Source organism: Nerophis ophidion, unplaced genomic scaffold, assembly GCF_033978795.1.
Source record: "Nerophis ophidion isolate RoL-2023_Sa unplaced genomic scaffold, RoL_Noph_v1.0 HiC_scaffold_30, whole genome shotgun sequence".
NCBI classification, from domain to species: domain Eukaryota; kingdom Metazoa; phylum Chordata; class Actinopteri; order Syngnathiformes; family Syngnathidae; genus Nerophis; species Nerophis ophidion.
This window is the reverse complement of record NW_026906952.1, coordinates 1248540-1320628: the sequence shown is the minus strand read 5'-3', so window position 1 is coordinate 1320628 and position 72089 is coordinate 1248540. Positions and strand designations below refer to the sequence as shown.

General features: G+C 41.9%; 3 protein-coding genes across 3 annotated transcripts in view; 2 read left to right on the top strand and 1 right to left on the bottom strand.

The window, feature by feature from the left end:
- LOC133546469 (zinc finger protein 37 homolog) overlaps nt 1-5727 on the top strand; it is a 20350-nt gene extending 14623 nt beyond the window's left edge. Inside the window, exon 3 of the mRNA XM_061892235.1 lies at nt 4394-5727. Within this exon, the coding sequence (XP_061748219.1) occupies nt 4394-5592 (1199 nt within the window). The 3' untranslated portion in view covers nt 5593-5727. The remainder of the gene's footprint in view (nt 1-4393) is intronic.
- Nucleotides 5728-8618: 2891 nt separating this feature from the next.
- LOC133546473 (zinc finger protein 180-like) lies at nt 8619-31225 on the bottom strand. The gene is made up of 3 exons (XM_061892238.1): nt 30742-31225; nt 20665-20871; nt 8619-11020 (listed from the first exon to the last, which is right to left on the bottom strand). Exons 1-3 carry the CDS (start codon nt 30914-30916, stop codon nt 10110-10112), a joined length of 1293 nt encoding a protein of 430 aa, XP_061748222.1. The 5' UTR covers nt 30917-31225; the 3' UTR covers nt 8619-10109.
- An 11539-nt stretch (nt 31226-42764) lies between these two features.
- Nucleotides 42765-55023, top strand: LOC133546489 (zinc finger protein 436-like). Its single transcript, XM_061892264.1, has 2 exons — nt 42765-43120; nt 53367-55023. The coding sequence occupies exon 2, from the start codon at nt 53417-53419 to the stop codon at nt 54320-54322; it is 906 nt and encodes a 301-aa protein (XP_061748248.1). The 5' UTR covers nt 42765-43120; nt 53367-53416; the 3' UTR covers nt 54323-55023.
- Nucleotides 55024-72089: the final 17066 nt, after the last annotated feature.

Here is a 72089-nt window from a genome sequence, read left to right as displayed (position 1 = left end):
TTTAACTACCTCAGCGACCTCAGCCCCAGAAATAGGAGAGTCCACCACAGATTCCCCAGGCACTGCTTCCTCATAGGAAGACGTGTTGGTGGGATTGAGGAGGTCTTCGAAGTATTCCTTCCACCCATCCACAACATCCGCAGTTGAGGTCAGCAGAACACCATCCGCACCATACACGGTGTTGATAGTGCACTGCTTCCCCTTCCTGAGGCGGCGGACGGTGGTCCAGAATCGCTTCGAAGTCGTTTTCCATGGCTTCCCCGAACTCTTCCCATGTCCGAGTTTTTGCCTCCGCGACCGCTGAAGCTGCACACCGCTTGGCCTGTCGGTACCTGTCCACTGCCTCCGGAGTCCTATGAGCCAAAAGGACCCGATAGGACTCCTTCTTCAGCTTGACGGCATCCCTCACCGCTGGTGTCCACCAAGGGGTTTTTGGATTGCCGCCCCGACAGGCACCAACTACCTTGCGGCCACAGCTCCGAACAGCCGCCTCGACAATAGAGGTGCGGAACATGGTCCACTCGGACTCAATGTCCAGCACCTCCCTCGTGACATGTTCAAAGTTCTTCCGGAGGTGGGAATTGAAACTTTCTCTGACAGGAGACTCTGCCAGACGTTCCCAGCAGACCCTCACACTGCGTTTGGGCCTCCCAGGTCTGTCCGGCATCCTCCCCCACCATCGCAGCCAACTCACCACCAGGTGGTGATCGGTAGAAAGCTCCGCCCCTCTCTTCACCCGAGTGTCCAAAACATAAGGCCGCAAATCCGATGACACAACTACAAAGTCGATCATGGAACTGCGGCCTATGGTGTCCTGGTGCCAAGTGCACATATGGACACCCTTATGTTTGAACATGGTGTTTGTTATGGACAAACTGTGACGAGCACAAAAGTCCAATAACAAAACACCACTTGGGTTCAGATCCGGGCGGCCATTCTTCCCAATCACGCCTCTCCAGGTTTCACTGTCGTTGCCAACGTGAGCGTTGAAGTCCCCCAGTAGGACAAGGGAATCACCCGGGGGAGCACTCTCCAGTACTCCCTCGAGTGTTCCCAAAACGGGTGGGTACTCTGGACTGCTGCTTGGTGCGTAAGCACAAACAACAGTCAGGACCCGTCCCCCCACCCGAAGGCGGAGGGAGGTTACCCTTTCGTCCACCGGGTTGAACTCCAACGTGCAGGCTTTGAGCCGGGGGGGCAAAAAGAATTGCCCCCCCAGCCCGTTGCCTCTCACTGCGGGCAACGCCAGAGTGGAAGAGGGTCCAGTCCCTCTCGAGAGAAGTGGTTCCAGAACCCTTGCTGTGCGTCGAAGTGAGACCGACTATATCCAGCCGGAACTTCTCTACCTCGCGCACTAGCTCAGGCTCCTCCCCCCCAGTGAGGTGACGTTCCACGTCCCAAGAACTAGCTTCTGTAGCCTAGGATCGGACCGCCAAGTGCCCTGCCTTCGGCTGTCGCCCAGCTCACATTGCACCCGACCTCTATGGCCCCTGCTATGGGTGGTGAGCCCATTGGAGGGGTGACCCACGTTGTCTCTTCGGGCTGTGCCCGGCCGGGCCCCATGGGAACAGGCCCGGCCACCAGGTGCTCGCCATCGTGCCCCACCTCCGGGCCATAGAATATCAAATTACATTATTTATCATTCGCGGAAAAGATCAAGAAAATGTCAGCAATTGTCACACACGTCAACCAATAAGAATTCGGCGGGGGGGGATTTATTGATTAGAAGTGACAGATAGTTTGGTAAAGGTATAGCATGTTCTATATGTTATAGTTATTTGAATGACTCTTACCATAATATGTTAGGTTAACATACTAGGCACCTTCTCAGTTGGTTATTCATGCCTCATATAACGTACACTTATTCAGCCTGTTGTTCACTATTCTTTGTTTATTTTAAATTGGCTTTCAAATGTCTATTCTTGGTGTTGGATTTTATCAAATGAATTTCCCCCCAAAAAGGCGACTTATACTCCAGTGTGACGTTTTTTCCCCTTCTTGATTATGCACTTTTGGCCGGTGCGACGTGTACTCCGGAGCGACTTATAATACGAAAAATACACTACTTGGGGCGGTATAGCTCGGTTCGTAGAGTAGCCGTGCCAGCAACTTTAGGGTTCCAGGTTCGAGCCCAACTTCTGCCATTCTAGTCACTGCTAATGTGTCCTTGGGCAAGACACTTTACCCACCTGCTCCCAGTGCCACCCACATTGTTTTAAATGTAACTTAGATATTGTGTTTCACTATGTAAAGCGCTTTGAGTCACTAGAGAAAATCACTATATAAATATAATTCACTTCACTTCACATGATATCTTGTTATTCTATTTTCTCATTTCAAGAACTGCACTTTTTGGAATCATTCACAGTCCCTATGTAAGTTAAAGTTAAGTTCCCAACGGTAGTCACGCACTAGGTGTGGTGAAATGATCCTCTGCATTTGACCCATCCCCAAGTTCACCCCCTGGGAGGTGAGGGCAGCTGAGGCCGCACTCGGGAATCATTTGGTGATTTAACCCCCAACCCTTGATGCTGAATGACAAGCAAGGAGACAATGGGTCCCATTTTTATAGTCTTTGGTATCACTCGGCAAGGATTTGAACTCACGACTCTCCAGTCTCAGGGCAGACACTCTAACCACAAGGCCACTGAGCAGGTCGATGGTTAATGCATCCTCAGTAGAAAATAAACCTTTGCAAAAGTTAGCTAACAATTGAGTCATTGGCAGCCACTCTATTCTGCCTATAAAGTGTTCTAAATAACATCCTAAAACCCGCTTCAACATTTAAATACACACTGTAAGTATACATGTAATGTAGTAACATTCTTAATAACATGTCATATTTACATATCTTGCTCATTTTAAGCATACTATGTCTGCTCTCACTGGGATGCCGACTGATGGGATGTTCATATCTTCCCGTTTAGATGAAGAATTAATCCTCACAAAGGGTTAAAAAGGGTGGGTGCAAAAGAGCGTATTTTCGTGTTTTTCTTGCCATCTCCAGGTCTAAGTTGGATGTCAGAGTTGACCAAGTTCTCGGTTTATGTCCACAACCTTCTACTACATAAGTGAGAAGCATGATTTATAATGTAGAATTAGCTTTCACCCTCTTAGAGGCGAGAAAGCAGCTCAGTATGTCAATATAGCAGCATAAGCTAGTTACTTCTGTGATCAATGCGCCGCTAAAAGTAGGTCCTTAGTGTTAGCGCTTATAATAACAATATCGCTAATACTTGGTTAATATTCGGGTCACAAAATGTAAATGGAGTATATTTGGCAATTTTTTTGGAGGACTTTGTGGGTCTAACAGAGGAACTCCCATTGACTCCAATGTTAGCTGATTTTTGTTCACGTTTAATTACTAATTAAAATTCATAACAGTTTAAAAAAATGTCTTACATAAGGATTGTGAATGATAGGTGACATTTCTAAAAAGTGCAGTTTCCTTTGAATTTGTCAGATAAGTAAACAGTCCTTCAAATTAAAGATGTAAAACAATTGAGGTTGTTTATAGATATTATCCACTATGACGTTACAGTCAAACTAAGCACACAAGGGAAAGTACATTCATATACACATAATGTACACATATGTGTAAGAATCATGTTAACCACCAAAATATTGTCTTGTTCTCCTAAATCCAATATCGAGTATCCTTTGGTGAGCTGACCGTATCGTCACACCCTTAGTTAAAAGCACACCATCCCCATGACATGACACTTCCACGTGATGTAGAACAGTAGTCCCACATTTTAAACATACACACACATCTGAAGAATATTAAAATTAAATATATTTGGTGGGCCAAACAAAACGACTCGACGAACCAATGTTTGGTATGGGCGATATGACCTCAAATCTATATCCTAACAACAATATGTCACAATATATAATTTGATATATGATTGAGAATAGAATAATTTCAAAACTAGGTACAAAAGCTCCTAATTTGGCAGCTGACATATGCAGTAACATATTGTTCGTTTCTAATAGTATTATTTTGTCAAAACAGTTATTAATAATGTACTTGTTTATTTACTGTTAATATCTGGTTACTTTATTTGAGAAAATAATACTGGAAATGATGTAATATGTTTCTGCATATTTCACCAACTAAATTAGGAGCCTGTTTTAAAATGGTTGTATTAGTAATTCTATATAAAATAATTTATCGCAAAATCAATTTTAAACCATATCGTTCATCCATAGTAAAAAGTCCTGTCATCCTGGTTTTTGTTTCTTTTCCTGTGAATAATGTTGTAAAGAGCAGCGTGTTTGTGCGTCACTGAGATTTCAAGACAGTTCATACGATAACTTGTTTTTCCTAAGTGCATGTAAAAGTACTGAATGCATTGTGTGACTGAGCACAGATGCTGTGTTTGTCTTGCAGACATCTGTGAAGAACATCTTCACCCTGAGCAACAGAAGTGGAGCTTCAGGATGCGGACAGAGGAGCCACAGCCCTCCCACATTAAGAAGGAAAAGGAATACCCACTGATCCCCCATTTTAAAGAGGAAGAGGAGGACCAACTAACACCCCATTTTAAAGAGGAAGAGGAGGACCAACTAACACCCCATTTTAAAGAGGAAGAGGAGGACCCACTGATACCTCTTTTAAAAGAGAAATCGGTGAAGAGTGAAGATGATGAGGTGAAAGGTGAAAGTGAGGAGAGGGGAGGGGGGGAGCCTCCAAGCAGCAGCTCAACACAACACATGACAACAGAAGCTGATGGAGACCACTGTGGAGGATCACAAGCAGACAAGCTCTTAGCTCCACTATCAGATAGTGAGGACACAACGTCACACTCTCCTGACACTGATGATGAAGACTCTAAAGATGATAAGACATGTCACACTGACAACACTCACTTCACATCTTCTCACTCTCACAAAACCTTTAAATACCATTGTCGTCTGAAAACACACATGAGAACACACACTGGAGAAAAACCTTTCTCTTGTTCAATCTGTGGTAAAGGTTTTACACAAAGTATCAATTTGAAAGTACACATGAGAACACACACTTGTGAAAAACGTTTTTCCTGTTCAACCTGTGGTAAAGGTTTTACACAAAGTCAGAGTTTGAAAATACATATTAGAACACACACTAGAGAAAAACCTTTTTCTTGTTCACTCTGTAGTAAAGGTTTTACACAAAGTATCAATTTGAAGGTACACATGAGAACACACACCAGTGAAAAACCTTTTTCCTGTTCAATCTGTGGTAAAGGTTTTAGAGAAAGTCAACAATTGAAAAGACACATGAGAACACACACTGGTGAAAAACCTTTTTCATGTTCAAACTGCGGTAAACATTTTACTCAGAGGCCAGATTTAAAAGTACACATGAGAACACACACTGGAGAAAAACCTTTTTCATGTTCTATCTGTGGTAAAGATTTTACTCAGAGGCCACATTTGAAAGTACACATGAGAACACACACTGGAGAAAAACCTTTTACATGTTCAATCTGCGGTAAAGATTTTACTCGAAGGGAAAATTTCAAAAAGCACATGAGAATACACACTGGAGAAAAACCTTTTCCTGTTCAATCTGCAGTAAATATTTTGCGCAACGGCACTATTTGAAAGAACACGTGAGAACACACACTGGAGAAAAACCTTTTACATGTTCAGTATGTTGTAAAAGTTTTTTACAAAGTCAGCATTTGAAAAGACACATGAGAAGACACCCAGGAGAGAAAGTGTTGAGTTGCAGTGTGTGTGGTGAAAGATTGTCTTCTAAGTAGCAGTGTAAGAAACACAAGTGTGCTGGTGAGAACAGCAGCAGCAAATGAAACGGCAGGATTTGAAATAAACTGTCCAGACTTTAACTTTGACCTTCTAAAAACATCAGCACATAGTTTCTAAGATTTATAGATGAGATATTTTAGATTATTACCTTTTTTCAGTCAAGTACTACACATGACAAGTGTTTTTTAAAGTTGTTCATGATTTATCCCCCTTTTTTAGAATTCCTCAAACATTATCAATTTCAGAAAACATGGGAACGTTTGGAATGTTTGGGAAAAGTTAATTATGTACATCATCCCACAGAGCTTTACTGTACATCCATCCATTTGTTCTACCACTTGTCTCTTTCATTTTATATGTATAGCATTTAATCACATACTTGTCCGCCAAAGGGTGTTGCGTTTTGGAGGAACTCCTTCTGTCAGAGTGCTGTTCACACTTCTTTTACTGCGGAAATCTACTCACAAAAACAATCCAAACAGTAGGAAACAAAAAACGATGGTGCGAAAAAGAGAAGACTAAATGTGCATTTTGGAAAAAATAACAAAAGCTACTTCTATACACAAATAAAGTCAACTTGGTTTGGAGTTACAAGACGTGCACACTACAAAACAACACCAAGATGGATGGCACCGGGAATGGCCAAGGTGGCAAAATACTCAAAGCATGGAATCAACTGGCGTGGAGTAGAATCGCCGAGTGCCATCCAGCTGTCAAGGTGCTGCTTAAGTAGCACCAGGGTCAATTGGAAGCAGCTGTGCACGTCCCACAACTCCGCCCACAAAGGCAACACAGGAACTCTAGGAGGAAGGAGAAATGTAAGAACAAGGTCAACTGCACCAAAAGACGAAAACTGACTGTAGGAGCCAAATTTCCTTATTTGCTTATATTGTTTTTATTTAGTTTTCTCTGATTGATTGCTGGCTTCAGTTCATGCTGAATTTCCCTTTCTGCAGATTGCTCCGCCCACTTCCTGTTGAGAACCAGGAAGTGTTGACAGGGATGGGACTGTTGCTATGGTGCGGTTGCCATGGTAGCCTCCTTTAATTGTGTTCAGCTGGGAACACTGGGGGGTGATTGCATGGAGGACAAACAGTTTTGGAGCGTGTGGTGTGGTGTGTGGTCAGGTCTCACTGCTGTGACAATGTGCCATTCAAGGTCAGCATACATAATGTTCTAGAACCTACTTTTCATTTCATTTTGATAGCTTGGAATAAAGGGATTGTCATATCCAAACACATTTCTACAGTACTGGACATTCAATCATCAAACTGGTCAACACAGTATCAGTATCAGTATCAGCCCAAAGGTAAGTGCGGTACAATGACAATAAAATGCCTCGTAGCCGATTATACAAATGTGATGGATTCATCTAGATACTGTCCTGCCACAGTGAATAGGTTTCCCTTTTTAAAGGGCAAATTCCTCCCAGGGTCTTTTGTCCTAATGACTGTCTGGATAAAGTGAGGAGAATATAATTCAGGAAAACAATTTATTTTACGAATAAACTAGATTAAGTAACACATTTTTACAGTTAGCTAAATTGGACAGAACACCTGCATCATCTTCTCAACAACACCCACATTCTTACAAACAACATATTTAAGAATGGTGGTGTTAAATACAAAGTGCATTCAGATACAAACAATTATTTTTGATGTTTACTCTATTAAAGGACATATATGTGCACATGTATGCACTGATTAAAAATACAGAACAATAATGCCCACGTTTAGACTTTCTCCATCCAACGCCATCTTGCTTTCTCCTCTTTTCTATTTCCAGCAGACTAGTAGAACATCTTAGGTGTATTGCTGCCCTCCACAGTCTATTAACAAAATGTCTTCCTTCTGTCCTATGGCCCACACTACAGACTTGGACACAAACAGGACAGAAAGTAAAAAGCAGCTTTAAGGAGGTCAAAACAAAATGTATGCATTCTTTCCAACGGCCGCTGGGTGGCAGCAGAGGCTCCATGTATTACCTGAAGAAACATTTGACTTCTGACCTTTCCACATTATTTCTCTCCTCTTTACTGCTGGAGTTCAGCTCACTGAGGATGTAAGCTACATTTTGGTATCTTAATTATCTTTAATTATTCATAAACAGGCTTAAAACAAACCATTATTATCATTACTGCCTCATTTCCCCCCACTCTCTACTAATTAAAACTATTCTAGCATAAAAACATTCAGGATGTTCATACAAAAAATATTACACATCCCCCAAACGTAACAATTTATTATGGTATTCATATAATATTACATTTAATATACACATGGTCATAACAGTGCTGACAATTTAAATTCCCTGTGGGGATTAATAAAGTATTTCTGATTCTGATCATTACATCACTCTCATAAAGCCTTCAATGCTGAATATGTTTTTTACGATAGCTTAGCTTCACAATGTTGGAATATTGACTGCTGATATTAATATTCTTCTATTGTTTAGAATATTACAGTCTACTCTTTTTCTTTGCTCAAATGAACAGGATGGAAGTGTCTTTAATTGTCACTACTGAGTGTAATTATGTATATAATAATCTTCATTACCGCTTGATTTAACTCTCATTTTATTTTATCCATAGAGAACTTAACCATAAAAAGATGGCTGCACATCAATAAACCGTCACTAAACTTCAATAAAACTAAATACGTCGTATTTGAAGATTGTAAAAATGTAAAACACAAATTATGATGGATAATATTGAAATTAAAGGAATTAAGGTAATCGCATTTTTCTGAGTTAATATAGATGATGAAGTAAACTGGACACTACATGTAAGTCATATAAAGAAAACAATAAAACAATGGAGTGCAATACTAAAGAGAATAAAATACATACAAATATTAACTAGAATTATTGTAGCCAACTTCAGTTGAAGCATACATTGTTTATTGCATAAAAGTCTGGGGACATACATATAAAACAATCACACAACAATATTCATATTCAAGAGAGTAATAAAGACAATTAATAGAATGGATTCTAGAGACCCAACAAATTATTCAAAAAATCACACATTATAAAAGTAAAAGATCTTGTATAAAAGACAACTGTTCAAATGATGTATAAAGTAAATAATAATATGCTTCCAGAAGTGGTCCAGAAGATGTTTCAGATGTGAAGCAGTAAATATGAACTAAGAGGGATTTATGTGTACTCAAAAGCAAAGGTATGAACACATGTAAAACAAATATGTACATCATATAAAGGAGTTCATCTATGGAATTATCTACAATTAGAAAATAAAATATGTAACACATCCATCCATCCCATCCATTTTCTACCGCTTATTCCCTTTCGGTGTTGCGGGGGGCGCTGGCGCCTATCTCAGCTACAATCGGGTGGAAGGCGGGGTACACCCTGGACAGGTCGCCACCTCATCACAGGGCCAACACAGATAGACAACATTCACACTCACATTCACACACTAGGGAACATTTAGTGTTGCCAATCAACCATTCTTCAAAAAACATATAAAACACTATTATGAATAAGTATAGAGGTAAATTATGGATATCTACACATACAATATTTATTGCATGTAACATAATTTTATGTACTGTTTATTCTCACCTTTTCAGTCAAATTGTTGTGTTCATTTTAAAGTACACAAATATGTATATTAAATCATGTACTTGACTGTGATAAACACACTAATCTGAAGTGTCTAATCTATAAATGTAGAATCATATTAAACAGATTGTTGGACAAACAACAATGTCACACATGTTATATGTGCTGATGTTGTTAGAAAGTCAAAATGAAAGTCTGGACAGTTTATTTCAAATCCTGCAGTTTCATTTGCTGCTGCTGTTCTCACCAGCACACTTGTGTTTCTTACACTGGTACTTAGAAGACAATCTTTCACCACACACACTGCAACTCCACACTTTCTCACCTGCGTGTGTTCTCATATGCACTGTAAGAGTGTTTAGGTGACCAAAGCTTTTATCGCAGCTTGAACAGGAGTATGGTTTTTCACCAGACTGCTATATCATGTGTAATTTTAATTGTCGTCCTTCTATATAACTTTTACAACATACTGAACATATGAAAGGTTTTTCACCAGCGTGTGTTCTCATTTTTACTTTTAAACTTTGTCTTATGACAAAATTTTTACCACATTATGAGAAGGAACAAGGTTTTTCTCCAGTGTGTATTGTCATGTGTGTTTTTAAATTTTGCCTTCGAATGGATTTTTTACCACCGATTGAACATGAAAAAGGTTTTTCTCCAGTGTGTATTCTCATGTGTGCTTTGAAATGCTTCTTTTGAGTAAAATCTTTACCGCAGATTGAACATGAAAAAGGTTTTTCTCCAGTGTGTGTTCTCATATGTAATTTTTAACTTTGATTTATTACAATACTTTTACCACAGTCTGAGCAGGAAACATTTTTTTCTCTATTGTGTAATCTCATATGTATTTTCAAAGATTGCCTTTGAGTAAAATTTTTGACACAAATTGAACATGAAAAAGGTTTTTCTCCAGTGTGTATTGTCATGTGTGTTTTAAAATTTTGCCTTCGAGTAAAATTTTTACCACAGATTGAACATGAAAAAGGTTTTTCTCCAGTGTGTGTTCTCATGTGTGTTTTCAAATTATGGCTTTGAGTATAATTTTTACCACAGGTTGAACAGGAAAAAGGTTTTTCACCAGTGTGTGTTTTAATGTGTTTTACCAAACTTGAACTTCGTGCAAAACATTTACCGCAGAGTGAACAGATAAAAGTTTTTTCTCCAGTGTGTGTTCTCATGTGTTCTTTCAGATGACAATGGTATTGAAAGGTTTTGTGAGAGTGAGAAGATGTGAAGTGAGTGTTGTCAGTGTGACATGTCTTATCATCTTTAGAGTCTTCATCATCAGTGTCAGGAGAGTGTGACGTTGTGTCCTCACTATCTGATAGTGGAGCTAAGAGCTTGTCTGCTTGTGATCCTCCACAGTGGTCTCCATCAGCTTCTGTTGTCATGTGTTGTGTTGAGCTGCTGCTTGGAGGCTCCCCCCCTCCCCTCTCCTCACTTTCACCTTTCACCTCATCATCTTCACTCTTCACCGATTTCTCTTTTAAAAGAGGTATCAGTGGGTCCTCCTCTTCCTCTTTAAAATGGGGTGTTAGTTGGTCCTCCTCTTCCTCTTTAAAATGGGGGATCTGAAGGTATTCCTCTTCCTTCTTAATGTGGGAGGGCTGTGGCTCCTCCGTCCGCATCCTGAAGCTCCACTTCTGTTGCTCAGGTTGAAGATGTTCTTCACAGACGTCTGCAAGACAAACACAGCATCTCTGCTCAGTCACACAATGCATTCAGTACTTTTACATGCACTTAGGAAAAACAAGTTATCGTATGAACTGTCTTGAAATCTCAGTGACGCACAAACACGCTGCTCTTTACAACATTATTCACAGGAAAATAAACAAAAACAGGGTGACAGGACTTTTTACTATGGATGAACGATATGGTTTAAAATTGATTTTGCGATAAATTATTCTATATAGAATTACTAATACAACCATTTTAAAACAGGCTCCTAATTTAGTTGGTGAAATATGCAGAAAAATATTATCAATCAATCAATCAATGTTTGCTTATATAGCCCTAAATCACTAGTGTCTCAAAGGGCTGCACAAACCACTACGACATCCTCGGTAGGCCCACATAAGGGCAAGGAAAACTCACACCCAGTGGGACGTCGGTGACAATGATGACTATGAGAACCTTAGAGAGGAGGAAAGCAATGGATGTCGAGCGGATCTAACATGATACTGTGAAAGTTCAATCCACAATGGATAGCGGAGCCAGCAGGAAACCATCCCAAGCGTAGGCGGACCAGCAGCGCAGAGATGTCCCCAGCCGATACACAGGCGAGCAGTACATGGCCACCGGATCGGACCGGACCCCCTCCACACGGGAGAGTGGGACATAGAAGAAAAAGAAAAGAAACGGCAGATCAACTGGTCTAAAAAGGGAGTCTATTTAAAGGCTAGAGTATACAAATGAGTTTTAAGGTGAGACTTAAATGCTTCTACTGAGGTGGCATCGCGAACTGTTACCGGGAGGGCATTCCAGAGTACTGGAGCCCGAACGGAAAACGCTCTATAGCCCGCAGACTTTTTTTGGGCTTTGGGAATCACTAATAAGCCGGAGTCCTTTGAAGGCAGATTTCTTGCCGGGACATATGGTACAATACAATCGGCAAGATAGGATGGAGCTAGACCGTGTAGTATTTTATACGTAAGTAGTAAAACCTTAAAGTCACATCTTAAGTGCACAGGAAGCCAGTGCAGGTGAGCCAGTACAGGTATATATGTATGTATATATGTATATAAAGGTATATACAGTATATATGTATGTATATATGTATATAAAGGTATATACAGTACTGGTATATATGTATGTATATACAGTATATAAAGGTATATACAGTATAGGTATATATGTATGTATATATGTATATAAAGGTATGTACAGTACAGGCGTAATGTGATCAAACTTTCTTGTTCTTGTCAAAAGTCTAGCAGCCGCATTTTGTACCAACTGTAATCTTTTAATGCTAGACATGGGGAGACCCGAAAATAATACGTTACAGTAGTCGAGGCGAGACGTAACAAACGCATGGATAATGATCTCAGCGTCTTTAGTGGACAGAATGGAGCGAATTTTAGCGATATTACGGAGATGAAAGAAGGCCGTTTTAGTAACGCTTTTAATGTGTGCCTCAAAGGAGAGAGTTGGGTCGAAGATAATACCCAGATTCTTTACCGTGTCGCCTTGTTTAATTGTTTGGTTGTCAAATGTTACAGTTGTATTATTAAATAGAGGTCGGTGTCTAGCAGGACCGATAATCAGCATTTCCGTTTTTTTGGCGTTGAGTTGCAAAAAGTTAGCGGACATCCATTGTTTAATTTCATTAAGACACGCCTCCAGCTGACTACATCATTTCCAGTTATATTTTCTCAAATAAAGTAACCAGATATTGACAGTAAATAAACAAGTACATTAATAATAATTGTTTCGACAAAATAATACAATTAGAAATTACACAATATGTTACTGCATATGTCAGCTGCCAAATTAGGAGCTTTTGTAACCTGTTTTGAAATTATTCTATTCTCAATCATATATCAAATTATATATTGTGACATATTGTTGTTAGGATATAGATTTGAGGTCATATCGCCCATACCAAACATTGGTTCGTCGAGTCGTTTTGTTTGGCCCACCAAATATATTTATTTTAATATTCTTCAGATGTGTGTGTATGTTTAAAATGTGGGACTACTGTTCTACATCATGTGGAAGTGTCATGTCATGGGGATGGTGTGCTTTCAACTAAGGGTGTGACGATACGGTCAGCTCACCAAAGGATACTCGATATTGGCTTTAGGAGAACAAGACAATATTTTGGTGGTTAACATGATTCTTACACATATGTGTACTTCATGTGTATATGAATGTACTTTCCCTTGTGTGCTTAGTTTGACTGTAACTTCATAGTGGATAATATCTATAAACAACCTCAATTGTTTTACATATTTAATTTGAAGGACTGTTTACTTATCTGACAAATTCAAAGGAAACTGCACTTTTTAGAAATGTCACCTATCATTCACAATCCTTATGTAAGACATTTTTTTAAACTGTTATGAATTTTAATTAGTAATTAAACGTGAACAAAAATCAGCTAACATTGGAGTCAATGGGAGCTCCTCTGTTAGACCCACAAAGTCCTCCAAAAAAATTGCCAAATATACTCCATTTACATTTTGTGACCCGAATATTAACCAAGTATTAGCGATATTGTTATTATAAGCGCTAACACTAAGGACCTACTTTTAGCGACGCATTGATCACAGAAGTAACTAGCTTATGCTGCTATATTGACATACTGAGCTGCTTTCTCGCCTCTAAGAGGGTGAAAGCTAATTCTACATTATAAATCATGCTTCTCACTTATGTAGTAGAAGGTTGTGGACATAAACCGAGAACTTGGTCAACTCTGACATCCAACTTAGACCTGGAGATGGCAAGAAAAACACGAAAATACGCTCTTTTGCACCCACCCTTTTTAACCCTTTGTGAGGATTAATTCTTCATCTAAACGGGAAGATATGAACATCCCATCAGTCGGCATCCCACTGAGAGCAGACATAGTATGCTTAAAATGAGCAAGATATGTAAATATGACATGTTATTAAGAATGTTACTACATTACATATATACTTACAGTGTGTATTTAAATGTTGAAGCGGGTTTTAGGATGTTATTTAGAACACTTTATAGGCAGAATAGAGTGGCTGCCAATGACTCAATTGTTAGCTAACTTTTGCAAAGGTTTATTTTCTACTGAGGATGCATTAACCATCGACCTGCTCAGTGGCCTTGTGGTTAGAGTGTCTGCCCTGAGACTGGAGAGTCGTGAGTTCAAATCCTTGCCGAGTGATACCAAAGACTATAAAAATGGGACCCATTGTCTCCTTGCTTGTCATTCAGCATCAAGGGTTGGGGGTTAAATCACCAAATGATTCCCGAGTGCGGCCTCAGCTGCCCTCACCTCCCAGGGGGTGAACTTGGGGATGGGTCAAATGCAGAGGATCATTTCACCACACCTAGTGCGTGACTACCGTTGGGAACTTAACTTTAACTTACATAGGGACTGTGAATGATTCCAAAAAGTGCAGTTCTTGAAATGAGAAAATAGAATAACAAGATATCATGTGAAGTGAAGTGAATTATATTTATATAGTGATTTTCTCTAGTGACTCAAAGCGCTTTACATAGTGAAACACAATATCTAAGTTACATTTAAAACAATGTGGGTGGCACTGGGAGCAGGTGGGTAAAGTGTCTTGCCCAAGGACACATTAGCAGTGACTAGAATGGCAGAAGTTGGGCTCGAACCTGGAACCCTAAAGTTGCTGGCACGGCTACTCTACGAACCGAGCTATACCGCCCCAAGTAGTGTATTTTTCGTATTATAAGTCGCTCCGGAGTACACGTCGCACCGGCCAAAAGTGCATAATCAAGAAGGGGAAAAAACGTCACACTGGAGTATAAGTCGCCTTTTTGGGGGGAAATTCATTTGATAAAATCCAACACCAAGAATCGACATTTGAAAGGCAATTTAAAATAAACAAAGAATAGTGAACAACAGGCTGAATAAGTGTACGTTATATGAGGCATGAATAACCAACTGAGAAGGTGCCTAGTATGTTAACCTAACATATTATGGTAAGAGTCATTCAAATAACTATAACATATAGAACATGCTATACCTTTACCAAACTATCTCTCACTTCTAATCAATAAATCCCCCCCCGCCGAATTCTTATTGGTTGACGTGTGTGACAATTGCTGACATTTTCTTGATCTTTTCCGCGAATGATAAATAATGTAATTTGATATTCTATGGCCCGGAGGTGGGGCACGATGGCGAGCACCTGGTGGCCGGGCCTGTTCCCATGGGGCCCGGCCGGGCACAGCCCGAAGAGACAACGTGGGTCACCCCTCCAATGGGCTCACCACCCATAGCAGGGGCCATAGAGGTCGGGTGCAATGTGAGCTGAAGGCAGGGCACTTGGCGGTCCGATCCTAGGCTACAGAAGCTAGTTCTTGGGACGTGGAACGTCACCTCACTGGGGGGGAGGAGCCTGAGCTAGTGCGCGAGGTAGAGAAGTTCCGGCTGGATATAGTCGGACTCACTTCGACGCACAGCAAGGGTTCTGGAACCACTTCTCTCGAGAGGGACTGGACCCTCTTCCACTCTGGCGTTGCCCGCAGTGAGAGGCAACGGGCTGGGGTGGCAATTCTTTTTGCCCCCCCGGCTCAAAGCCTGCACGTTGGAGTTCAACCCGGTGGACGAAAGGGTAACCTCCCTCCGCCTTCGGGTGGGGGGACGGGTCCTGACTGTTGTTTGTGCTTACGCACCAAGCAGCAGTCCAGAGTACCCACCCGTTTTGGGAACACTCGAGGGAGTACTGGAGAGTGCTCCCCCGGGTGATTCCCTTGTCCTACTGGGGGACTTCAACGCTCACGTTGGCAACGACAGTGAAACCTGGAGAGGCGTGATTGGGAAGAATGGCCGCCCGGATCTGAACCCAAGTGGTGTTTTGTTATTGGACTTTTGTGCTCGTCACAGTTTGTCCATAACAAACACCATGTTCAAACATAAGGGTGTCCATATGTGCACTTGGCACCAGGACACCATAGGCCGCAGTTCCATGATCGACTTTGTAGTTGTGTCATCGGATTTGCGGCCTTATGTTTTGGACACTCGGGTGAAGAGAGGGGCGGAGCTTTCTACCGATCACCACCTGGTGGTGAGTTGGCTGCGATGGTGGGGGAGGATGCCGGACAGACCTGGGAGGCCCAAACGCAGTGTGAGGGTCTGCTGGGAACGTCTGGCAGAGTCTCCTGTCAGAGAAAGTTTCAATTCCCACCTCCGGAAGAACTTTGAACATGTCACGAGGGAGGTGCTGGACATTGAGTCCGAGTGGACCATGTTCCGCACCTCTATTGTCGAGGCGGCTGATCGGAGCTGTGGCCGCAAGGTAGTTGGTGCCTGTCGGGGCGGCAATCCAAAAACCCCTTGGTGGACACCAGCGGTGAGGGATGCCGTCAAGCTGAAGAAGGAGTCCTATCGGGTCCTTTTGGCTCATAGGACTCCGGAGGCAGTGGACAGGTACCGACAGGCCAAGCGGTGTGCAGCTTCAGCGGTCGCGGAGGCAAAAACTCGGACATGGGAAGAGTTCGGTGAAGCCATGGAAAACGACTTCGAAGCGATTCTGGACCACCGTCCGCCGCCTCAGGAAGGGGAAGCAGTGCACTATCAACACCGTGTATGGTACGGATGGTGTTCTTCTGACCTCAACTGCGGATGTTGTGGATGGGTGGAAGGAATACTTCGAAGACCTCCTCAATCCCACCAACACGTCTTCCTATGAGGAAGCAGTGCCTGGGGAATCTGTGGTGGACTCTCCTATTTCTGGGGCTGAGGTCGCTGAGGTAGTTAAAAAGCTCCTCGGTGGCAAGGCCCCAGGGGTGGATGAGACCCGCCCGGAGTTCCTTAAGGCTCTGGGGACTGTGGGGCTGTCTTGGTTGACAAGACTCTGCAGCGTCGCGTGGACATCGGGGGCGGTACCTCTGGATTGGCAGACCGGCGTGGTGGTTCCTCTCTTTAAGAAGGGGGACCGGAGGGTGTGTTCCAACTATCGTGGGATCACACTCCTCAGCCTTCCCGGTAAGGTTTATACAGGTGTACTGGAGAGGAGGCTACGCCGGATAGTCGAACCTCGGATTCAGGAGGAACAGTGTGGTTTTCGTCCTGGTCGTGGAACTGTGGACCAGCTCTATACTCTCGGCAGGGTTCTTGAGGGTGCATGGGAGTTTGCCCAACCAGTCTACATGTGCTTTGTGGACTTGAATAAGGCATTCGACCGTGTCCCTCTGGAAGTCCTGTGGGGAGTGCTCAGAGAGTATGGGGTACCGAACTGTCTTATTGTGGCGGTCCACTCCCTGTACGGTCAGTGCCAGAGCTTGGTCCACATTGCCGGCAGTAAGTCGGACACGTTTCCAGTGAGGGTTGGACTCCGCCAAGGCTGTGCTTTGTCACCGATTCTGTTCATAACTTTTATGGACAGAATTTCTAGGCGCAGTCAAGGTGTTGAGGAGTTTCGGTTTGGTGACCGCGGGATTAGGTCTCAGCTTTTTGCAGATGATGTGGTCCTGATGGCTCCATCTGACCGGGATCTTCAGCTCTCGCTGGATCGGTTCGCAGCCGAGTGTGAAGCGACCGGAATGAGAATCAGCACCTCCAAGTCCGAGTCCATGGTTCTCGCCCGGAAAAGGGTGGAATGCCATCCCCGGGTTGGGGAGGAGACCCTGCCCCAAGTGGAGGAGTTCAAGTACCTAGGAGTCTTGTTCACGAGTGAGGGAAGAGTGGATCGTGAGATCGACAGGCGGATCGGTGCGGCATCTTCAGTAATGCAGACGTATCGATCCGTTGTGGTGAAGAAGGAGCTGAGCCGGAAGGCAAAGCTCTCAATTTACCGGTCGATCTACGTTCCCATCCTCACCTATGGTCATGAGCTTTGGGTCATGACCGAAAGGATAAGATCACGGGTAAAAGCGGCCCAAATGAGTTTCCTCCGCCGTGTGGCGGGGCTCTCCCTTAGAGATAGGGTGAGAAGCTCTGCCATCCGGGAGGAACTCAAAGTAAAGCCGCTGCTCCTTCACATCGAGAGGAGTCACAGATGAGGTGGTTCGGGCATCTGGTCAGGATGCCACCCGAACGCCTCCCTAGGGAGGTGTTTAGGGCACGTCCAACCGGTAGGAGGCCACGGGGAAGACCCAGGACACGTTGGGAAGACTATGTCTCCCGGCTGGCCTGGGAACGCCTCGGGATCCCCCGGGAAGAGCTGGACGAAGTGGCTGGGGAGAGGGAAGTCTGGGCTTCCCTGCCTAGGCTGTTGCCCCCGCGACCCGACCTCGGAGAAGCGGAAGAAGATGGATGGATGGATGGATGGATATTCTATGGTAATGTGTTAATAATTTCACACATAAGTCGCTCCAGAGTATATGTCGCACCCCCGGCCAAACTATGAAAAAAACTGCGACTTATAGTCCGAAAAATTCGGTAACAAAAACAGAATAAATCATATCTCATGTGCGCTTTGAAATGGCGTCTTCAAGTAAAATCTTTACCGCAGATTGAACATGAAAAAGGTTCTCCTCCAGTGTTTATTCTCGTGTGTCTTTTCCTACTCAGCGGCCTAGTGGTTAGAGTGTCCGCCCTGAGATGGGTAGGTTGGGAGTTCAAACCCCGGCCGAGTCATACCAAAGACTATAAAAAAACGAGACCCATTACTTCCCTGCTTGGCACTCAGCATCAAGGGTTGGAATTGGGGGTTAAAGGGGAACATTATCACCAGACCTATGTAAGCCTCAATATATACCTTTATGTTGCAGAAAAAGGACGATATATTTTTTTTAACTGATTTCCGAACTCTAAATAGGTGAATTTTGGCGAATTAAACGCCTTTCGATTTATGGCTCTTGGAGCGATGACGTCAGAACGTGACGTCACCTAGATAGTCAACGCCATTTTCTCCACATTACACACACCAAGTCAAATCAGCTCTGTTATTTTCCGTTTTTTCGACTGTTTTCCGGTACCTTGGAGACATCATGCCTCATCGGTGTGTTGTCAGAGGGTGTAACAACACGATCAGGGATGGATTCAAGTTGATTTACGTAGAATGTGCATCGATTAGCACGGCCTGCTAATCGATGCTAACATGCTATTTAGGCTAGCTGTTAGCTGTATGTACATATTGCGTCGTTATGCCTCATTTGTAGCTATATTTGCACCTAGCCTACCCTCCACCCACATTTAATGCCAAACAAACACTTACCAATCGACGGATTTAAGTTGCTCCAGTGTCAAGAGATGCAAAATTCCCTCGTTTGGTTTTTACCGGCGATGCTACGACAGAGATGGCACAGAGATGACAAGAATGTCTGGAAATCCTGCGACACTCAAAGCAGATGCATTCCCAATGATAAAGTCAACAAAATCACAAAGGTGAGTGTTGTTGATATATTGACTTTTGTGCTAATCAGACATATTTGGTCGCGGCATGACTGCCAGCTAATCGATGCTAACATGCTATTTAGGCTAGCTGTATGTACATTGGTAGTTGTATTTGCGTTTCCTTCCACCCACATTTAATGAGAAACAAACACCAATCGACGGATTTAAGTTGATCCAGTGTCAATGCGAAAGTCCTGATCGGTTGGTCCGCACATTTTACCGGCGATGCTAACGCAGACATGCATGGCCGAATAGCGTCAATAGCTATTCGCTCAATAGCTTCGGTTTCTTCTTCAATTTCGTTTTCGCAATCTGCCTCCATACTCCAACCATCTGTTTCAATACATGCGTAATCTGTTGAATCGCTTAAGCCGCTGAAATACGAGTCTGAATCCGAGCTAATGTCGCTCTATCTAGCTGTTCTATCGACCATTTGTTTGTATCGGATTCGCTATGTGACTTCACAGGGAAATGGACAGTGGCTTCGCAAATAGCGAAAATCAAGAACTTTAAAGCTTTTTTTAGGGATATTCCGGGACGGGTACAATTTTGAAAAAAACTTTGAAAAATAAAATAAGCCACTGGGAACTGATTATAAATGATAAATGGGTTGTACTTGTATAGCGCTTTTCTACCTTCAAGGTACTCAAAGCGCTTTGACACTACTTCCACATTTACCCATTCACACACACATTCACACACTGATGGAGGGAGCTGCCATGCAAGGCGCTAACCAGCACCCATCAGGAGCAAGGGTGAAGTGTCTTGCTCAGGACACAACAGACGTGACGAGGTTGGTACTAGGCGGGAATTGAACCAAGGACCCTCGGGTTGCGCACGGCCACTCTCCCCACTGCGCCACGCCGTCCCCGTTATTTGTTTTAACCCTTCTGAAATTGTGATAATGTTCCCCTTTAAATCACTAAAAATGATTCCCGGGCGCGGCACCGCTGCTGCCCACTGCTCCCCTCACTTCCCAGGGATTGATCAAGGGGATGGGTCAAATGCTGAGGACAAATTTCACCACACCTAGTGTGTGTGTGACCATCATTGGTACTTTAACTTTGACTTAATATTGCAACGGTTACTAAAAGTTTTGTGACAGTGAGCAGATGTGAAGTGAGTGTTGTCAGTGTGACATGTCTTATCATCTTTAGAGTCTTCATCATCAGTGTCAGGAGAGTGTGACGTTGTGTCCTCACTATCTGATAGTGGAGCTAAGAGCTTGTCTGCTTGTGATCCTCCACAGTGGTCTCCATCAGCTTCTGCTAAACTGCTGCTTGGAGGCTCCGCCTCTCTCTTCTCCACACACTCACCTTTGACCTCATCATCTTCACTCTTCACACTGACGAGGTGTCTCTTCTCTTCCTTTATGAAGTGGGGGGACAGCCGCTGTTTTTCCTCCACTTTAAAGTAGGGGGGCTTTGGCTCCTCTTCTTTCACGTGGAGGTACTGTGACTTCTTCTGCTCCATACTGGAGGACCCCTCCTGCTGCTCAGGTGGGCGATATTTTTTACAGACATCTGCAGGACACAAGAAGACAAACACATGCTGGGATGGAAATAGACAAGATTTTACCAATTCAGATTTCATTTTCGAGTCTGCTTTACGATTGGGTTATTTGTGGACTCACTTTTGCTTTCACATTCAGTAAAAAGGAGAAGAAACAGGTCGATTAGCATCAACTTTGACTAGTTGAGAAGTAACATGAGCCTACAAAGCCAACAGTGAGGTCTTAAAAGGCACAGATTTTACGGGTCCTCCATGGGGGGCCAGAGGGCCCTAAGGTCAATATTGTGCTTTGAAAATATCTATAAAATAAAAATATTTTTGGCAAGAAATTAACAAAATACTACACGTTATTTTGTGGCAATTACAAAAGAATGTCCAGTATAATTCTCAGGGCATTCAATCAATCACAACAGGACTGTTAAACTGAACATATATATATATATATATATATATACATACTCCGCCTTCCACCCAATTGTAACTAAGATAGGCTCCAGCCCCCCGCGACTCCGAAGTGGGTAAGCGGTAGAAAATGGGTGGATGGATGGATATATATACATATACACACATACAGTCGCAATCAAAAGTTTACATACACCTGTAAAAAACATAATGTCATGGCTGTCTTGGGTTTCCAATCATTTCTACAACTCTTATTTATTTGTGATGTAGTGATTGGAGCACATACTTGTTGCTCACTAAAAACATTCATGAAGTTTTCTTCTTTTATGAATTTATTATGGGTCTACTGTACATGTGAGCAAATGTGCTGGGTCAAAAGTGTACATACAGCAATGTTAATATTTGCTTACATGACCCTTGGCAGGTTTCACTGCAATAAGATGCTTTTGGTAGCCATCCACAAGCTTCTGCTTGAATTTTTGACCACTCCTCTTGACAAAATTGGCGCAGTTCAGCCAAATGTGTTGGTTTTCTGACATAAACTTGTTTCTTCAGCATTGTCCACACGACTTTGGGAAGGCCATTCTAAAACCTTAATTCTAGCATGATTTAGATATTCCTTGACACTTTTGACGTGTGTTTGACATTGTCCTGTTGGAACACCCAACTGCGCCCAAGACCCAACCTCCGGGCTGATGATTTTAGCTTGTCCTGAAGAATGTGGAGGTAATCCTTCTTTTTCATTATCTCATTTAAAGCACCAGTTCCATTGGCAGCAAAACGGACCCAGAGCATAATACAACCACCACCATGCTTGAAGGTAGGTGTGGTGTTCCTGGGATTAAAGATCTCTCTTTTTCTCCTCCAAACATATTCCTGGGTATTGTGGCCAAACAGCTCCATTTTTATTTTATCTGACCACAGAACTTTCCTCCAGAAGGTCTTATCTTTGTCCTTGTGATGTCAGATGGAACAAAAATTGAGCTGTTTGTCATGTATATAATGTAATGCATTGTGGCCAATCAACTGAGAACAGTACGATACTACCTTTGAAAAGTGCCGCTTCCGCTCTTTCATCTGACTGCATACAAGCAATAACATCTTGAAGAGGAAGAAAGGCAAAAAACTACAATTCTACTGGTTAATAATAAGGGTGTGAAGTACAATATGGACTTCAAAACTTTTTTTTTTTCCCCTTGGCCTCAGTCTGCACCCCCACTCCAGGGCCTAGGCTAAGACCGATTTTTTAATTTTATTTTAATCTTCTATTTTTTTCTTCCCCCCACCCCCCTTGTTTACCTGTATGTCATCTTTTTTGTAAGGGGCGCTGGAAGCCGGCAGACCCGTCAGCGATCCTGTTCTGTCTCCCTGTAATGTTTGTCTGATCTTGAATGGGATTGTGCTGAAAATTGTAATTTTCCTGAAGGAACTCTCCTGACGGAATAAATAAAGTACTATCCATCTATCTAACAATAAAGGCGACGCTTTAAGCAGGGATGCACCGGGTTGCAAGTTCTGTTTTACACCTTCCCTGCTTGTCGGCTCCCAGACCGTAGTCGAGGAGAGCAGGGGAGACCTTTCACTTCGGAATGATGAGGCCATCAATTAGTTACAACTTGCTCACTTTATTTATAATTTCCACAGGGCACAACCGGACATCCAACATGCTATTGACAGTCCTGCACATGCTAGCACTACCTCTCCTAACTTGCCCACTCACTTACTCGTCACGTACCCCACATACTACCATTCTTAGAGGAGCACACACCGAATGCTACTCTCACAACAGCTGCTTTAAAGGGGAACATTATCGCCAGACCTACGTAAGCGTCAATATATACCTTGATGTTGCAGAAAAAAGACCATATGTTTTTTAACCGATTTCCGAACTCTAAAAGGGTGAATATGGCGATGTAAACGCCTTTTCAATTGTTCGCTGTCGGAGCGATGACGTCACAACGTGACTTTAAAACGTAAAGCAATCTGCCATTTTCTCATACACATTACACGCAACAAGTCAAATCAGCTCTGTTATTTTCCGTTTTTTCGACTGTTTTCACTACCTTGGAGACAATATGCCTCGTCGGTGTGTTGTCGGAGGGTGTAACAACACACACAGGGACGGTTTCAAGTTGCACCAGTGGCCAAAAGATACGAAAGTGGCAAGAAATTGGACGCACATTTTACCGACGACAGCGATGCTACGACAGAGATGGCAAGAATTTGTGGATATCCTGCGACACTCAAAGCAGATGCATTTCCAACAATAAAGTCAGAGAATGTTGTGTCACATGCGGTTTGCATCTTCCTCCGCTGCGGTTCCACCCAGAGGGCCCGCTGACAGCGCAGCCGGACACGCCCCCACGCTCATCAAGCGGACCGCGCCCACTCTCCGCCGCAGCTGGCCGCAGTCTACACCTGTGACTGACGACGTGAGCTGCTTAAAAGACCAGTGGACCCAGGGATCCTGGCGGGAACTTAGTTCTCTGTTGAAGTACAAACTCTCCGTCACCTGCAAAGTGAGCTGTGCGTCTCACTCTTCTCCGGATCTCCTTCGTCCTCAGATTGCTTCCTTCGTCCCTCGACTCCTCGCTTCCTTCCACGGACTACCCTGCCTGTCTTGCCCTTATTGGACTGCATCGCGTCTCTCAACACGCACCTCCAACACTTTGGTAAGACACTCCAGTTAATCTATACACACATAGTCTTACAACACACTCTTGGGTTTTTTGACACACACATCATTCTCTAGTTTATTAGTATTGTTATTATTATTATTAGTATATTTTGTATTATATATATATATATACTATGATATATATATATATATTTTTTTTTTACTTTGTATAAGAATAAATCTTTGGACATTAATGCCATCTGGTGTCCGTCCGTCACGTCTTTAGTAAACCATAACAGAGAAATCACAACGGTGAGTTTTGTTGATGTTATTGACTTATGTGCTAATCAGACATATTTGGTCACAGCATGACTGCAAGCTAATCGATGCTAACATGCTATTTAGGCTAGCTGTATGTACATATTGCATCATTATGCCTCATTTGTAGCGATATTTTCATCCAGCCCTTCCCTCCACCCACATTTAATGCCAAACAAACACTTACCAATCGACGGATTTTTAAGTTGCACCAGTGGTCAAAAGATGCAATCGTTGGTTAGGTGGCGATCGCCGAATTCGTCCTCGTTGCCGCTGTCTGTCGTGATATGATTAAATAGCTTCAGTTTCTTCTTCAATTTCTCTTTTGCTATCTGCCTCCACACTCCAACCATCCGTTTCAATACATGAATCGCTTACGGCGCTGAAATCAGAGTCTGAATCAGAGCTACTACGCTATACTTTTCTGTGCTATCCGCCATATTTGTTTTTGTTGGCTTCACGAAGTGACGTCACAGGACAATAGACGGGTGGCTATAACGACGGTTAAAATCAGGCACTTTGAAGTCGTTTTTTGGGATATTGCGTAATGGGTAAAATTTTGAGTAAAACTTCGAAAAATAAAATAAGCAACTAGAAACTGATTTTTATTGGTTTTAACCCTTCTGAAATTGTGATAATGTTCCCCTTTAAAACATGCCTCCCCAAATGCTGCGATGAATGTTAGCACCTTTGTTTCAAATTGAAGTCAACATTTAAATAATGAACAATCAGATCTGCACAAGGAGTTATAAAGAGTGACATGTAATAATGTCATTGTTACACCAGTCCTGCTGTTCGGTCCGGTGAAGACTGCTCTCATATGAAACTTATCTTAACTGCATGTCAGTTATTTGAAGTAACACACAAATTAATAACGTTGATTAAAAATTAATTCCGTTAGCAGGGCTCGAATTTAACCAAGGCAACCGTGACAAAAGCTGCGACTGCCCTTGTGACTTGCCGTAATGCCCTAAAAGATTGACCAACATCGACGACAAGAACATGCCGTGACCGCCCTTGACTTTCTAGTTCAGGAGTTAATTCGGCTGTATTTCCAACTAGGACTTTCCCCCATGTCCCTTTAGGGGTGTTGTGGCAAAATGTGAATGCCTGCCGAAAACGTATTTCCTTCGCTGAAGCTGCAGTTTTGGCTTGGTCTGTCCACAGCGGATTACTAGGTGTAAGATAAACACTTTATCTTCCTGGTTATTGTGTCGCTACGTGTTTGACATTATTTAAGACTTTATCGTGCCCGGAAAAGGACAGTTTGTCTCTTCTGTGGTATTGATGAGATTTAAAGGAGTGTTGTTAGTCCCATGTTGATGTGATAAAACCTCTTTCTCGTTTGGAAGATACACACAGCTGTAACTGTTATTTCTTCCTGCACATGATAAATATGTACAACAGGTTTGGATGTCTAAATTTATGTAAAATTGTCATTAAATGTAATATTGCCTGACAAAAAGTGATTTGACGTAATATTTTGATATTTACACATCGCATATTTACAGAAGCGTATTTTACTATAATACCCTTATGACCATTCCATATATCAAAATCAAGTACCTACTGTACTGTTTACTTGTTTAAATTCCCTTTTAGAGCAAATATCTACCCAAATGGACACTTTGTTGTTGACAAAAATGTATTTTAAGTAACATTTTCATATTGACATATCTTATCTCTGCATATTCTACTAGAATACCCTTATGGGCCTTACACATATATGTAAATCAAGTACCTACTGTACTGTTGTTTAAATACCCTTTTTAGAGCTAAAAACTACCCAAATTGCCATTTTGCTGCTGCCAAAAATTGATTCCAGATAATATTAACAATAATAACAAAATTGTCAGAATAATTGTACATTAGTTATAACACAACTTTGTGTTCCATTGAGTTCAGGTCCCCTGCTAGAAGACAAAAACTGTATTTCATCTTATCAAACAAAAGGCTTGTAAAACTCCACTATCTGCGATGGGATGCAACATGGAGGTGTCGGTTTCTTTGATCTATTGACAGCCACAGGAAGACCTTGTCCTGACCCGAGATCCACGAAGCGGAGAGGGAGCAGACCTGACGCAATTCCAGGTACCTTTTCTTTGAACTGTTTATAACTGAGTGCAAAAGCTGTGTACGGCCCCCCTCCCTTTAGAAACAGCTGCAGCTATGTAATCAGAAAAGGCCTTAAATAAGAGAGGACGCGTGGAACTCCCTCGTCAGAGCGTGGTGGGAAACTGTACAAAGTTGCAGCCCAGACGTTTCTCCTCATGAGTTAAATTGAAACCGGTCTCTTTTTGATTTCTTTGCTTCTTGTCTTGTCTAAGATATACCATCGGTGTTTGAACATGATAAAAATATCAAAGCATTACTCTAAAACACAACATTATACATTCTGAAAATGTAAACGATAGCAAGAATATACCTACATATTTCAGAAAATTTCACTAGCAAACACTTTGTTTTAAAGGTTTTTACTGCCTTTTTTTAGCCCTTTAAGACACCTGTGAGTTAGGGCTATATAAATAAACATTGATTGATACTGTACAAAAATTCTAAATAACTGAAGAAAAATCACTGATAAACACTGGAAAACTGTCACTGAACGTCTTAGTGTGATGTCATTCTGTGACAGACAAATGGAACACAGTTTCCACATGGTGAGGACATTGATGGTCTGACTCACTGTCTTACGGATCACCTCAACTTCTGCCTAGACGTGACCTGCCCTGCCAAGACTGTTCGGTGCTACCCTAATAACACACCCTGGGTAACACAGGAGGTTCAAGCTGTCCTCAACAAGAAGAAAAGCTGCCTTCAGGAGTGGAGACAGGGAGGCAATGAGAGCAGCACAGCGGGAGAAGAAAGGACATGTGAGGAAGGCTAAGGACAGGTAGCCAGGGACTGCAGATGGAAATTAGCTATATAGCTATAATCTGGAACAGAACATATCTGTCTTTGAGCTTAATGTTTCTGTGCATTGTCCCTTCAAATAAAGACTAAACTAAGCTACAGGAAGAAGGTGGAGCAGAACAACATGAGGGAGGTCTAGTAAGGTGTGAAAACCCTCACAGGCCACAAGACAAAGACCAGAGCAGTAGGGGGGACAATTGAGATGAAGAACTTCTTCAACCGGTTCAACCAGCATGTGTCCTCCCCACCCCCCACTCCTCATCGCAGCCACCCCCTCTTCTTCTCCCCCCCAGCCATGGTTGCAACCCCTTACTCTTCCACCTCCACCAGACAATAGATGGGTTTCCGCTAGCGGCGATTACCCATAATCCTTCGAGTCAGCCGCCATCTTGTGCAACAAAACTTTGTTTACTCGTCTGCGGCAGTTTTCTAAATATATTTCCACACTTTTGCAGCAACAATGACGTCCACTTCAGGAAATTTGAAAGAAGTCGTAAAAGTTCCCCACAGACAGACGCTAGATGCAAAGCCAGGTATTTACAGAAATGGAAGGATATTGGCGATAAAGATCCGTATGAGGTGGGAAAGCACGAATGGACTACGGACTTGAAATGTTATCCGGATATAAGTTACGCCGACATCGTCAACTATTTGGTGAACAATGTTAGTGCCTACACTCTGGATGAGCTCAAGGGCTACAAGTCGCTCGAAGCGTACAATTACTTTGTGTGTGGATGGGTACAGGAAATGAAACTGGCTACAATGGAAGATAAATGTGTGCTCATCGCTGGTGTTCGTCACTCTCAGAGATCAACTGATATGTGTTTGGTGCCATGGGTCATATCAGAGAAGACGGGTCGTGTTTTATCAGGACACTGTACATATATGGCAGGTATTGGCGAAATATGTTCACATGTTTCTGCATTGTTGTTTGCCATTGAAACGAGCGTCAAGATGCGGGACAACACGACAGTCACACAGGAAAAATCTTACTGGCTACTTCCATCTGCAGTCAAGAAAGTTGGGTACAAGACCATACAGGACATTAACTTCACATCCGCCAAGACAATGAAGAGAAAGCTAGACAAGGCAATCGTATCTGGAGATACACCGGCACCATTAAAACAGAGGAAACTACCGGAGGTACAGAAGGGGACACAAGATGAACTGTCAGACTTGTATAGAGAATTAAAATCCAAACGAAAAATTAAGCCTGTTTTACTTTCTCTGATTCCAGGATATGCTGAAGACTATCGTCCAGAAGCACTTGATAAATAGTACCCAAAGGTATTTTCAGAACTATATGATTCTAACTATGCAACTGCATAGTTTAGGGTTACTTGATTTAATTCATTCACATTTTAATAAAATTGTCCAAAAATAAGCAGCGATTGCCTATATTATATATAGAAGGTTATATTTGTGCAACAATAACGTCAGACGTCGAGCGTTATTAAGTACAAGCACAGGCACAGTAGTTCCTCCTATGTTTTAATATCCATTCTAACCATAACACATTTTATCATCGATACAGAGAGCAACATAATTCAAAGTACCTGTTACAAAATGATCAGAGCAAACTTTATAATGTCGTTTTGCTGGATCAGGGGTAAATCCCACTCGATTGATTCTAGCTAGCCACAGGTTGCTCCTTTCTGTCGACAGTCGCTCGGTTTCCTTTCCCTGTTTTACTATAACCTTAGGGATATCGTAGTACTTTGTTGTTCTTTGTCCTGAATTGGCGCGGTTTACACAGCCCCAAACGACACGTGTGACCCATTCTCACAAAAATAACAACGGAGGCGTCCTTGGTTACGAGTGTTTGTTTTGACGCACAAGATGGCGGACAAGGGAATTGTGGGACGGGTGTGACGTCATCGGAAACCCATGTATAGTCATCTCTGTGGACCAGATCAGAGGTCAACTGAGGAAACTGCATCCTAGAAACTACCTGATGCGCACCAGAATCTATCTGGTGTGCACTGCGTATTATTTAAGTACAGTCTTTTATTTTCCTACATGCAAACGCAGTGTTACTGTTCAAACTGTGTGTAATGCAACAGTATTTAAAATGATTAAATATACTCGTTAAATAATGTGTCTTCCTTGTTTTTAATGAATAATTAAGGCCTACTATGCTACTGTATTTTAATGCTGTTCATGATGGTGGTACTTGGAAATCCAAGTATTTTCTGAGGTGGTACTTGGTGAAAAAGGTTTGACAACTACTGACGTAGTGACGTAAACTACATTGGCAGACACCATTTTGTTATACCCAAACAGCGTCTGCTCATACATCGCGCTTCCAACGAGATCCCGTCACCCCCCGAGTAAAAAGGTTCCACAACTGTTCATGTTATACCATCTCATCTTATTGTCCATCATGTGAATGTTGGAAGTGGAACTAAATGTGATCTCTGAAAGGGGTACACATTATTACCAAAGCAGGGCCCCCATCCACATATACAATACTACTACATATCTGATGAAAAACAACATTAGTTTTGTTTTTTTAATTATAAGCGTGCCAAACCATCTCTATTTGGACATTATCTAATGCAGGGGTGTCCAAAATGCGGCCCGGAAGCCATTTGCGACCCGCAGCTAACCCGCCACACATCCTGCAAAAATTGCAAAATTGATAGTATTGCAAAAATTAAAACATTTTAAAAAAGTGGAATGAAGTGAAATATAGTGAGAAAACGTGTTAATGTTGACACAAAGCTGCCATGCAGGCAGTTTTTTTTTTCTTCGTGTCTTTATTTTGTTTTTTTTTCCATTGCTCAAAAAAAGGACAAAACAATTTGTTACAATGAATTATTACTTAAAAGTTACCACTTTAAAATGTTTTATGTAGAAAAATATTGCATATGTTGTGTGGTTGCCATATAAAAACATCAAAATTTGGACAAAAGAGCATAAAATAAACAAAATAATAGTTCAAACTTAAAATCGACATATATTGGAGGTTTATCTTGAAATTTAAGTGTTAAAAGTAAAAAAAACAATCTAATAAAAATGCATCACTTTATGAGTGGGGAACCTTTCGGATCTCAAATATATTTAGTAGGACTTTAATTAACTTTTCACTGTGATTACTCAAAAAATATTAAATAATTAAAATCAATAATGTCCTGCATTATTGATCTTTGAGGGCTTTAATTTCTAAATAAAGGAACTCTCCTGAAGGAATCAATAAAGTCCTATCCATCTATCTAAATACTGCATATTTCAGTTTTACTATAAAAAACAAAGTAATGTTTGACGGAAAAGGCATAAAACCTTATTTGTTTTACTTTATATCAACTTCAAGTTGATATAGAGATTTACTGTAAGCCTTAAATAAAATTTAAAAAATAATAATTTGACTTATTTTTAACATTTTAGTGAGTGAGACCCTCTATGCTCCCCAGGAGCCCTAAGGATTAAAACAAAAAATCCATATATGTTGTTATGGTTGGAAAATGAAAAATATCAAAATGGCCCCTGCATGCTTACATTTTTCCGTGTTCGGCCCTCCATGGAAAAAGTTTGGACACCCCTGATCTAATGGAAATGACTGCTGCAAACACGTCATGTTCATGATGAAATATAAAGTTAGTAAAGATGTGAGAGTAAGAAGTAAACAAACCTGTTCTGTGTAACACAACTTGAGCTTTCTTGAAAACAGCCTCCAATAGTTGACGTAGTCTCTCGTTCTCTTCTTTTGTACGAGAAAGTTCCTCTTTGTACTCTGCTATCGTTCTTTCGCACATTTTCACACAACAAAGTTCCTCCTCATACTTTTCTATCGTTCTTTCGCACATTTTCACACAATCACAACACTTTACACTCACACTTGATCTTAACTAAGCGATGTGTTGATCAAATCCGCGTCTCTTTGTTAGCGGCTAACAAGCTAAGCTAACTAGCATGCTAAGCTAATTGGCGCGCTCAAACAACTATCAAGCTAAACGGGCCTAATAATCTCCAAATGTGGCTGAGACGAGTGGAGTTTATCCTGACACGGAAGATGAATAAAGTGTAGTTAGTAGCAATGTGAGGAGATGTGCCGAGGCTTAGAAGCGTGTGTGGAGAAAAGGAGGACTTTGCCACAAAGCGCATATCTTCCAAGCATGCGTCCGTAGGGGCGGGGCCAAAGAGTCATAGTTGTGATGTTTTGAGCTAGGGAGTTTAAGAACTACACTACCCAGCATGCAACAGTAGTGACGAGCATGCGCGGTAGCCCCGTGAAGTGGTGTCGTATGTCGCCATGCAGACAGCTAGAATGTGGTTATGAGCACGCTGTGTGAGTCAACGTTGAACACGCCTCGTCTGCATTTATTACAATTAGACAGACAACACAATAAGTGCATTAAAAAAGTACTAGTTAATTATTTTCATGCATACATGATTTAAAGTAAAATACGGTTTATATATTTGAAATATCATTTTTGATTGATTGATTGATGGATTGATTGATTGATTGATTGATTGATACTTGTATTAGTAGATTACACAGTACAGTACATATTCCGTACAATTGACCACTAAATGGTAACACCCCAATAAGTTTTCAACTTGTTTAAGTCGGGGTCCATGTTAATCAATTCATGGTACAAATATATACTATCAGCATAATACAGTCATCACACATGTTAATCATCATAGTATATACATTGAATTAATTACATTATTTACAATCTGGGGGTGGGATGCGGATTTTTGGTTGATATCAGTACTTCAGTCATCAACAATTGCATCAACAGAGAAATGTGGACATTGAAAGTGTGTAGGTCTTACAGTAGGATATGTACAGCCAGCAGAGAACATAGTGAGTTCAGATAGCATAAGAACAAGTATATACATTAGAAGAACATTTGATTATTTACATTAGGTTATTTATAATCCGGGGAGATGGGATGTGAATGGAGGAGGGTATTAGGAAAGGGTTGAAGTTGCCTGGAGGTGTTGTTTTAGAGCGGTTTTGAAGGAGGATAGAGATGCACTTACTTTTCCACCTGTTGGGAGTGCATTCCACATTGATGTGGCATAGAAAGAGAATGAGTTAAGACCTTTGTTAGATCGGAATCTGGGTTTAACGTGGTTTGTGGAGCTCCCCCTGGTGTTGTGGTTATGGCGGTCAGGAAGTAGTTGGACATGTACTTCGGTATCAGGGAGGTGTCGCGGATTTTATAGACTAGGCTCAGTGCAAGTTGTTTTACTCTGTCCTCCACCCTGAGCCAGCCCACTTTGGAGAAGTGGGTTGGAGTGAGGTGTGATCTGGGGTGGAGGTCTAAAAGTGACCGGACTAGCTTGTTCTGGGATGTCCGGAGTCTAGATTTGAGAGTTTTGGAGGTGCTGGAGTACCAGAAGGTGCAAGCGTAATCAAAAAAGGGTTGAAGGAGAGTTCCCGCTAGAATCTTCAAGGTGCTTTTGTTGACCAGAGAGGAGATTCTGTAGAGGAATCTCGTTCTTTGGTTGACCTTTTTGATGACCTGGGTTGCCATTTTATCACAGGAATGATTAGCCTCTAGAATGGAACCTAGGTAGGTGATCTCATCTTTCCTGGTGATAACGATGTCACCCACTTTTGTTGCCATGTGTTGTTCTTTGTGGTTACCCGTAGGAAGAACTATGTCGAGCTGCATGAATAAGTTGGCTTTAATTAAGTCTTCAGCAGGACAGCAATTGTACGTACGCACTAGAGATGCGCGGTTTGCGGTCACAACCGCGGAGTCCGCGGATAAACCGCGGGTCGGGCGGGTGACATGACGAAAAGATAGATTTTAAATAGATTCGGGCGGGTGGCGGTTGAACCAATTCGGAAATATATATTGGAATAATCCCAGGAATGTAGGCTCAAAAAAACTTCTTCGTTTGTCTTGTCTTTATTGCACAAGATGTAATACAACCACACAACAGCTCTCATGTCTCTAACGCTTTTCCCTGGACAACGCAAACTCTCACTTCCTGTCGATAACGTCACTTCTCTATCTCTCCCGGAAGTCCCGCCCCCCAGCCAAAGTCATTGTTTAACACCTCGTAGCCAGCCGCTACATTATACATAGTTAAATGTTATGTTGAAGAGGTTCATTTAGCCTACTGACGTGTATTTATAAATGGTTGGTTTATATAGGCTAGTAGGTAAAGTGTTGTACCTGACAACTCTTGATGGTACAATCCATACATCACGTCACAGACAACGTCACGCTAACATCACGTGACACCTCTGATGAAGGCTGCAGAAGCAAAGTAGCCCAAACTTGTCAGGTACAACACTTTACCTTACTAGCCTATAGAAATCAACCATTTATAAATAGTTAAATGTTGTTACCCACATACGAAAAACGAGCAGCACTCTTTGAAACAGTATGTGGGCATACTTGTATTTTGAAGTGTCTCGTTTGGTCCGTCGACGGATGTAAGGAAGCTACTTCCGGGTGTGGCCAACGAGGTATTTGTCATTTGTTGGTTTTTTACTTAGTAAAATGTTTGATCCACATGCTGTGCATGTTATTATTTTTACGTTTGTAACCTGCTTTATTTATTACAGTTTTCACGGTGAATTTGAATGGAAAATAATTCTTTTAATAAATCAGTTCAAGAAAGCCATTGTGTCTGTGCTATTTGGAGGGAGTTACACTTTCTAACCTCACTAATGCCTTGCATCGTCTATATTAGATATATAACAACGGGCGGGTGGGTGTGGCTTTGATGAAATGTTGGTTCGGGTGGATTGCGGGTGGATGACGACTTTAGTGATGTGGTTGCGGGTGATATAATTGCCTATCCGCGCATCTCTAGTACGCACTGCATGAGAGGGTGGTAGTATCTGACTCCTCGATGTGCACACCCTGGTGGTGTGTTCTAGAATTACAACAACAAAACAGTCATTTTACCAAATCATCTACATCCTTCCCTTTTAGTTCAGCGTCCTTAAAAAAAACAAAAGAAGATAAGTGAAATGAATATCCACATGCCCCTAAAACTGACCAACACGCCGGATTGTAGTCAGCTGGAGGCGTGTCTTAATGAAATTAAACAATGGATGTCCGCTAACTTTTTGCAACTCAACGCCAAAAAAACGGAAATGCTGATTATCGGTCCTGCTAGACACCGACCTCTTTTTAATAATACAACTTTAACATTTGACAACCAAACAATTAAACAAGGCGACTCTGTAAAGAATCTGGGTGTTATCTTCGACCCAACTCTCTCCTTTGAGCCACACATTAAAAGCGTTACTAAAACGGCCTTCTTTCATGTCCGTAATATCGCGGCTGCTAGACTTTTGACAAGAACAAGAAAGTTTGATCACATTACGCCTATACTGTATATACCTTTATATACATATATACATACATATATACCTATACTGGCTCACCTGCACTGGCTTCCTGTGCACTTAAGATGTGACTTTAAGGTTTTACTACTTACGTATAAAATACTACACGGTCTAGCTCCAGCCTATCTTGACGATTGTATTGTACCATATGTCCCGGCAAGAAATCTGCGTTAGAAAGACTCCGGCTTATTAGTGATTCCCAAAGCCCAAAAAAAGTCTGCGGGCTATAGAGCGTTTTCATTTCGGGCTCCAGTACTCTGGAATGCCCTACCGGTAACAGTTTGAGATGCCACCTCAGTAGAAGCATTTAAGTCTCACCTTAAAACTCATTTGTATACTCTAGCCTTTAAAGACTCCCTTTTTAGACCAGTTGATCCGCCGTTTATTTTCTTTTTCTCCTATGTCCCACTCTCCCTTGTGGAGGGGGTCCGGTCCGATCCGGTGGCCATGGATGACGTACTGGCTCTCCAGACCCAGGATGAACCGCTCATCCAGAGTCGGGACCCAGGATGGACCGCCCGCCTGTGTTTTGGCTTGGGACATCCCTGCGCTGCTGATCCGCCTCCGCTTGGGATGGTTTCCTGCTGTGAACAGGACTCTTGCTGCTGTGTTGGATCCGCTCTGGACAGGACTCTCACGGCTGTGTTGGATCCATTATGGATTGAACTTTCACAGTATCATGTTAGACCCGCTCGACATCCATTGCTTTCCTCCTCTCCAAGGTTCTCATAGTCATCATTGTCACCAATGTCCCACTGGGTGTGAGTTTTCCTTGCCCTTATGTGGGCCTACCGAGGATGTCGTAGTGGTTTGTGTTGTGGTTTGTGCAGCCCTTTGAGACACTAGTGATTTAGGGCTATATAAGTAAACATTGATTGATTGATTGATATGTAACTGAGATCAAATCTCCTAACTGTGTAGGGTGAGTACAAACAATTCACCATCTCTATGGAATATCTAAACAAATCATAGAACAGCTAGAAAAATACTATCTCAAAATAAATCACTCGTGCATTTTTCTTTTCTTACTGCACATACTTTGGATTGGGTCTGCAAACTCGTCCTGCACGTGTTGTGTAAGCTGTGTCAGTCTGCGTCGTGAATCTGGGTCGAATTGGTGATGTACTTTCCGTTTGCCTAATCACTGTCTTTTCTCTCAGTGGTGTGGGAGGGACCAAGTCCACCATGGTATGTCTACCATCCTGAGAGTCTGCTTCGCCGTTCTGGAACGGTGTTGGTGGTTGTTCTTGAACCGGGACGATGTGGCGACGATTCCCCCTGTATCTTCTCCCATCGGACTGGATGATGTAGGAACGTGGCTCTTCGCACGACTTTTCCACTATTCCAAGTCGGTCATGTCCAGCAGGAGTCTGCATACAGGTCACTTGCCCTTCTGCCAAGGGAGTCAGTGGGCGACTTGACTTGTCGTAGTGACATTTCACTGTAGTTCTCTTGTCGACTAGTCGAGCGTGTACTTGTGTTGAGTCTTTTTCTGTTGGATGTAGTAGTCTGGTACACACTGGGATAGCTGCACGCGTTTGTCTTGATATTAAACGTTCGGCAGGGGAACCAAGGTCTGCATCTCGGGGAATGTTTCTGAGGTTCAGGAGGTTTAGGAAGACATCAGTTTTGTCCCGGTGGGATTTCTCCATCAGTTGCTTGTCACTCCTGACAACTCTTTCCGCAAGTCCATTCGACTTGGGAAACTCTGGGCTACTGGTGGTGTGGATGAAGTCCCGCTCCTCAGCAAATTTCCTGAATTGCTCACACTTGTACTGTCTTACATTATCAGATAGCAGTGTGTGTGGTGTACCGTGCAATGAAAAATGTTATTTTCATTTTGGAAATTACAGCTGTCGCTGTGATGTTTTGTAGAAGGTCAATTTCAAACCATCCAGAATAGGAATCCACTATCACCTGGTAGTGTTGTCCACACCATTCAAAAATGTTTGTAGCAACTGTGGACCACGGAAGGTCTGGAACTGGATGGAGATGAAGTGGTTCTTTTTGCTGATGTGGTTTTGTGCTGCTGCACACTGTGCAAAAAAGTAGTTCTTTAGTGATGTCTCGTGACATTGATGGCCAAAAGATGATACCTCTTGCTCTGCGTTTGGTTGCTTCAATGCCTGGGTGACCTTTGTGTACAATCTTAATGTACTCTTTTGTAGTGACGTTGGAATGACTGCTTTCTGCCCTTTCATGACGATTCCATCTTCCACAGTGAGCTCGTCTCTGTAGGGGAAGAAAACTTCAATGGCAGGCTGCAGCTGAGTCTTTCTGGCAAGCCATCCATGCTGGATAACTGTACTGAGTCTGCATTACTTCAACCTCCTCCATGTGCTTCTTGAGCTCTTCCGGGCGGGCTGTAGAAATGTAGCTCACCGACATGACGTCGAAAGAACTACTATCAGATGGGCTCTCACTGTCTGTTGCATTAGGGGCTCTTGAAAGAGTGTCAGCCAAGTACATGTGCTTTCCTTTTTTGTAGATTAGGCTTATGTCATAGCTTTGCAAGCGTAGCAGCATCCGCTGAAGACGGGCCGGGGCATTGTGAATTGGTTTCTTCAAGATAGTCCCCAACAGTTGGTGGTCAGTTTCTACTGTGGTGGCCTTGCCATACACATAGTCTCTGAACTTGGTGCATGCAAACACAACAGCTAGAAGCTCCTTCTCAATTTGAGGGTATTGAGTTTCTGTTTCTGTAAGGGTGCGGGATGCAAAGGCTACTGGCCTTCCATTTTACATGAGGCAGCTCCTAGTCCAAAGCATGACGCCTCACAGGTCAGCGTGACTGGCTCTTTGACATCTTAGTAGGCCAATACTGGTGGAAAGGAGAGACATGCTTTCAGGTGGTCGAAAGCATCTTGGTGTTGCTGGAACCAGCACCATGCGGTCTCTTTGTGAGTCAGCTTCCTCAGTGGCGTTGCGATGTCACTGAGGTTTGGAATGTGCTTGCCAAGATAGTTAACCATTCCCAGGAAACGGTGAAGTGAAGTGACATCTGTGGGAAATGGCATGTCTGTGATAGCAGCAGTTTTGGAGGGGTCAACGTTCACACTTTTACTTTTGAAGATATGACAAACGTAGCATACTTAGTCAAGTCGAAATTTGCATTTCTGCGGGTTGAGTTTGAGGTTTATTTCCTTCACACGTTCTAGCACCTTTTTTAGGTTGGCGTCATGCTCCGCCACATCACGGCCTCCGATGATGATGTCATCGACAATAACTGAGCATGGATATCCAGCAAAGAGCTGATCCATTGTGCGTTGGAATACTTCGCTTGCTGAGTTAATGCCGAAAGGCATGCGAAGGAATCAGTAACGTCCAAAAGGAGTACTGAATGTTGTCTTCATTGAGGACTTCTTGTCCAGGCGGATCTGCCAGAATGAATTTTTTGCATCTAGCACTGAAAACATTTGTGCTGCTACCTCCTCCACACTTCTCATGGGGTGGTGGGGCCGTTTTAGTGCTTCATTTAAAGGCCTACTGAAAGCCACTACTAGCCACCACGCAGTCTGATAGTTTATATATCAATGATGAAATATTAACATTGCAACACATGCCAATACGGCCTTTTTAGTTTACTAAATTGCAATTTAAAATTTCCCGGGAGTTTCGTCTTCGAAACGTTGTGTAATGATGACGTGTACGCAACACGTCACAGGTTTTTAGGAAGTATGAGCGCTGCACACACACACAGCTAAAAGTCGTCTACTTTAACGGCATAATTATACAGTTTTTTTGGACATCTGTGTTGCTGAATCTTTTGCAATCTGTTCAATTAATATTGGAGAAGTCATAGTAGAAAGATGGAGTTGGGAAGCTTTAGCTTTTAGCCACACAAACACACAGTGATTCCTTGTTTAAAATCCTGGAGGTGAAACTTTCCTGTGGATCAGAGTGCGGTCAAGAGAACATGGATCCCGACCACACGTCAACCAGCAGGTTTCGGTGAGAAAATTGTGGTTAAAAAGTCAGTTCTTACCGGAGAAAAGCTGAGCTTGTGCCATCCATAGCTGCCGTCAACTCCCCTGAGACACTGCGCGTCAAGACAGTCGTGGAGACACACTTCCGACTATCAGGTACTATTTAACTCACTAAAACACTAGCAACACAATAGAAAGATAAGGGATTTCCTAGAATTAACCTAGTAAATATGTCAAAAAACTTCGGAATCCGTCCCAATGCAATCACGTTTTTTTTTAAAAACTTTTTTTAAATTATTTTTTTCTAGTCCGTCGCTATCAATATCCCCAAACACGAATCTTTTATCCTCGCTCAAATTAATGGGAAAATTGTTGTTTTCTCGGTCCGGATAGCACTTTTTGTTGGAGGCTCCCATTAAAAACAATGTGAATATGTGAGGAGCCATCAAACATGTGACGTCATCGTCTGCGACTTCTGGCATTTCTCTTAGCACCGAAAGTTGCAAAATTTATCGTGGATGATCACTACTAAATCCTTTCAGCAAATATATGGCAATATCGCGAAATGATCAAGTATGACACATAGATTGGACCTGCTGTCCCCGTTTAAATAAGAAAATCTCATTTCAGTAGGCCTTTAAATCTTTGGGGTTGATGCACAATCTGATTTCTGATTTGACTTTTGTGTGCCCAGCGACCATGGATGACACCCAAGCTGTTGGTTCGGTGACTGAAGTAATAACGTCTATGCTTTCCATGGATTTAAGTTCAGCTTTCACACAGTCTTGCATCGCTACTGGGATGCGGTGGGCCGGCCTAACAACTGGCGGCACATTGGGGTCCACTGTCATTGTGTAAACAACTGGTAGTTCTCCGAGCTCTTCACTGAAAATATCTTGGTATTGTGTGAGGATCCGTGCGCTGAACTCTCCAGTGTTCTCTGTGGTGACATGGTGCACATCGGGACTCAACTCGACTAGCCCCGTACGCAGGCATGCACGGAAGCCCAACAGTGATGTCACATTCTATCCACTGTGAAAAATGGCAGTAAGTGGCGCTGTCCCTTTAAAAAGCATGTCAGCGTAGCTTCACCTTGTGTCTCGATTTTGGCTCCTCCGTAAGCCACCAAATTTGTGCTTCTGTGTTGTTTGGCGAGTTTCACGCCGCTGTTTACTCTATTGAAAGTCTTCAGTGACATTACATTGCATTTAGCACCTGTATCCACTTTCATTTTGGTTGGCATGTCGTTTATGCACACTGTGACAAATCCTTCATCTTGGTCTCTTTGTTGTGGATTTACAGAGTCAATGCAATTTTCTGTTTCCAAGCCATCCACGTAGATTGTGTCATTTTCACTTTGGCAGTGTTGATCCACTGTCACATCATGCACAGACTGTCCATAGCACTTGTTTGTGGTAAACTTGGACTGACACCAGGGTGTGCACATCGAGGAGTCAGTTACTACCACCCTCTCATGCAGTGCGTATGTACAATTACTGTCCTGCTGAAGTCTTAATTAAAGCCAACTTATTCATGCAGCTCGGCACAGTTCTTCCTACGGGTAACCACAAACAACAACAAAACAGTCATTTCACCAAATGATCTACATTGTCCATTTTAAATTTTCAAAACAAAGACATACAACTTATTTTCGTAAAAATATTAAAATATTTAACAATGTATTGAAACAACAGTAGCATAAGGAAAGAAAAAAAGAAACAAAATAAATATTACACTCATGATATTATTTTTGTCTTTGATGATCATTTGTTTTCATAATGTATTTTAGAATGTGGGAGGTTTTCATGTTCTTTTTAAATTTCAATTGGCATTACGTATATTATATCTATACATCTATATCTGGAAGCACGGCGGGGGAGGGGTTAGTGCGTCTGCCTCACAATACGAAAGTCCTGACTAGTCAGGGTTGAATCCCAGGCTCGGGATTTTTCTGTATGGAGTTTGCATGTCCTCCCCGTGAATGCGTGGGTTCCCTCCAGGTACTCCGGCTTCCTCCCACCTCCAAAGACATGCACCTGGGGATAGGCCCCTCCCACCTCCAAAGACATGCACCTGGGGATAGGTTGATTGGCAACACTAAATTGGCCCTAGTGTGTGAATGTGAGTGTGGATGTTTTTCTGTCTATCTGTGTTGGTCCTGCGATGAGGGGGCGACTTGTCCAGGGTGTACATCGCCTTCCGCCTGATTGTAGCTGAGATAGGCACCAGCTACCCCCTCCCACCCCCACCCTCCGCGACCCCAAAAGGGAATAAGCGGTAGAAATGGATGGATAGATAGAGACATAATATATATAATGCCACTCTCGGGCAGACGGTATAGGGTGCTAAAAGCTGGTACAAATTCACTAAAAATCAGCTTTTACCCAAGAGCCATAGTAGCACAATATGTCCTTCATGTCCTCATGTGTCATGTTTTTAATTTGTTTTTTATTTCTTCGGACTATAATAAGCAATAATGTTATATGCATGTGTGTATATATATTCATATGCATGCATGTATGCATCTGTGTGGATATATATACATATATAGATACATCTCTTATTTCTATCTTTTTATTTTTATTTTACTATTTATATTACCATATTGTACATGCACCTTTGGGGATCTGCTCCAATTTCGTTGTTCTTTGGACCTGTTCACTGCAATAATGACAATAAAACTCTATTCTATTCTATTCAAAGGAAATTAAAAAAAAACATGAAAACCTCCCACATTCTAAAATACATTATAAAAACGATTAACATCGAAAACAAAAAATAATATCATGAGTGTAATATTTATTTTGTTTCTTTTTTGTCTTTCCTTATGCTACTGTTGTTTGAATACATTTTTAAATATTTAAATATTTTTACGGAAATAAGTTTTATGTCTTTGTTTTTTAAATTTGAAATGGACAATTTTACTTTTAATTTCATAATAAGTAAATAGTATATAATAAAACAGTTTTACCGGAGGTGGAAAGCTGGTTTTACTTTTTTCTCTCGCGAGATTTGGAAAAAGATCTGCTTACTTGTTTCTCTCGCGAGATCTGACAACACTGCGCGCGAACCAAACACGGCGAGGATAAAGCAAGATGGCGTCTGACGGTGAAGACGTTATTGCAGTCGTCACAGTTCAGTGTTCTTAATCTGTGCCTCCATGTACACATATATGTCCTTTATTAGACTCTAGTAAATAGAGTATACATCGTTAATAACTGTTTGCATCTGGTTATATTAGTCTGAGCGCACTTTGATGCGTCTCGAGCTAGCTTAGCCTGCTAGTTAGCTTAGCTTGTTAGCTGCTAACAAAGAGAGGCGGAAGTGATCAAAACACATCACTAAGTAGAGATCAAGGGTGAGTGTAAAGTGTTGTGATTGTGTGAAAATGTGCCAAAGAACGACAGCAGAGTACGAGGAGGAACGTTGTCCAACAAAAGAGGAGAAGGAGCGACAAAATGAAAAACATCAAGTTGTGTTGCACAGAACAGGTTTGTTTACTTCTTACTCTCACATCTTTACCAACTTTATATTTCATTATTCACACTATTCTTAAATAGATTGTCTGTAGGAAGATTAATTGTCATGTGAGGATGATGCACTGATTGTTTTACATTGTTGATAAGAAGGAGACATTGTCAGACACACAATATTTATGAGAGGTTGATGTTTGTAACAATGTGTATCAACAAGTTTACACAAAACTCACACAGTCACCGGGGGAATATTCCAGAGAGCAGGTTAAGTGCAAAGTCCTGAGTATGTAAAGCTCGAGAGTTTTACCTCCAAAAATAAGAGAGGTAAGACAAAGTCAGAGTCAGTTACCATGGTGACTGACGCTGTAAACCTAGCCTGATAGCTGGCAGGTTTGACAAGTTATATATGTGTGTCAAAGCATACTGACCTGTTATTTCCTTCATTTTGGTGCACCCTCCCTGAGATCGGTAGGTTGTGAGTTCAAACCCCAACCCAGTCATACCAAATACTATAAAAATGGGACCCTTACTTCTCTGCCTTGCACTCAGCATCAAGGGTTTTAATTGGGGTTTAATCACCATAAAGGTTATTCCCGGGCGTGGCCACCGCTGCTGCTCACTGCTCCCCTCACCTCTCAGGGTGTGATCAAGGGTGATGGGCCAAATGCAGGAAATAATTTCCCCACACCTAGTGTGTGTGTGACAATCATTGGTACTTTAATGTTTTAACGTGTCTGTGATTGTCAAAAAAACAAAGCCTGCTCTAAAGATGACATCTTGATCTCATACCATCTCAAACCAATTGACTGTTCATTATTAAGTGAAATGTTTTATAGTCGCTTAAATTTGTCTTTAACCAAGCAACACTGTTTTATTCAGTTACTCAACTAATCGGAAACATTTCCAGTAGAACACTTGATTAATAACATTTTCAATAGCCACAGCCCTATATTTCATGTACAATTTAATATTTAGCATGTAGGAGTTAAAATGTGTTTTGTTTGTGTCCTGTAGACATCCATCAGCTGATTGGACACCAAGAAGAATGTCTCCCTCATCTGCAGGGGGACAGTTTCACTTTAGAGTATCCACAGCCCTCACATTTTAAAGGGGACAAGGAGGTTCCACAGCCCTCTTATTTTAAAGAAGAAGAGGGGGGAGAGTGTCTTCTAGGGCAGGAGGAGGCTGATGTCAGCAAGTTTCCACTGACTGTTGTCTCTGTGAAGACTGAAGAGCATGAAGACAAACCAACTGAGTCCTCACAGCTTCATCACAGTCCAAGTAAGCACAACATCCACATATCATCTAATACAATGTTTGTGACACATGTTCATCCGGGGGACACATTTATCACTAAAGATGGAGATATATTTGCTTTTTAACACCACCATTTAAAAATGAATGCTCATCAATCATCAACAGTGTAATTGCTGGGGTGTAACCATGTGACCTAGAGGCCGTCCTCCTTACCTCACGTGGTCAAATGAAGGCAAACATTCAATATGGCTACTGTTTATTTACCTTTAACAGCACATATGTCAGCATATTTCAAAGGTTTAGTGGTGAAGATAAGAGATGTACACCAAGTACCATTTTTTTAGTACTGGTTCCTAATTATGTTGTCCATGAGGACCGTGAAGATTCTGGACTAACGGCACAACTATTTGTATTTTTAATTCCAGCTGACTGACATAACTATGATACATTTTCACATTGAGTTCAGCTGCCGCTGCTACACATTGCAATCAGCTTTGAATGATGACAAATAAGGAAGCAACTACGCGCAAAAGTTTGATGTGTGTGTTATTGAGAAGAAGATGACATAACTGCATTTCACCTTGCACTGCACACATAGTTGACTTCTTTTAATTTTCCTGAAGGAATCAATGAAGTACTATCTATCTATCTATTTAAGACTTCAAATAAACAGCTGCTGATAAAAGACTTCCCTGCTTTAAAATGTTACAGAACATCATGTTGGAGGTGTTCAAACTCTTGTGCTAATAGAAATGCTATTTAAAATGCCTTTTTTCCAGGTTTTTATTTCCACAAATGACATGTAGTACCGACAAGAGTACTGATAAATACTGGTAACGATAAGGAATATTTATTAGGGTATCATATCCATGAATCTATAAATTTACATCCCTACTGAAAATACAAGCCAGATATCTTAAAAAAAAAAAATCATTTTTTATTTGGATTTAGTTACTACTCCGGTGTCCAGCAATGTCTCAACACCGTTGAGAGATGAATTAATGTAGTTTATTTTTACTAATTAGCTATGTTTTGTTGATGTTAAACATCAGAATCAGACACATTTTTATTAACCCCCGAGGGGAAATTAAAATGTTCAGCAGAATCCCATTCAAGGTCAGACAAACATTCTAGGGAGACAGAACAGGATCGCTGACGGGTCTGCCAACTTGCGGCGCCCCTTGCAAAAAAGGTGAGATACATACAGGTAAACAAGTGGGGGCAATGAGAGAGAAAAAAAAAATCGGTCCAAGCCTGGGCCCCTGGAGAGGGGGTCCAGACTGAGGCCAAGGGAAGAAAACAACTCATTGCCATAGCACACATTCCTCTTTCATGTGTGTAAGAGGGAAACATCAAAGAGGACAAAGGACATTAAAAGAGCAGAGCTGATGCAACCAGCCACTTCTACATACATACATGAATAAAAAGTAAAAGAAACATATACAATGTGGTGGCTTTTGCGGTGTCCCACGCCATCGTCTGCTGGGGTGAAGGGAGCTTGGCCAGAGACGGGAGCAGACCCAACAAAGCAACCAAGAGAGCCGACTCCACTCTTGGCCGCCAAACCAAGTCTCGGCCAGTGTCCAGTCCGCATGGATGAGTGAGGATATGTCCAAAGAGACCGAGGTGTCCGATACCTGCTCATTCAGCCAAGACACTGTGAAGCTTTTCCGTCCCGGCGCTCAGTGCTAGCTCCGCAGTCCTGTCTCTTCATCTGCATCTCCTCCAGTCTCTCCAAACGGACTCTGGTGTGGCAGAAACCCAGCAGCTGGTCTCCATGGCCAAAAGGCTCTCGGGAGGCAGATCCAGAAGTTCACAAAAAAGCACCGCAGAAGTCACGAAAGTGCCACCCCTTGTCACACAGTCCAAAAAGGTCCGGACCAAAAGGCAAAAAAAAAAGAAAAATACATATATATATATATATATATATATGTATATAAACATGAAAAGAAGAGGGAAACACAAAAGGATGACACAAGAGCACAGAGTTCCTGCCAACAGCAGCCACTACAGGGTCGCCATCTTGGGGGGAAAAAAAAATAAAAAATGCAGCATACCAGCTACAACAACACACAAATCATAAAAGTTTCCTAAAGGAAAATGTTCATATTTAAATAAGTAGAGTAAATAAATCATAAACAGGATTTTACAGTTTAAATGCAAATGTTGATGCTCCTCTTAGACACTGTTCTTTGTTCTCTTTCGGGTGTACAAGCAGCTGTCTTGTTTGTATGTAAGTGTTTTACTGCTGTGTTTATTTTTTTCATGAGTTTTTGTATTGCTTCGCTGATGTACCGTATGGTTTTGACATCTTGAAAGTCAACGTGGGGACTGATGAGATCCTCAGAGACAGAACAGCGGCAAACAGCTTCCCGCCAAGAAAAAGAAGAGGGCCAAGAAAAAAGTGTCGGCCGACAAGTCCGCCGCCAAGGGCAAGAAGAGCGACGCCCAAGCAGGACGCTCCTCGTCCAGCCCCAAGAAGTCCAGAGCGGGGAGCAAGTCCAAGGCCATCGTCATGGACTCCAGCACAGACGACGAGAAGCATGACGAGGAAGAGAAGGTGACGGCGAGGGACAAGTGGTCGGAAAAAGAGGAAGAGTCGTTGGAAAAAGAGTTGAAAACTTACCTGCAGGACTAAGTGTGCACTTGGATCTTCAATCCGCCAAACTCTTCCCACATGGGAGGAGTGTGGGAAAGACTAATTGGCATCACGCGCCGTATCCTGGATGCATTGCTCCTTAAGGAGGGAGGCTCTCACCTTTCTCATGAGGTGCTCACCACTCTCATGGCTGAGGTCATGGCAATTATAAACGCAAGACCTCTCATTCCAGTTTCAACTAAACCAGAGATGCCAGCAATACTAACACCTGCAACCTTGCTGACACTGAAGAGAGACGTCATATATCTGCACCGCCAGGAGACTTCAACGTGAAAGACATCCACTCGCAACAATGGCGGAAAGTCCAATCTCTCTCTGATAGATTCTGGAAGCGATGGAAACAAGAATACCTGTCAACCATACAAACTAGGAGAAGAGACTCGGCTGAACGCCGCTGTGCTACCTCCAGCACGAGCCCCCCCTTCCACAAGCGGATGCCAGACGCTCTCTCTACGGTCTAAAACTACCTCTAGGGGTGAGTGGGGGTAGGAACTGAAAGAGGTAGACAGGGTGGGAGGAAAAGTCACAGGTGGAGGGGTTTCAGAGGGGACTCTGCCACCACCATTGCCCCAATAATCACACATATAATAAACTTCTCAATCAAACAAGGCCAGTTACCCAAGGATTTCAAGATAGCAAGAGTAACCCCCCTTTATAAAAAAAGGAAGCAAATTAGAACCTGGTAACTACCGACCTGTTTCTATGCTCAGTTCCATTTTGAAAGTAATGGAAAAAATAGTTTATGAACAGGTTGATGGATACCTTGCTACTAATAAACTAATGTACAAATTCCAATCCGGCTTCAGAACTAAGCACTCCACTGACACATGCCTTCTCTAACTGAGGTGGACGCGGGCAAATACTGCGGCATGGTCATGCTGGACATTCAGAAGGCCTTTGACACCGTTAACCACGCTATACTGTTGGATAAGCTCCGAGCAATCGGATTCGATGAAACCTCATCAAGCTGGATGCAATCTTACTTGGAGGGGAAGAAACAGGTGGTAGAGGTGCCCCTCCCCTCTCAGTAAGCTGTGGAGTCCCCCAAGGCAGTATACTAGGACCTTTACTGTTCCTAATATACGTAAATGACATGCCATCAGCATGCCACTGTGAATTCTTCCTGTTTGTGGATGACTCGGCCCTGCTGGTATCCGGCAAGGACAAGTCACAGGTGGAACAAATCCTCAGTGCTGAACTACTTAATATTTGCACCTGGCTCTCTGACAACAAGCTATCCATACACTTAGGTAAAACGGAATCCATCCTATATGGGTCCCATATCAACCTTAAAGGGGAACATTATCACCAGACCTATGTAAGCGTCAATATATACCTTGGTGTTGCAGAAAAAAGACCATATATTTTTTTAACCGATTTCCGAACTCTAAATGGGTGAATTTTGGCGAATTAAACGCCTCTCTGTTTATCGCTCTCGGAGTGATGACGTCAGAACGTGACGTCACCTAGGTAGAGAACAGCATTTTTCTCCACCACATTACAAACACAAGTCAAATCAGCTCTGTTATTTTCCGTTTTTTCGACTGTTTTCCGGTACCTTGGAGACATCATGCCTCGTCGGTGTGTTGTCGGAGGGTGTAACAACACGATCAGGGAATGATTCTAGTTGATTTATGTAGAATGTGCATCGATTAGCACGGCATGCTAATCGATGCTAACATGCTATTTAGGCTAGCTGTGTATACATATTGCAGCATTACGCCTCATTTGTAGCTATATTTACATCCAGCCTTTCCCTCCACCCACATTTAATGTCAAAAAAACACATCCCAATCGACGGATTTAAGTTGCTCCAGTGTCAAGAAATGCGAAAGTCCCTCGTTTGGTTTTTACCGGCGATGCTACGACAGAGATGGCAAGAATGTGTGGATATCATGCGACACTCAAAGCAGATGCATTCCCAACGATAAAGTCAACGAAATCACAAAGGTGAGTTTTGTTGATGTTGTTGACTTATGTGCTAATCAAACATATGCTAACATGCTATTTAGGCTAGCTGTATGTACATTTGAAACCATATTTACATCCAGCGTTTCCTTCCACCCACATTTAATGCAAAACAAACACTTACCAATCGACGGATTTAAGTTGCTCCAGTGTCACAAGATGCGAAAGTCCTGATCGTTTGGTCCGCACATTTTACCGGCGATGCTAACGCAGACATGGCCGAATAGCGTCAATAGCTATTCGCTCAATAGCTGCAGTTTCTTCTTCAATTTCATTTACGCTATCTGCCTCCATACTCCTACCATCCATTTTAATACATGCATAATCTGTTTAATCGCTAAAGCCGCTGAAATCCGAGGCTGAATCCGGGCTAATGTCGCTATATCTTGCTATGGTAACCGCCATGTTGTTTGTATTGGCATCGCTATCTGACGTCACAGGAAAATGAACAGTGGCTTCGCACATAACGAAAATCAATCACGTTAAAGCTTTTTTTTAGGTATATTCCGGGACGGGTAGAATTCTGAAAAAAACTTCGAAAAATAAAATAAGCCACTGGGAACTGATTTTTAGTGGTTTTAACCCTTTTTAAATTGTGATAATGTTCCCCTTTAAGAAAGTCATTGATTTCACTATAAAAGTGGGTGACATTGTTATCACCTGGAAAGATGAGATCACCTACCTACGTTCCATTCTAGAAGCTAATCTTTCCTGCGATAAAATGGCAACCAAGGTAATCAAAAAGGTCAACCAAAGAACGAGATTCCTCTACAGAATCTCCTCTCTGGTCAACAAAAGCACCTTGAATATTCTAGCGGGAACCCTCATTTAACCTTTTTTCGATTACGCTTGCTCCTCCTGGTACCTTAGCACCTCCAAAACCCTCAAATCTAGACTCCAAACATCCCAGAACAAGCTAGTCCGGTTACTTTTAGACCTCCACGCCAGATCACACCTCACTCCAACCCACTTTTCCAAAGTGGGCTGGCTCAGGGTGGAGGACAGAGTAAAACAACTTGCACTGAGCCTAGTCTATAAAATCCGCTACACCTCCCTGATACCGAAGTACATGTCCAACTACTTCCTGACCACCATAACCACAACACCAGGGGGAGCTCCACAAACCACGTTAAACCCAGATTCCGATCTAACAAAGATCTTAACTCATTATCCTTCTATGCCACATAAATGTGGAATGCACTCCCAACAGGTGTAAAAGTAAGTGCATCTCTATATTCTTTCAAAAGCGCTCTAAAACAACACCTCCAGGCAACTTCAACCCTTTACTAATACCCTCCTCCATTTACATCCCATCTCCCCGGATTATAAATAACCTAATGTAAATAATCAAATGTACTTCTAATGTATATACTTGTTCTTATGCTATGTGAACTCACTATGTTCTCTGCTGGCTGTACATATCCTACTGTAAGACCTTCACTGTTTCAATGTCCATTTCTCTGTTGATGCAATTGTTGATGACTGAAGTACTGATATCAACCAAAGCTCCTCATCCCACCCCCCGGATTGTAAATAATGTAAATAATTCAATGTATATACTATGATGATTAACTTGTGTGATGACTGTATTATGCTGATAGTATATATTTGTACCATGAATTGATTAACGTGGACCCCGACTTAAACAAGTTGAAAAACTTATTGGGGTGTTACCATTTAGTGGTCAATTGTACGGAATATGTACTGAACTGTGCAATCTACTAATACAAGTATCAATCAATCAAATTCAGAAAATAAAGACTTATACTGCGATTGAAAACAAATGTCTTTAAGGAGTGTAAGATTGTCATTTATGTCCCCTGTGGACGACTGAGGGAGTGCCTGCTCTAAAAAAAATTCTTAATCCCCACTATGTTCTGGGGACGTAAGAGGGCTGACGTCACGGATGCAGTACCCGTGACTACCAGACCAGCCGGAGGAGTCAATAGAAGAAAAACAAAAAGGATTACCAGGCGTGTATGGTGAGTCCTGGACAAGTTGAAAGTGGCTGTGTCCGTGAAGGGGTGATGGTGGAGTTAGCGTGTCTCTGTCGCTAGGCGATGCCCTTCGCCGCGGCTTCCGCCTCTGCCGACGCATGCGAGGGGGTGGGGTGAGACGGGGTGTTGCTGGACCCAGTGGAGTCAAGCGGGACTTGGAGACCTCCAAGCCCCAAGATCATCACATCCGGCGCGCCGCGGAATGTCCCAGCCTGCATCGCTTGGGCTAACCTCCACGTTATCCTGTCGAATTCTTCGACTTCCGCTGCGAGAGAAGCTTCATTAGCTCGGACTTTACTGTGACGTCTTGCTGGTATCGTGGTGAAAAGTTATTCTCTCGTGGGTGCAGTGGAGGATGGAACACAGCGTGAGGGTAAGGATAATGATTTATTATACACGACAAAAACAATTTTTGAACAAAAAACACTTGCACAAGGCACTGAAAACAAAACAAACAGAACTAACGTGGAAGCTAAAAGGAACAAAAAGCGCTAGTATATAAACTACGGACAAGCAAACAATATAGCATGGAAGCTAATCGTATAAGAAAAAGTCTTTTACCACAATCGGGAAATGTGACGTCATCTGTTGCGTGTAGCAAACTAAACTCCGAGAACAAAAGGCAAACAAAGACAGGCATATATAGGGGCAGAAATAATCAGAGGCAGCTGCACGTGATCAAAAACAACAAACAGGTGACACTAAATGCGTAACTAGGCAACCGAAACAAACCAGGAAGTACCACCAGAAACTAAAGACGTCAAATACAAAACAGGCTGTGATAACAAAACAGAACAATGACATGGTCCAAGACGTGGACCATGACACCTAAATGGATTCATCTGCTTTGTAACTTTATTAGAACGTCCTGGATTGGTTGTTTGCTGTCTGCCAAGCTGTATAACCTCAACACATATAGTGAGGGCAGAACAACACTCAATAAACGTTTGGGAACTGAGGAAACTAATTGTTGAAGCTTTGAAAGTGGAATTTTTTACCATTATTGCTTGATGTACAGCTTCAGTTGTTCAACAGTCTTGTCGTATTTTACGCTTCATAATGTGCCACACATTTTTGATGGGAGACATGTCTGGACTGCAGGCGGGCCAGGAAAGTACCCGCACTCTTTTACTACGAAGCCACGCTGTTGTAACACATGGCTTGGCATTGTTTTGCTGAAATAAGCAGAGGCGTCCATGTTAACGTTGTTTGGTTGACAACATATGTTGCTCCAAAACCTGCATGGACCATTCAGCATTAATGGTGCCTTCACAGATGTGTAAGTTACCCATGCCTTGGGCACAAATACACCCTCATACCATCACAGATGTGTAAGTTACCCATGCCTTGGGCACAAATACACCCTCATACCATCACAGATGTGTAAGTTACCCATGCCTTGGGCACAAATACACCCTCATACCATCACACATGCTGGCTTTTGAACTCTGCGCCTAGAACAATCCGGATGGTTATTTTCCTATTTGTTCCGGAGGACACCATGTCCACAGTTTCCAAATATAATTTGAAATGTGGACTCGTCAGACCACAGAACACTTTTCCACTTTGCATCAATCCATCTTAGATGAGCTCGGGCCCAGAGAAACCGGCGGCGTTCCTGTGTGTTGTTGATAAATGATTTTCGCTTTGCATAGTAGAGTTTTAACTTGCACATACAGATGTAGCGACCAACTGTAGTTACTGACAGTGGTTTTATGAAGTGTTCCTGAGCCCGTGTGGTGATATCCTTTACACACTGACGTCAGTTTTTGATGCAGTACCACCTGAGGGATCAAAGGTCCGTAATATCATCGCTTACGTGCAGTGATTTCTCCAGATTCTCTGAACCTTTTGACGATTTTACGGACCGTAGATGGTAAAATCCCTAAATTCCTTTCAATAGCTCTTTGAGAAATGTTGTTCTGAAACTGTTCAACAATTTCCTTAAATTGGTGACCCTCGCCCCATCCTTGTTTGTGAATTACTTAGCATGTCATGGAAGCTGCTTTTATACCCAATCATGGCACCCACCTGTTCCCAATTAGCCTGCACACCTGTGGGATGTTCCAAATAAGTGTTTGATGAGCATTCCTCAACTTTATCAGTATCCATTACCACCTTTCCCAACTTCTTTGTTACGTGTTGCTGGCATCAAATTCCAAAGTTAATGATTATTTGCAAAAAAAAAAATGTTTATCAGTTTGAACATCAAATATGTTGTCTTTGTAGCATATTCAACTGAATATGGGTTGAAAATAATTTGCAAATCATTGTATTCCGTTTATATTTACATCTAACACAATTTCCCAACTCATATGGAAACAGGGTTTGTAGAATTAGCTTTCATCATCTTAGAGGTGAGGAAGCAGCTCAGTATGTCAATATAGCAGCATAAGCTAGTTACTTCTGTGATCAATGCGCCGCTAAAAGTAGGTCCTTAACGTTAGCACTTATAATAACAATATCATTAATACTTGGTTAATATTCAGGTCACAAAATGTAAAAGGAGTATTGTTGGCAGTTTTTGGATGTTTTTTTGGAGGACTTTGTGGGTCTAACAGAGGAACTCCCATTGACTCCAATGTTAGCTGATTTTTTGCTCATGATTATTTAATAATTCAAATTCATAAAAGTTTGAAACAAATGTCTTACATAAGGATTGTGAATGATAGGTGACATTTTTAAAAAGTGCAGTGTCCTTTGAATTTGTCAGATAAGTAAACAGTCCTTCAAATTAAAGATGTAAAACAATTGAGGTTGTTTATAGATATTATCCACTATGAAGTTACAGTCAAACTAAGCACACAAGGGAAAGTACATTCATATACACATGAAGTACACATATGTGTAAGAATCATGTTAACCACCAAAATATTGTCTTGTTCTCCTAAAGCCAATATCGAGTATCCTTTGGTGAGCTGACCGTATCGTCACACCCTTAGTTGAAAACACACCATCCCCATGACATGACACTTCCACGAGATGTAGAACAGGAGTCCCACATTTTAAACATACACACACATCTGAAGAATATTAAAATTAAATATATTTGGTGGGCCAAACAAAATGACTCGACGAACCAATGTTTGGTATGGGCGATATGACCTCAAATCTATATCCTAATAACAATATGTCACAATATATAATTTGATATATGATTGAGAGTAGAATAATTTCAAAATAGGTACAAAAGCTCCTAATTTGGCAGCTGACATATGCAGTAACATATTGTTCGTTTCTAATAGTATTATTTTGTCAAAACAGTTATTAATAATGTACTTGTTTATTTACTGTTAATATCTGGTTACTTTTTTTGAGAAAATAATACTGGAAATGTAATATTTTACTGCATATTTCAGCAACTAAATTAGGAGCCTGTGTAGCCTGTTTTAAAATGGTTCTATCAGTAATTCTAAATGAAATACTGTATCGCAAAATCAATTTTAAACCATATTGTTCATCCATAGTAAAAAGTCCTGTCGTCCTGGTTTTGGTTTCTTTTCCTGTGAATAATGTTGAAAGAGCAGCAATTTGTGCGTCACTGAGATTTCAAGACAGTTCATACGATAACTTGTTTTTCCTAAGTGCATGTAAAAGTACTGAATGCATTGTGTGACTGAGCAGAGATGCTGTGTTTGTCTTGCAGACATCTGTGAAGAACATCTTCACCCTGAGCAACAGAAGTGGAGCTTCAGGATGCGGACAGAGGAGCCACAGCACTCCCACATTAAGAAGGAAGAGGAATACCCACTGATACTCCATTTTAAAAAGGAAGAGGAGGACCCACTGACACCCCATTTTAAAAAGGAAGTGGTGGATCCACTGAGCCCTCACTTTAAGGAGCAAGAGAACCCACTGAACCCTTACATTAAAGAGGAAGAGATGGACCCACTGACCCCCTGCTTTAAAGAGGAAGAAGAGGACCAAGAGGCGCCGCACATTAAAGAGGAAGAGGAGGAAGAGGGCATCAGTCAGCCTAAATGGTTGGAGGAGTTCCCAGTGACTGGTGTCCCTGTGAAGAGTGAAGATGATGAGGTGAAAGGTGAAAGTGAGGAGAGGGGAGGGGGGGAGCCTCCAAGCAGCAGCTCAACACAACACATGACAACAGAAGCTGATGGAGACCACTGTGGAGGATCACAAGCAGACAAGCTCTTAGCTCCACTATCAGATAGTGAGGACACAACGTCACACTCTCCTGACACTGATGATGAAGACTCTAAAGATGATAAGACATGTCACACTGACAACACACACTTCACATGTTCTCACTGTCACAAAACTTTTAAAGACCGTCGCAATATGAAAAGACACATGAGAACACACACTGGAGAAAAACCTTTTTCTTGCTCAGAATGTAGTAAAGGTTTTACACGAAGTCAACATTTGAAAGTACACATGAGAACACACACTAGTGAAAAACCTTTTTCTTGTTCAATCTGTGGTAAAAATTTTACTCGAAGGCAACATTTGAAAACTCACATGACAATACACACTGGAGAAAACACTTTTTCCTGCTCAGAATGTGGTAACAGTTTTGTAAGAAATCAAAGTTTAAAAGAACACATGAGAATACACACTGGAGTAAAAAAAAATTCTGTTTAGAATGTGGTAAAAGTTTTGTAAGAAATCACAATGTAAAAGTACACATGAGAACACACACTGGAGAAAAAGCGTTTTCATGTTCAATCTGTGGTAAAGGTTTTACTCGAAGGGACGATTTAAAAAATCACATGAGAATACACAATGGAGAAAACCCTTTTACCTGCTCAGAATGTGGTAAAAGTTTTGTAATAAATAAAAATTTAAAAATACACATGAGAACACACACTGGAGAAAAGCCTTTTTCATGTTCAATCTGTAGTAAAGGTTTTGCACAAAGTAACCATTTGAAAGTGCACATGAGAACACACACTGGTGAAAAACCTTATGTATGTTCAATATGTGGTAAAGGTTTTACACAAAGACGTAATATGGAAGTACACATGAGAACACACACTGGAGAAAAACCTTTTTCATGTTCAATCTGCGGTAAAGATTTTACTCGAAGGGAACATTTAAAAAAACACATGAGAATACACACTGGAGCAAAAACTTTTTCCTGCTAAGAATGTGGTAAACGTGTTGTAATAAATTTTAGTTTAAAAATCCACACGAGAAGACACCCAGGAGAGAAAGTGTTGAGTTGCAGTGTGTGTGGTGAAAGATTGTCTTCTAAGTACCAGTGTAAGAAACACAAGTGTGCTGGTGAGAACAGCAGCAGCAAATGAAACTGCAGGATTTGAAATAAACTGTCCAGACTTTCATTTTGACTTTCTAACAACATCAGCACATATAACATGTGTGACGTTGTTGTTTGTCTAACAATCTGTTTAATATGATTCTAACATTTATAGATTAGAGCAGGGGTGTGCATTATGTCGATCGCGATCGACTGGTCGATCTCGGAGGGTGTGTCAGTCGATCTCAAGACAGGCATTAAAAAATGTACATAAAAATGAGCAATCATCAATCATACCAAGACTTCACTTTCGTCAGTTGTTTGACATTCTGGGCACCCGAGGATCTTGTGAGATGACGCTGGCTGCTGCGAGCTCATATTCAAGAAAAAAATCACTAACAGGGCGGACGCAGAGAAAGACATTTTATTTCTAGAGACTCCGTACCTACTGTCAAAACTCTAAAGAGCGACTGCACAGTTCCTGTCTTCACCATAAAAGACCTGTTTCATCCTGCCTGTGCTAACAAAATAAGAGTCTCAGAAAGCTAGCGTGCACAAGCTAGCAAGCTACGGAGTTTGATGCCAATGTATTTCTCCCCCGCCCTCAGCGACCGCTCCCTCTCCTCGCTCGCCCACACTCTCACTGATGTCACTCACCTGCTGCCAGACATTAAAGGGCCACACACATATGCTACTCTCATAACAAAGTGTTTAAAAATGAGTATGCAAGTTGGACAAATGAGATACCAAATCCAACCACTTTCATGTGGTATTGGACAGAAAGGAGGACTTTTTTTTTCCTCCATTTGAAAATGCGGACGTTATCAGCACCACTGTCTAATTCCAATCAATGCAAGTCATCAGAATCAGGTAATACACCAATTTATGTTCTTGTCTTCATGAAGGAAATGAATCTATGTGTGTTAAACATGCTTGTATTATCATTAAACACATTTAACTTGTTAACAAAAATGTCTCTTTCATAAATAAATAAATATAAATTATAAATAGGAATGAGGTAGATCTCCTCGACTTGGTCAATTGAAAAGTAGCTCGCCTGCAGAAAAAGTGTGAGCGCCCCTGGATTAGAGACTTCAGATTAGCGATTTTATTTCAGTCAAGTACATGAGTTAATATACACATTTGTGTACTTTGAAATGAACACAACAATTTGACTGAAAAGGTGAGAATAAACAGTACATAAAATATGTTACATACAATAAACATTTTATGTGTAGATATATTTATATTTCACTTTTATACTTATTCATAATTGTGTTTTATATGTTTTTATTAAATAATGAAGTGTTACATATTTTATTTTCTAATTGTAGATGATTCCATAGATGAACTCCTTTATATGATGTACATATTTGTTTTACATGTGTTCATACTTTTGCTTTTGAGTACACATAAATCCCTCTTAGTTCATATTTACTGGTTCACATCTGAAACATCTTCTGGACCACTTCTGGAAGCATATTATTATTTACTTTATACATCATTTGAACAGTTGTCTTTTATATAAGATCATTTACTTTTAAAATGTGTGACTTAATCATTTGTTGGGTCTCTAGAATCCATTCTATGACTTATCTTTATTACTCTCTTTTGTAATATGAATATTGTTGTGTGATTGTTTTATATGTATGTCCCCAGACTTTTATGCAATAAACAATGTATGTTTCAACTGAAGTTGGGTACAATAAATGTAGTTCATATTTGTGAGTATTTATTTTATTCTATTTAGTATTGCACACAATTTCTGAAATGTTTTCTTTGTATGATTTATATGTAGTTTCCAGCTTAGTTCTTAAGTTATATTCCAAAAATGTGATTACCTTTCCTTTTTTTATTTCGATGTTATCCATCATAATTTGCGTTTGACATTTTTATAATATCCAAAAAGGACATATTTAGTTTTATTGACGTTTAGTGACAGTTTATTGATGTGCAGCCATCTTTTTATGGTCAGGTTGTCTCTGGATAAAATAAGATGAGAGTTAAATCAAGCAGTGAAAAATGGAAGGTTTCTGTATACATAATTATATATAATTACACTAAGTAGTGACAAAGACCACTTTCATCCAGTTCATTTGCGCAAATAAAAAGAGTAAAGTGTAATATTCTAAACCGTAGAAGAATATTAATATCAGCAATCACTATTCCAACATTGTGAAGCTGAGCTATCTTGATGGAGGAAAGATGAGCAGCAAAAGCATTCAGGGGAAACATTTCAAATGTACTTCTAGAAATGTCAATGAAGTGAAAAAAAGAGTAAAGTGTGACAATCGAAGACTTCAGACGGACAGAGGAGTGAAAACATGTATTAAATAATGTGATGTGTTTGATAAAACAATGGCTGCTGAGCTGTGAATGTGATGTATGAATTACAAAGTGAGGGAATATATCCCACAACCACTACGCTGTTTTCTTCTCTGCTGACTTTCTTGATAAATCTGCCAACTTTGAAGAACTACCCAATTGTTTCCAGTTTGAATCCAACTTATTTTTAATCCCTTTTGATCTCTCCCGTGACATTCTTCTTCTCTCCTCCAGCCGCCATTGCAATGGATGATGTAAAGCAGGCCATGTGGTCTTCTAGGACAGCCAATAGCTGCGTTCCTTACTGAGGAGTTGCCAACACTGATGGACCTCCACTTATATAGCCAAGAGAAAACTGACATTGTCTTTCAACTAAACTGGTCCTGAAGGCACCTTGCTTGATCAACATCTACTTTCATATAGGCATGTACCTTGGTGTAAAGCAGGCCATGTGGTCTTCTAGGACAGCCAATAGCTGCGTTCCTTACTGAGGAGTTGCCAACACTGATGGACCTCCACTTATATAGCCAAGAGAAAACTGACATTGTCTTTCAACTAAACTGGTCCTGAAGGCACCTTGCTTGATCAACATCTACTTTCATATAGGCATGTACCTTGGTGTAAAGCAGGCCATGTGGTCTTCTAGGACAGCCAATAGCTGCGTTCCTTACTGAGGAGTTGCCAACACTGATGGACCTCCACTTATATAGCCAAGAGAAAACTGACATTGTCTTTCAACTAAACTGGTCCTGAAGGCACCTTGCTTGATCAACATCTACTTTCATATAGGCATGTACCTTGGTGTAAAGCAGGCCATGTGGTCTTCTAGGACAGCCAATAGCTGCGTTCCTTACTGAGGAGTTGCCAACACTGATGGACCTCCACTTATATAGCCAAGAGAAAACTGACATTGTCTTTCAACTAAACTGGTCCTGAAGGCACCTTGCTTGATCAACATCTACTTTCATATAGGCATGTACCTTGGTGTAAAGCAGGCCATGTGGTCTTCTAGGACAGCCAATAGCTGCGTTCCTTACTGAGGAGTTGCCAACACTGATGGACCTCCACTTATATAGCCAAGAGAAAACTGACATTGTCTTTCAACTAAACTGGTCCTGAAGGCACCTTGCTTGATCAACATCTACTTTCATATAGGCATGTACCTTGGTGTAAAGCAGGCCATGTGGTCTTCTAGGACAGCCAATAGCTGCGTTCCTTACTGAGGAGTTGCCAACACTGATGGACCTCCACTTATATAGCCAAGAGAAAACTGACATTGTCTTTCAACTAAACTGGTCCTGAAGGCACCTTGCTTGATCAACATCTACTTTCATATAGGCATGTACCTTGGTGTAAAGCAGGCCATGTGGTCTTCTAGGACAGCCAATAGCTGCGTTCCTTACTGAGGAGTTGCCAACACTGATGGACCTCCACTTATATAGCCAAGAGAAAACTGACATTGTCTTTCAACTAAACTGGTCCTGAAGGCACCTTGCTTGATCAACATCTACTTTCATATAGGCATGTACCTTGGTGTAAAGCAGGCCATGTGGTCTTCTAGGACAGCCAATAGCTGCGTTCCTTACTGAGGAGTTGCCAACACTGATGGACCTCCACTTATATAGCCAAGAGAAAACTGACATTGTCTTTCAACTAAACTGGTCCTGAAGGCACCTTGCTTGATCAACATCTACTTTCATATAGGCATGTACCTTGGTGTAAAGCAGGCCATGTGGTCTTCTAGGACAGCCAATAGCTGCGTTCCTTACTGAGGAGTTGCCAACACTGATGGACCTCCACTTATATAGCCAAGAGAAAACTGACATTGTCTTTCAACTAAACTGGTCCTGAAGGCACCTTGCTTGATCAACATCTACTTTCATATAGGCATGTACCTTGGTGTAAAGCAGGCCATGTGGTCTTCTAGGACAGCCAATAGCTGCGTTCCTTACTGAGGAGTTGCCAACACTGATGGACCTCCACTTATATAGCCAAGAGAAAACTGACATTGTCTTTCAACTAAACTGGTCCTGAAGGCACCTTGCTTGATCAACATCTACTTTCATATAGGCATGTACCTTGGTGTAAAGCAGGCCATGTGGTCTTCTAGGACAGCCAATAGCTGCGTTCCTTACTGAGGAGTTGCCAACACTGATGGACCTCCACTTATATAGCCAAGAGAAAACTGACATTGTCTTTCAACTAAACTGGTCCTGAAGGCACCTTGCTTGATCAACATCTACTTTCATATAGGCATGTACCTTGGTGTAAAGCAGGCCATGTGGTCTTCTAGGACAGCCAATAGCTGCGTTCCTTACTGAGGAGTTGCCAACACTGATGGACCTCCACTTATATAGCCAAGAGAAAACTGACATTGTCTTTCAACTAAACTGGTCCTGAAGGCACCTTGCTTGATCAACATCTACTTTCATATAGGCATGTACCTTGGTGTAAAGCAGGCCATGTGGTCTTCTAGGACAGCCAATAGCTGCGTTCCTTACTGAGGAGTTGCCAACACTGATGGACCTCCACTTATATAGCCAAGAGAAAACTGACATTGTCTTTCAACTAAACTGGTCCTGAAGGCACCTTGCTTGATCAACATCTACTTTCATATAGGCATGTACCTTGGTGTAAAGCAGGCCATGTGGTCTTCTAGGACAGCCAATAGCTGCGTTCCTTACTGAGGAGTTGCCAACACTGATGGACCTCCACTTATATAGCCAAGAGAAAACTGACATTGTCTTTCAACTAAACTGGTCCTGAAGGCACCTTGCTTGATCAACATCTACTTTCATATAGGCATGTACCTTGGTGTAAAGCAGGCCATGTGGTCTTCTAGGACAGCCAATAGCTGCGTTCCTTACTGAGGAGTTGCCAACACTGATGGACCTCCACTTATATAGCCAAGAGAAAACTGACATTGTCTTTCAACTAAACTGGTCCTGAAGGCACCTTGCTTGATCAACATCTACTTTCATATAGGCATGTACCTTGGTGTTACACACATGTACTTTGATATAGGCATGTACCTTGGTGTTACACACATGTACTTTGATATAGGCATGTACCTTGGTGTTACACACATGTACTTTGATATAGGCATGTACCTTGGTGTTACACACATGTACTTTCATATAGGCATGTACCTTGGTGTTACACACATGTACTTTGATATGGGCATGTACCTTGGTGTTACACACATGTACTTTGATATAGGAATGTACCTTGGTGTTACACACATGTGCTTTGATATAGGCATGTACCTTGGTGTTACACACAAGTACTTTGATATAGGTATGTACCTTGGTGTTACACACATGTACTTTGATATAGGCATGTACCTTGGTGTTACACACATGTGCTTTCATATAGGCATGTACCTTGGTGTTACACACATGTACTTTGATATGGGCATGTACCTTGGTGTTACACACATGTACTTTGATATAGGAATGTACCTTGGTGTTACACACATGTGCTTTGATATAGGCATGTACCTTGGTGTTACACACAAGTACTTTGATATGGGCATGTACCTTGGTGTTACACACATGTACTTTGATATAAGCATGTACCTTGGTGTTACACACATGTACTTTGATATAGGCATGTACCAGATACATGTTTTCACACCATGTTCTTACTGTTTACAAAACTGGAACTCTTTTGCATGTATGCTGGTGTGGAAGATAGAACAAAAGGAAAAGGGGGTGGAGTCAGAGGTCACCTGCACATAGAGGCGATCATTCCTTACCACTGTCCCAAGTGACATAATAAAGGGTTTACACGTCACCTTCAACCAACAAACAGGTCTCAGGAACACACCGATGCTGGTCGAACACGTCCTTGGTTGTTGTTAATCATGTCGCTCACACGGCCCATCGTCCATGAATTTCCCGGGGAAGAGTCATTCACAATAAGGACAATATCATCTTTGCGGATATTCCTTTGGGGTTAGAACCACTTTTGCCTCCTTTGTATGTCTGGCCAATGTTCTTTAGTTTAGCATCGCTAACACAAGTCTGCCAAATACAGAACTGGGCGCCATCTACGTCGGGAGCACAGGTCATTACTGTCAAATCATCCAGGTGGTGATGATGTTTTGGCTTTTATCAGCAATAGCTGCTTGGGAGTTAAGGCTTCCACGCCATTTGGGTCAGTAGGGACACTTGAGATGGGGCGGCTGTTGATAATTGCCCCAACTTTGCACAACAAAGTACGTTGTCCTTCTTCATCAACCGTTTGTTGTCTCACAATGGAACTGAGAACCTTCCTTATTGTCCGTATTTGCCTCTCCCATACGCCTCCAAAATGTGAAGCAGCAGGGGGGTTCAAGATCCATCTGATGTCTTTATCCAACACGGTCATTTGAATCTTTGCGTTATCCAAAGCACTCACAAAGTGTTTCCCATTATCAGAACGCATCAACTGGACTTGCCCTCTTCTTGCTATGAACCTCCGCAGCACATGCATGCAGGACTCTGTGTCCAAAGAACTTGCCACTTCCATGAGTACGGCTCTTATCGTCAAGCAAGTAAAAATGATGCCATGCCCCTTTACCATGGTCCTGCTCCTTTGGATTTCAAATGGACCAAAGTAGTCCACGGGGGCTCATCTGGCTCCAATCTTTCACTAGGGAGGTCTGCCATGGTCTGACCTTCTGGTTTTCTGTGCTGACGTCTGCAAGTTACACACTGTGACAGAATTATTCAGACAGCTGAGTGGGACCTCAATATCCAGTACTTCTGCCTTCGTACCTTTGACAAGACATGATTCCTGCCACTGAGTCCACGTTTTTCGGGAACATAATGAATGATAAGTAAGGTGATATGTAGATCTTTGACAAGATGTTTTGATTCCTCTTGCATTGTTGACCTGTTTATCCTGCATCCACTCTTAAGACCAAGACTTGACAATATCCCCTCCAGATTCCTCAGGGACTCTGCCAGCACCATTGCCACAATCATCACACACATAATAAACCTCTCAATTAAACAAGGTCAAGTACCAAAAGATTTTAACTTAGCAAGAGTAACTCCGTTTTTGAAAAAAGGAAGCAAATTAGAACCTGGTAACATCCGACCTGTTTCTATTCTTAGTTCCATTTCGAAAGTAATGGAAAAAATAGTTTATGAACAGGTCAATAGATACCTTGCCAGTAAAAAACTCATGTACAAATTCCAATCAGGCTTCAGAACTAAGCACTCCACTGACACATGCCTTCTCTATCAGAGCGAGCACATCAAACATGAGGTGGACGCGGGCAAATACTGCGGCATGGTCATGCTGGACATTCAGAAGGCCTTTGACACTGTAAACCATGCTATACTGTTGGATAAGCTTAAAGCAATCGGATTTGATAAAACGTCATTGATTTAGATGCAATCTTACTTGGAGGGGAGGAAACATGTAAGCAGTGGAGTCCCCCAAGGCAGTATATTAGGGCCTTAACTGTTCCTAATATATGTAAACCACAAGTCATCAGCATGCGACTGTGAATTGTTCCTGTTTGCGGACTTGAAAGGATAGATAAACGCAACAAAAGATGTGATCTAAGTGCTCTACAGCAAACTAGCTTACTATGCTAACATTCACTTCACTGTATAAATTGCGAAAATGAGCATGACTGACTTTTGGCCATAAAACGTCCCGAATTACATCACAACCAACAAATAATGCAACTCAATCAAGTATTAAAGTACTACTCAACGATACATAGCGATGATACTTTGTTTGGCATGAGATTCCAGCAGATGAACATGTTTGCAATCGTCACCGAACTAGCTTAAAGTAGACTTGAAAGGAACTCCTTGTTGTCTCCTGTTAACATGGACATTACTGTAAACTAGGCAATGCTGCCTCCCGCTGTCTAAAGGAGGAAGTGCACCTCACTAATGAATTCCAAAGTGAACTTAAACACTGGTTTTACATTAACTATCTATAAATTCAACAAACAAGACAGAATATTCCCCGCCTGGCGGATTAAGCCGCCACTACCAAACTGTCCCAAAGGATACAATCTATGGCTTCTCTGGTGCCATAAGCAAGATTGTCTCTGTTACTGGCCGCAGGAACACTTTGGTGCCATCCTTTCTGGAGACTTTTATCTCCACTTTGAGAACTCTGCCGTCTTTGCTTGGGAAGACTTGTGTAATTAGTCCTAAAGGCCAATGGTTTCTCTTCAGTTGGTCATCTTTGAGGAGCACTACTCTTCCAGGCAGTAGGTTAGGGTGGGGTGAATGCCACTCCCTTTGTGGCTGAAGTGTAGATAGGTATTTCTTCTTCCATCGCTCCCAAAAGGTTTGAGCCAAATGCTGGACTTGAAGCCACGGTTGCTCGTGGAGATATTTTACCCAGTCGCTTACAGGAGCAGTTGAGGGACTGACCTTTTGTGTGAGGAGTGTGGCTGGTGAGAGGATTTGGGGGTCATGTGGGTCGGTAGACACTGGTACAAGAGGTCTGGAATTGATGATGTAACCAAGAACGACCTTGCTGTCGCTGTAGAATGTGATGTCAATCTCCATGTCCATCTCTGAGGTGATGAGCTCAGCAAGATCCACCGCTAATACTGCAGAACAAAGCTCAAGTCTAGGGACAGTTTGTTCTGACGAGGGTGTGAGCTTGTCCTTTCGGATGAGAAAGCCCACGTGGTTGGTTCCATTTTTCTCTGTTACTTTTAAGTATGCAACTACTGCAAGTGCCTTTGTGGAAGCATCACAAAAGATGACTATCTCTCTTTTTGACACTGCTGTAGGAGAGGCTTGTGTGTAAACACCTGGGATCTGGAGGTCGCTGAGATCTTTCAATGAGCGTCGCCACGTTGACCAGGTCTCTTCCATTTCTTGAGGAAGAGGTGCATCCCAATGTCCGTTGTTCTGCATGAGCTCACGCAGGATCAGTTTGCCTTGTATGGTGACATGGGCAAGAAATCAATCAATCAATCAATCAATGTTTATTTGTATAGCCCCAAATCACAAATGTCTCAAAGGACTGTACAAACCACTACGACTATGACATCCTCGGAAGAACCCACATAAGGGCAAGGAAAACTCACACCCAGTGGGCAAGGAGAATTCACACCCAGTGGGACGCCAGTGACAATGATGACGATGAGAAACCTTGGAGAGGACCTCAAATGTGGGCACCCCCCCACTCTAGGGGACCGAAAGCAATGGATGTGGAGCGGGTCTAACATGATACTGTGAAAGTTCAATCCATAGTGGCTCCAACACAGCCGCGAGGGGGCTGTGTTGATCCTAGGGGATCATAGATGCTGTTGCCAGTTGACAAGACACCTCTGCGGTTGAAAGGCTTTTGCTCATCAGCTACTTGAAAGGTAAATGTGTCTGACATTAAATCCCAGTTAAGTCCCAGACTACGTTGCATGGGCAGGGTATCTGAAGTGAAGTCCAGGTCCTTTAAGTTGATGGCATGGTCCTGAAATGGGAATGCATTCATAACTTCTGCTTTATTTGAGGCGATTTTGTGAAGCCTCAAGTTTGAGTCTGACAGAACCTTTTGCGTCCTCTTGAGCAGCTTCACTGCAGCTTTGACGGAATAAAAGTCACGGTTGACAAACTGCTTTACAACGGCCTCAGCATTTTTCATTGACTGTCTTAAACAGTAGATGGCCACCGCGGGAGAGGGACAGTTTCCAAAGACATGGACCCTCATTCTGTATTCTATGATATCTTCGGATGAGTTGTTGTTTTTGAAACATAAAAACCTGAGCTAATTGAGGTCCTCTTTTCTGACTAAGAAACAATGGTACATCTGCTGAATGTCTGCTGTTATGGCTACAGCTTCTTTGCGAAACCTGAGGAGTACGCCTATAAGGGTGTTGTTGAGGTGGGTCCAGTTAACAGCACGTTGTTAAATGACACACCATTGTACTGGGTGCTGGAGTAAAATACCTCACGGATGTTTCCAGGTTTCTTCGGATGGTAGACACCAAGGGCTGGTAAATACCATCTTTATTCATTAGATGTGAGTGGGGGAACTATTTCAGCATGTTCATTTTGAAAGATCTTTTCCATGAAGCTAAAAAAGTGCTCTTTCATCACTGGTTTTCTTTCAAAGTTGCGTCTCAGAGAGGAAAAACGATTCAAGGTTTGAACTTTTTTGTCAGGAAGCTTGGGCCTTGGAGTCTTAAATGGCAGCGGAGCTTCATGGCTGTTTGTTATGTCCTTTTTCAAACCCCTCTCCATGATTTGCAGGAAAGCGATGTTATCAATGGATGGACCGACTTTGTTGTCATCTTTGGTCTGCTGAAACACTGTAGAGCCCATGTCATCTTGCTTACATTTCTTTGGGAGGGTTACCTTTGAGTATTCAGGGCTTTGAATCTGGCCATGTCACTTGTAACCTTGGTGATTGTCTCGTTTGAAGATGGACTGGTGACTGATGTGACTTCTGGCTGTGAAGGTGTCATCCTTTGTTGTATGGTAGAAACAAAGCCAACTCTGTGTTCCCTGTGCTCTGTCTGGAGATGTGGGTGTTGAACGGAGTTAGCATCTGGTGGTTTATAATGTTGTGTTTCATTCCATGATGATGGCTGTTGGTGTGGTCATTCCATTTTTGTTTGACTTTGAGTGGCTATGTATTCCTTTGTGCGCTCTAATGTGTCCACTGAATGTTCAAACAACTGCTTGATGTGAAGATAGGAGCTGCTTCGATCACTTCCTTCCACAGTGGGTCCCAAGACCTCCACTTTGGCGAGTGCAGCTGCTGCGTCCTGCTCCAGTAAGAGCATGTCCATCTTAGCTTCTAGTTGTGCTTTTTCCACTTTGAGTGCCATTTCTTTTTGTGCAAAAGACAGACGTACTTTGGCTGCCTCTGCTTTTGTGCGTGCTCTGGCAGCTGCAGCCTCGGTGGAGCAAGCTTGTGACCTCGTTGAAGCACGTGAAGTGGTAGATTGTGTCCGTATCGAGCAAACGGTGCAATCCATCATTTGTTCTTGTGTATGCTGTCTTATCTTCAGCGTTCAAAACATCGTTTTACTGTGCCGCCCTCGATATGTAGAAATATCTTGGCTTTGCCCAAACACCTTTTCTTGATCAAACACTCTGAAAAACGTCTTCTAGTCCACAGGTTTATTGACCGTAAAAAGGGTCAAACTGAAAGCATCCAAGCAGAAAGGATGCTTACATTACAGACATGCACACACAGCCACTTACACACACAAACATGCTACAATAAACCATGAATTATGCTGTGTATCGAACTTATATGGATAAATAAATGCCACAAAAGATGTGATCTAAGTGCTCGACAGCAAACTACCTTACTATGCTAACATTCACTTCACTGTATGATTTATGAAAATGAGCATGACTGACTTTTGGCCATAAAACGTCCCAAATTACATCACAACCATTAAATAATACAGCTCAATCAAATATTAACATACTACTCAACGATACATAGCGATGATACTTTGTTTGGCATGAGATTCGTGCAGATGAACACGTTTGCAATCGTCACCGAACTATCTTAAAGTAGACTTGAAAGGAACTCCTTGTTGTCTCCTGTTAACATGGACATTACTGTAAACTAGGCAATGCTGCCTCCCGCTGTCTAAAGGAGGAAGTGCACCTCACTAATGAATTCCCAAGTGGTATTGGTTTACTTTTACACGCAATATCCTCTCCTCGTTCTTCCTTCTGCGAAAGCAACATTTTTAGCCCAACAGAAAACAAAGAGAAGTGCAGCGAAGCACGTGTAAGAAGTGCCAGCGAGTGTGGGCGTGTGATAGTATGTTGCTTCAACCTCACTCTCCCGCAGTGGCCGTCTACTCTTTAAGACAGTCTGTGAAAAATGCTGAGCCCTCTGCTTTTACGTATATTATCTATAAATTCAACAAACAAGACAGAACACCGCTATCCACCCAATAATTCAAACTGATCCATCAGCGCGACTGAAGACTATTTTTATTTACAAAAATCAAGGAACCAGGATACTCTGGAAACAAAATAAAAGGTAGTCTTTATAAAAGGACTTATATGTGCACATTGTTAGATTCCGGTGATTGACGCACAATACCTATTGCTAGTCAAAATCCAGCACTCCGTCCTACGGGTAATGTCCCCTCGGGTCAACCGGTCTTACCGGCCGCTCCGCCGACGTGGGTCCTACTCAGCTGGATGGCGAGGCGATGAGTCTAGTTCTACTACCTTGGGATGGTCCCGGTGGTCCGGCGTCTGTCCTACTTCCTTCCGTGGTCTGCCCAGCAGAGAAACCTATCTCCTAAGGCCAGGTCTAAATCACGGATCCCGCCATTTATGGGTAGCTCACCTCTAATGAATCTTGGCTCTTGTCACTGACTAGGTTAAATTTGGGGGCTCGGATATGTAAAAGCCCTTACAGGACATATTGTAAGTGGACTGCGTTAGAGTGACCCTTCAGAGCTAGGTGGTGGACACATGAAAGCCCTAAAACATTACGTCTAGGACGAGGTGGTAAACAGGGACATGACATTCTTCTGTTTTTATATGATGCTTTTTAATACAGGTTCGATAGCGTAAGCCTTGCACAGCGTCAATAAATCATTCCCAATAATCATCAATAATCAAAAAATCATGGTTAAAATCATTGCAGTAAATCTGTCATAATAAAAGTTGAGATGGGTCTTACTGTGCCAGGTTCTTCAGGGGATGTCGGAAATGTTCCCAAAAAGAGGAGAGCTCGCATCGATTCCCATAAATTGGAAAAATCAAAATCAAGTCGGTATACCGAAAACTACGAAAAGTACTTAAATTGGGAGGCTGTATCAAATGCAGCCTAAAAGGAGACTATCCCAAAAAAGGGAAAAATCATGAATTAAAACACGGTAAACCGAAAACTACAAAAACCCCAAAATGGGAAAAAGTACAAATTGGAATACCGAAGTGTCCATTAATCAAACGTGTTAAAACCCGAAAAGTGCCCCTAAAAGTGAAGGAATCGAGGCGAGCTTTCCAAAAAGGAAAAAGCTAAAAGTGTCCAAAAATGCAATTTGGAGGAAGCCAGATGGGTCGCCCGGCCCGGCGATCACATCCAGCTTTCGGCTGCGAGGCAGAAGTGGGGAGGCCAAAAAGGAGTAGTGGTGGTGGCCGAGAGCAAAAAGGCCGAGCGGCCAACGCCCTGACTCCTCGGCTGGACAGAAGGAAAGTCATGTTCCCCTTTTGCCTTGGTCGCAGGGGGAGATCGGAAATGGAGAAAAGTCTCTTCTTTGTCGAATTGAGTTCTGTTTGGAGAGCTGGGAATGTTCTTTTCAGTCCAAGCAGTTCAGAGGTCTTTCCTGTTGTCCACTCGATGCAACGTAGAAGTACGAAATCCCGTATAATAGCGAATTCAACATTGCTATATACCCTCGGTTTCGGGGTGGTTACCCCGTTGCTATAGCATTGCTATGGAGATACAACACATGACGTTATTCTCAACAATACATTGGTTGTTACACATGTGACCTTTGTACCAACTCTCAATTGGCCCAGTATACTTCTTGCTATCCTAAAACCGGCTGCATACAGAGTTTTTTGGATTCTTACCCCACATCCCGTTATTCCCCCACATCAGCACGCGCTGTGTCAACATTCGCAACCGCATGATGTCTAAGGCTCCAAATAACAAGTTCCTCATCAGTGTCCTGTTGATGAAACCATTACACTCGTACTGGGAAGGTTTTAACTAACGCAGATGGTTGTCTAGAGTAGCCTTCCACTCTGCCATACCTGAATGTTGGTCAAAGGTCACCTATCCTTTTCACATGTTGATTTACACATCTGATTATTTATACACCATCACATTTCGTGAGTACTATCACAGATATGGTTTACATAAGCGATTACATTCCTGGCCTTCATTATACACCAGGTATACCCGGGGCCCTACGGTCCAGCCTTGCTTCTAACCCCTAACGGGGGGAAATACGCGGGGAAATAGATCCTCCAAGGGGGGGTTTCTACCTATTTTGACAACATGTATGCACTGATTACAAATACAGAACTATAATGCCCACGTTTAGACTTTCTCCATCAAACGCCATTTTGCTTTCCCCTCTTTCTTCTTCTTGTTCTTCTTTCTATTTCCAGCAGACTAGTAGAACATCTTAGGTGTATTTCTGCCCTCCACAGGTTCTTAATAGGATTTCCTTCTTCTGTTCTATGGCCCACACTATACTCTACAGTCCGGTAGGTGACAGTATGAACCTTTCAAGTCGTGGCTGCAAACTGCCAGTAAGAAGAAGAAGTAATAGAGCTGGTTGCTTGTTTCTTTCACGAGATCTGACAACATTAATAGTTTAAATAGAACAATTGACAGGTTGACAACATCCAAACAAACCAAGTCATCTCCAAAACATCTCAACATTACACACATCCTCCAGGCTGAGTTAGTCTACATGATGAAGTAAGCTGGAAACTACATGTAAGACATACAAAGAAAACATTTACAAAATTGACTGCGATAAAAAATAGAGCAAAATACATACCCGCAAATATTAACTACATTTATTGTACCCAACTTTAGTGGAAGCATACATTGTTTATTGCATAAAGGTCTGGGGACATACATATAAAACAATCACACAACAATATTCATATTACACAAGAGAGTGGTAAAGACTATTCATAAAATGGATTACAGATACCCAACAAATGATTCATAAAGTCACACATCTTAAAATTGTATAAAAGACAACTGTTCAAATGATGTATAAAGTAAATAATAATATGCTTCCAGAAGTGGTCCAGAAGATGTTTCAGATGTGAACCAGTAAATATGAACTAAGAGGGATTTATGTGTACTCAAAAGCAAAGGTATGAACACATGTAAAACAAATATGTACATCATATAAAAGAGTTCATCTATGGAATCATCTACAATTAGAAAATAAAATATGTAACACTTCATTATTTAATAAAAACATATAAAACACTATTATGAATAAGTATACAAGTGAATTGTGAATATCTACACTTAAAATATTTATTATGTGCAACATATTTTATGTACTGTTTATTCTCACCTTTTCAGTCAAATTGTTGTTTATTTTAAAATACACAAATGTGTATATTAACTCATGTACTTGACTGTAATAAACACACTAATCTGAAGTGTCTAATCTATAAACATTAGAATCATATAAACAAGATTGTGTTACACACACAACAATGATGTCACACATGTTATATGTGCTGATGTTGTTAGAAAGTCAAAATGAAAGTCTGGACAGTTTATTTCAAATCCTGCAGTTTCATTTGCTGCTGCTGTTCTCACCAGCACACTTGTGTTTCTTACACTGGTACTTAGAAGACAATCTTTCACCACACACACTGCAACTCAACACTTTCTCACCTGCGTGTCTTCTCATGTGTACTGTACAAGCTTGTCGTTTATGAAAGCTTTTGTTGCAGTTTGAACAAGAGTATGGTTTTTCACCAGAGTACTTTATCATGTGTAATTTTAAGTGTCGTCTTTCCATATAACTTTTACCACATACTGAACATATAAAAGGTTTTTCTCCAGTGTGTGTTAGCATGTGTACTTTTAATCTATGATTTATAACAAAGCTTTTACCACATTCTGAGCAGGAAAAAGGTTTTTCTCCAGTGTGTATTCTCATGTGTACTTTGAAATGGGATCTTTGAGTAAAATCTTTACCGCAGATTGAACATGAAAAAGGTTTTTCTCCAGTGTGTATTCTCATGTGTCTTTTGAACTGGGATCTTTGAGTAAAACCTTTAACGCATATTGAACATGAAAACGTTTTTTCTCAAGTGTGTATTCTCATGTGCGCTGTGAGATTGTCCCTTCGATTAAAATCTTCACTGCAGATTGAACATGAAAAAGGTTTTTCACCAGTGTGTGTTCTCATGTGTACTTTCAAAACTTTTACCACATTCCGAGCAGGAAAAAGTTTTTTCTCCAGTGTGTATTTTCATGTGTCCTTTGAAATGGGGCCTTTGAGTAAAATCTTTACCGCAGATTGAACATGAAAAATGTTTTTCTCCAGTGTGTGTTCTCATGTGTTCTTTTAGCATTTGTTTTAGTCTAAAATCTCTACCACATTCTGAGCAAGGAAAAGGTTTTTCTCCAGTGTGTGTTCTCATGTGTCTTTTCAGACTACGACGGTATTTAAAAGTTTTGTGACAGTGAGAAGATGTGAAGTGAGTGTTGTCAGTGTGACATGTCTTATCATCTTTAGAGTCTTCATCATCAGTGTCAGGAGAGTGTGACGTTGTGTCCTCACTATCTGATAGTGGAGCTAAGAGCTTGTCTGCTTGTGATCCTCCACAGTGGTCTCCATCAGCTTCTGTTGTCATGTGTTGTGTTGAGCTGCTGCTTGGAGGCTCCCCCCCTCCCCTCTCCTCACTTTCACCTTTCACCTCATCATCTTCACTCTTCACAGGGACACCAGTCACTGGCATCTTGGTGACATCAACCGCCTCCAGTCTTTCAAGATGCTCTCCCTGCTGACTGATGCTGTGCTCTTCCTCTTTCTCTTTAATCTGAGGGCTCAGTGGATCCTCCTCTTCCTCTTTAAATCGCGGTGTCAGCGTGTCCTTCTCTTTGTCTTTAAAATGGGGGATCAGTGGGTATTCCTCTTCCTTCTTAATGTGGGAGGGCGGTGGCTCCTCCGTCCGCATCCTGAAGCTCCACTTCTGTTGCTGAGGGTGAAGATGTTCTTCACAGACGTCTGCAAGACAAACACAGCATCTCTGCTCAGTCACACACTGCATTCACTACTTTGACATGCACTTAGGAAAAACAAGTTATCGTATGAACTGTCTTGAAATCTCAGTGACGCACAAACATGCTGCTCTTTACAACATTATTCACAGG

Bases quoted from the DNA above. Each gene is read 5' to 3' on its own strand.
- LOC133546473 (XM_061892238.1), bottom strand. From the start codon at position 30,916: ATGTGCGAAAGAACGATAGAAAAGTATGAGGAGGAACTTTGTTGTGTG. The intron at 20,872-30,741 runs GTTTGTTTACTT...TGTGTCCTGCAG, and splicing joins AGTTGTGTTACACAGAACAG to ATGTCTGTAAAAAATATCGC. The intron at 11,021-20,664 runs GTGAGTGTGTGG...TTTGTCTTGCAG, and splicing joins TGAAGATGATGAGGTCAAAG to ACGTCTGTGAAGAACATCTT.
- LOC133546489 (XM_061892264.1), top strand. From the start codon at position 53,417: ATGCGGACAGAGGAGCCACAGCACTCCCACATTAAGAAGGAAGAGGAA.